At 39.6% G+C, this 72,089-nt stretch overlaps 2 protein-coding genes and 1 pseudogene across 3 annotated transcripts; all 3 read left to right on the top strand.

The window, feature by feature from the left end:
* Positions 1-10,729: 10,729 nt before the first annotated feature.
* On the top strand, positions 10,730-13,898 carry LOC148126278 (protocadherin gamma-B6 pseudogene; annotated as a pseudogene).
* Positions 13,899-24,143: 10,245 nt separating this feature from the next.
* Positions 24,144-26,498, top strand: LOC113436457 (protocadherin gamma-A4-like). The gene has a single exon (XM_026700890.2). The coding sequence runs from the start codon at positions 24,144-24,146 to the stop codon at positions 26,496-26,498; it is 2,355 nt and encodes a 784-aa protein (XP_026556675.2).
* A 15,571-nt stretch (positions 26,499-42,069) lies between these two features.
* On the top strand, positions 42,070-59,830 carry LOC113436456 (protocadherin gamma-A6-like). Of its 2 annotated transcripts, none has more exons than XM_087930560.1 (2): positions 42,070-44,648; positions 59,361-59,830. In XM_087930560.1, the coding sequence occupies exons 1-2, from the start codon at positions 42,228-42,230 to the stop codon at positions 59,475-59,477; spliced, it is 2,538 nt and encodes an 845-aa protein (XP_087786686.1). In that variant the 5' UTR covers positions 42,070-42,227; the 3' UTR covers positions 59,478-59,830. The 2 variants fall into 2 exon arrangements, with proteins under 2 accessions (XP_087786686.1, XP_087786685.1); XM_087930559.1 differs by lacking the exon at positions 59,361-59,830 and adding an exon at positions 47,612-47,866 and having other exon boundaries at positions 42,076-44,648.
* Positions 59,831-72,089: the final 12,259 nt, after the last annotated feature.

The raw sequence follows: 72,089 nt of genomic DNA, 5'->3' as shown, positions 1-72,089 counted from the left end.
CATATGTGGTGGACTTGTGAGGATGCTAGATAATATTGGACTGAAATTCGCATGTGGTTGGAAAAAATGACAAAGAAACACATAGACTTGAAACCAGAGATCTTTTTATTGGGAATCTTACCTGATACGTATAGTAAAGATTTGAAATACCTGATTGTAAATGTATTAACAGCGGCTAGGATTGTATTTGCTAAAAACTGGAAAAATGAGAAAATACCATTGCAGGAAGAAATTATTAAGAAAATATTGGAATGTGCTGAAATGAGTAGATTGACATTTAAAATTAGAGGATAAACAATTCTATGAAATTTGGGGCCTTTTCTATCGATGGTTGGATGATAAAACACAATAAATAGAATATTTAGAATTTTAGACAATAATGAATATATAAAGAGATATTTTTTTCTTTTTTTGATATTATATTTATAAAATGCTTTTAGGATAGATTTGGTATGATTATATGATTTGTTATAAAATAAACTAAGTAAATTATAGCTATCTCGCAAAGTATGAATGAATAAAATCATAGTCAAATGATTGTTTAATAGTGATACTAATAGTGATACTAATAGTGATACTAACTTTTGATTGATAATATGAGTTATTATGTAATGTAACTGTAATTGAGACTACGAAATGGATGCACAAAAAATTGGTAAACCAACCGACACACTGTCTGTATATTTATGAAAGAAAGCTGGATGTTTTTATGTTTTGTTTGTTTTGTTTGTCTTTAAAACCTAATAAAATTGTTTTCAAAAAAAAAAAAAAGATTGGGTCAAGCTAAGAGACAAGAGAATTTTAACACTAGAAGGTCATGACTTCCAGATAGGTTGGCATGCATTTTTGTGGGGAAAAAAAAGTAATATACATACTTACTTTAATCATCAACTAATAAGAGATTCACTTATTAAAACATGGAGGAAATTTTAAAAAAATTGTATGAAAATACCACATTGGCTGTCAACCATGGAGGCCATGATCCACCCAAATAGATTAGATATAAGGAAAATGGTGAATTATTAGACAATGAAGGGAAATTAAAATCAAATCAAGAATTAAACAAAAATGGAATTTTAATTGATTGATGGACATATTTGCAAATCCAAAATAAGTATAAAAAAGATCTGGAAGATTTTGGATTTGATAAAGGGCAAAACCAATTAGACAAAATTTTAATGGGGCTAGAACAAAAAATTATATCAAAAATATACAAATACTTATTAGATTTCAAAATGGAAGAGGAGACAGTGAAGGGTACAATGATAGCTTGGGTGCAGAATTTTGGATATAACATAAAGTTAGAAGAATGGGAGAAAATATGGAATATAAACTATAAGCTAACAATATCTTCAGCATATAAAGAAAATCTGTACAAAATGTTTTACAGATGGTATCTGGCCCCAACGAGATTGGCAAAAATATACCTCAATGTATGCCCAAAATGTTGGAAATGCAAAAAAAGTCGATGGTACATTCTACCATATGTGGTGGCTATGCCCCGAGACCAGGACATTCTGGATCCAAATTAAAAATTGGCTACAGGAGATCACCAGAGTGAGCTCTGACTGGAAACCTTTCTTCTAGAAATTATTAAAGATTGAATTCCAGAAAAAGTAAAATATCTAATGTTACATATCTCAACAGAATAGCTTTTGCACAAGTATGGAAAACTCCTAACATTCCTAATGAAGAATTAATATAACAAAAAATAATGGAAAGTGCTGAAATGAATATGTTAACACTGAAACTGAAAGAGAGAGAAGACTCTGAATACTTTTTAATTTGGAATAAATGGTATGATTGGGTAACAAACAGAAACAAGAAATAAGGGACTTCCGGTTTGTAGGGCTTCAGCGGCAGGCAGGAATCCACGATCGTGCAGTTTCTGCCTGGGCTCGCCGCTGGAGTGTCCCGAGCCAGTCTGGCTTCGGAGCTAAGCCACCCCGTAGAGGTGGCAAAGAGGGGGGAGATCCCAGAAGGGTCGAGGGAAGCCGCATCTTTCCTCCCCAGCTGGCTAAACTCCCTTTCCCAAAGGTGAACAAGCTGTGGTCAGAAATGGCCGCCTCAAAGAAGCACTCATCCAGAAAAGAAAGTGCAGGAGGAAGTTAAGAAGTGAAAGTTTTGGCTGACCGGGATAAGAAGCAACAACCAAGGTATCCTGGAATTTAAATTTTAAAAAAGAATACATCGCTCCCAAAGAAGATTCGGAAGCCGTGAATGAAAGTGGAAAGGGAAAGTTGTTTTTTTCTTTCACTCTCCTTCCTTACGTTGACAGCAAACAGAGATGAATGAGAAATTGGAAAAACCCGCTTTGGCATCAAGAGGTAATCAAACTGGATAATCAAATGTCAAGGGGACAATAAGGATTTCTGAAAATTAAAAAAAAAAATTTTTTTTTGCTGTAAGTGGGAAGGGAGAGGAAAAGAATAAGAGTAAGATTTGGAAGGAGGAGACTGCCTGGAATTAAAAAGAATCTGATTAAATTCTAGCAAGACTTTTAAAAGATACATATTAATTGGAACTTTGCAACTAAATAGTAACCCCAGGAAGAGAAAGTGAAAAAAGAAGAAAATCTTAAAAGAAACAGCTTGTGTGCATTTGGATTGTTTGGTGACTTTGGAACTTTTTGGAAATTATATTTGAATGACTAAAAACACTTGGGTGGTTGTTTGAAATTTTTTTTACAATGGCATTACTTGTGGATGAACTGAAAATGGAATTTAAAAATATAAAGAAGAGGAACAAGAAGGGAAGGGCTCTCTTGGGTCCATTTTTCAATTGTTAGAAATGGCGATTTGTACCTATGAGAAACTGCAAGAAAAGACTGCGCAACAAGAAGATTGGGACAATGAAGAAGCCATCTTTGATGAACAAGTAACTTTATTTAGGGAAGAAGGGGGAAAGGGGGGAAAGAGAATGGAGACTTTAAGACCCCCAAAAACAACCAAAAAAGGGAAAAATAAGGTGAAAAGTGGATATAATGTTAGAAAGCAACAGAAAAGGGGAACACAGAAGAGGGAAATAGAGGTGGAAAGACAAGGGGGTAAAAAAGGCAGAGAGAAGAAGGAAGGGAGGAAGGAAGGGAAGAGAAGCTACAAAGGTGTGGAGCAAGATGTAAAAAAACAGGACTTATTTAGAGATAATGGGTAAAAATTTAACTGAAAAGGTGATTCTGCAAAGGTACATAAGATTGTATTGTTATATTTGTATTAGAAATAATGTTAGAAAATTGGAAACAACATATGATTAAAAAGTGGGATAAAATACTCAGTGTAATTCAGTGAAACTTTTGTGAACAAAATAAATGAAATGAAATAAATGAGAGAATTGAACTAGGAAGGAATGGGAACATTTTAATGATATAATGTTTTAAAATATGAGTGAAGTGGGGGGGAAGTAACTATGGAAAGTTTATAAGTGTTCCCATAGAAGTATGATACTTATTTGAAAAGTAATGTGTAAAATGTTTAAGATTTAAATGAATACTAATATTAACAATAGCTTTGAATTGGTATGGATTGTTGTTTTAATTATATTATATATTTATAATTTTTTCTCTTTTTAAAATATAGTGTGTAACTTTAGAATGTACTAAGCAGAATCCAAATGGAAGTTATGTATTATACTAAGTGTTATAAATTTAGGGGAAAGATATAAAGGCGTCATACTCCAATCAGTGATTACAGGAGAAATTTTGTTTAATGAGAAAAGATAATAGACAGCTGGAAACAGGACAGACAAAGAAAATATAAGTATAATGATCTGAATTGAGATGAAATAAATAAAATAAAATTAAGAAAATTGAAAGAGGGGAGAAGCTATATAGAAAATGTAGAATGGTAATAAGATATGGAATGGTATATAAAATGAACATGAATCTGAATTTGTGTCAGTACAAAGAGATGTAACCCGGGATCAAGCTGCTTTCAAAAAAGATGTTTTATGTTTTTATGTTTTATGTTTTGTTTGTTTATGTTTGTTTTTAAAAAATCAATAAAATTTCTTTTTTTAAAAAGAAAGAAACAAGAAATAAGATAGGAAACTAAACTATAAGCGACCTCAAGAAAGTGAACTGTAAATATGTAGAATATATAAGAATAATAATTATAGTTAAAGCTATTAATCAATATTAGATAAATGTAAATATAATGTGTTAAGATATTTAAGATAAGTACCTGTACAGATGTCAAGAATGCTGTTGAAACCATGATGTTCTATGTTGTAATAATGGAAACTTAATAAAAAATACATAGAAAAAGGAGGAGGAGGAGGAGGAGGAGGAGGAGGAGGAGGAGGAGGAGGAGGAGGAGGAGGAGGAGGAGGAGGAGGAGGAGGGAGAATATTAATGGTGGAGGTGTTGATAAACCAGAAACCAATCCTTCTGACTTCAATATACACACTAAACAATAAGCAGTTCTAAAAGACTTTTATAAAAAGATAATTGACACAGACTATGAAAATATATGTATAATAGGGGACTTTGATGCAATTGTGGACATCAAAGCAGATTATAGAAACAGTAAAAGAAGCAAAAAACAAGAACATTTCCAAATACCTTTTTTGAAATGACACAAAAAATAGGCTTACAGGATATATGGAGAGATCTAAACCCAAAAACAAATCAATATACATTCTACTTGAACAGACATCAGTCATGGTTGGGAATAGACATGGTGTGGATGACATCATAGATGAGAACAGATGTCCAAAAGGTTGACATAGAAACAAACATATGGGCAGACCACAACCCCATAAAAGTTACAGGAAGGGACAAAAGAAGAAACCAAGATTGACAATGAATCAAACTATTTTAAAAGACAAGGAGTTTATACAAATGATGGAAAAAGAAATGGATTTTTTCTTTAAAGAAAATAGAAAAGAAGAAACATCACTGCAAAATGTCTGGGATATGGCAAAAGCATACATTCAAGGGTTAGCGATAACATACATACAAGAAGAAATAAGAGATGCTTCCGGTTTGACAGGCTTCGGAGGCAGCAGGAATTCGTGTTTGTGCGCGATTCCTGCTGTGCTCGCTGCTGGAGTGCCTTCGATGCAATTGGATTAGGAGGCTATAGTTATCCTGTAGGGATAGCTGAAGAGAGGGGGGATCTGGGCAGGGGTCGGGGAATATTGCACCCCCCCTTCTCAGCTGGCTTAACTCCCTTTTCCAAAGGTGGTGGAGTGACGGTCAGTAATGGCTGTCACAAAGAACCTCTCAACCGGACAAGTTATGTGCTGGAGGAAGTGAAGACAGAGAAAGCTTTTGGCTGAACCAGGACAACAATTAACATCTGAATACCCTGGAACTTTGGCTTTTTAAGTGATATATTGTTTCCCAGAGGATCGTTAAGCTGTGGTGGAAAGTAAAGGGAAAGTTTTTTATCTCCTCACTTTCCTTCCCACGGAGACAGCAGGTGGAAATTGGAAATACCCACTTTGGCAGTAGAAGGTACTAACTTTCAAAATTGAAGCCAAGGGGACATTAGATTTCTAAACACTGATATTTTAAAATTTAAATCTTTTTGCTTTAAGTGGGAAGGAAGAGAGGTAAATGATTTATACTAACGTTTGTTGAAGGAGACTGCTTGGAGTTTTATAAGATTAGAGATTAAATCACAATAAAACTTCCAAAAAATGCCTTGGAATTGTGTAATTGAATTCTGCCCCAGGAAGAGAAAGTAGAAGAAAGTGAAACAGACTGTGCTGACTGTGCTGACTTTGATTGCTTGATGACTTTGGGACCTTAACTATCTTTTGAAAGACTAAAAAAACATTTGGATTGTTTAAAAAAAAATATTTTTTTTTACAATGGTATCTGTTGAAGAACTGAAAATGCAATTTGAAAGACTAAGAGAAGAGGAAGAGGGCTCTTTTGGATCTATCTTTTGCTTTTTAGAAATGGTGATTTCTGCTTACCAGGAAATGCAACAAGAAAAAGGCTGGGATGATGAAGAAGAAGCCATCTTTAATGGACATATGATTTTAAAAAAGGGTAAAAAGGAGAAGAAAATCAAGAATTTAAGTTCTAAAAAAACAATCAAGAAAGGGAAAAGTAAGGTGAAAAATCGATGTAATGATAGAAAGCAACAGAAAAGAGGAATACAACAGAGAGGGGAGATTAAAAAGTTGGAGATTGGGGGGGCGTAAAAAGGTTAGATTTGATAAGGAAGGAAGGGACAAAGCGAAGGGAAGTTATAAAGACTTAAAACAAGATGTTAATAAACATTTTTTTTCAGAGATAAAGGGTAAAATATAATGTAAATAGAGATTCTGCAAAAGTACACAAGACTGTATTTTAGTATTTGTATTTGAAATATGTGTTAATAGAATACTGTAGGGATTGTGTAATTAATGTTTAATTAACTAATTTGTTCTGGAACACTATTTTTAATATACTATAAGATTATTATGTTTTATATTTTAAAATGTTATGTAGAATGTACTAAGCAGAATCAGAATAGAAACTATGTCTAATTTTAAGTGTTAAATTTGGGGGGAAAATAGAAAGGTGTCATACTTCAACCAGTCATTACAGGAAAAAGTTTGTGTTTAAGAGAAAGATAAATGGATAATTGAAAAAGAACGGACAAAAGATACAAGTGTAATGATTTAAATTGAGATTAAATAAATAAAATAGAATTAAGAGAGTGAAAAGAGGGGAGAAGATATATGCAAAATGTAGAATTTTAAATAAGATATGAAATAGTATATAAGGTGAGCATGAATTTGATTTACGTCTGTACAAAAAGTTATAACCCGGGGTTAAGCCGCTTTCTAAAAAGAAGTTTTATGTTTTTATGTTATGTGTTTTGTTAGTCTATGTTTGTCTATTGAGGAGTAATGATGTTGGATAAGAACATATGAAATAGTAACAATATGAAATATAGTAATATGAAATATATGAAAGTATAAGTCTAATGAATAAAATTGAACAGAAATAAAGGAAGAAACAGTAAGAAGGTGGAAAACTAATAAGATATGAAGTTGAATATATAAGATGCATATTAAATTGTGTGTGGAAACGTGATAATTTAGAACTATATTGTACTTAAATGAGATGTCTTATTTGTTTTGTTAAGTAGTTGTTAGAAAAGATGTTTTATGTTCTTATGTCTTATGTTTTGTTTGTGTACTCTCTTTGAAAATTAATAAAATTTGGTTTTTTTTAAAAAAAGAAGAAATAAGAAAAAGAAACAACAGCAAAATTCACTACAAGAAGAGCTTAAAAGACTAGAGATAGAGTTGCAGAATGACCCCCCCCCCAAAAAAAAGAGAAAAGAGAAAATTGATTTAATAAAACATAAACTGAACCTAATAGTGCAAGATGAAATGGCACAAAAATTAAAATGGCAAAACAAAACTTTTTTGAATGTGCAAATAAGCCAGGTAGATGGCTAGTGTACAAATTGAAAAAAAGGAAAGAGAATAAAATGATACACCAACTGATAGATGAAAAGGGGATCCTCTATCACCAGAATGAAGACAAAAAGAAAATAACCCAGGAATTCTTTAGGAAATTCTACAGTCAAGAGAAAATATTAGAAGATACAATAAAACAATATTTGGCAAAGGCTGGTCTACCCAAAATACCAGATAGTGAGAACAATATTAAATGAAAGAATAATGACAATGGAAATAACAGAAGCAATTAAATGACAAAAAAAACAATAAAACACTTGGACCAGGTGAGCTTCTGACAGAACTTTATAAAAGCCTACAAGAAGCACTAGGATTGTCAATGCTGGAGGTCTACAACAAAGTACTATCAAAGCCAAGCTTCCCAAAATTTGGACAGAAGCATACATTACATTAATACCAAAGGAAGACACAGATCCTCAACAGATAAAAAATTACAGACCAATATCATTATTAAATGTAGACTAAAAAATATATAACTCTATAATTCCAGAAAGATTAAAAAGAACCTTAAACAAATTTATACATCCTGACCAGAATGGTTTCCTACCTAAAAAGACATCTGAAAAATAACATGAGGATCATTTTGAATGTATTGGAATACTACGAAGCCCATTCCAAAAAACAGCTAGCATTGATTTTTCTGGACACACAAAAAGCTTTTGACAATATGAGTTGGCAGTTCATGATACTACAATTGAAAGGAATGGACTTTTGGTGAAAACTTTGTAAATATGATCCAAGCAATATGTTCCAAACAAATGGCGAAAGTAATAGTAAACAGAGAAACAACAGAAAACCTTAATATAGACAAGGATGTCCATTATTCCCGCTTTTATTTATACTATCCTCAGAAGTCTTGCTTAGATAGATTAGACAAGATCTGGATATAAAGGGTTTAGAGATAAAAAAAGAACACTGCAAAGTACAAGCATTTGCAGATGACTTAGTATTTATTTTGGAGGAACCTCTAGAAATGGCACCCAAATTAATAAAGAAAATAGAAGAGTTCGGTGTGGAGCCAGGATTTAAAATTAATAAAGAAAAGACCAAAATATCGACAAAGAATCTTACAACTAAATAGAAAAACGAACTGATGGAAAAGATGGACATGCAGACAACTAAAAACGTTAAATACCTGGGAATTTGGCCAACAGCAAGATGCACATCCATTAAAGAAGATAATTACACTATATTAATAAATCAAATAAAGATAGATTTGGAAAAATGGAAAAATCTACAGCTGTCATTGGTTGGAAAGATAGCCACAATAAAAATAAATATCTTATTGAAATTGCTATTTCTATTCCAAGTAATCCCAATAAAAGTAGGAAAAAAGTTTTTTGAGGACTTAAATAAATTGATTTCAAAGTTCATCTGGCAAGGAAAAGAACCAAGAATCAAATTGAAAATGCTACAAGACACTAAAAACAGGGGTGGGGGGGCTCTACCGGACTGGGAGCTGTATTGTCAGGCTTCAGTGCTCACATGGATAAAGGTGTGGATAAATTTGAAGAACAAAAGAATATTGAAATTAGAAGGGCATGATTTACAATGGGGGTAGCACACATATGTATGGTACGGGAAAAGTAAACTACATAGATACTTCCAAAGACACTATATCAGAAATGTTCTGTTGTCAGTATGGGAAAAAATTAAACAAAAGCACTATATGAAAATACCAGTCTGGCTATCCATGATGGAAGTGTTAATATATCCCAATGCCTTAGAACTGGATAAAATTGTAAAGTACAAAGATATTATAAATGAACAAGGGGACCTAAAATCAAAACAGGAACTAAAAAAATCAGGGAATTGATTTGGCCTGGTGGCCACATATCCAAATACAAATGAGACATAAGAAAGATGCAGAAACATACGGATTTTATAAAGAACCCCAAGAATTGGATCAGATATTGTTAGAAACAGACAATAAATTAATAAAGAAAATTTATAATTACTTATTGAATGTTAAAATGGAAGAAGAATACGTAAAAGAAACCATAATAGTATGGGCTAAAATTTTTGGATATTGCATAGAACTAGACAATTGGCAAAAACTGTGGGAAAGAAATTACAAATTCACAATGTCAACAGCATATAAAGAAAACCTGTATAAAATGTTCTATAGGTGGCATTTTCCACCAGCAAGAATGGCAAAAATGTTCCAAAACATATCGCCAGAGTGCTGGAAATGCAAACAGATACCAGGATCCTACTACCATACCTGGTGGACCTGTCCATTGGCAAAAAAATATTGGTTAAAGATAAAAAGGTGAATAGAAGAAATGACAGCACAACAAATAGATATAAAACCAGAACTGTTCTTATTAGGTATACTACCAGGAAAATACAATAAAAGAATTACATGGTTAATGTTACATGTAATAACAGCAGCTATAATATATGCATGAAATTGGAAAAATGAAAATATACCTACAGATGAAAAGGTGTTTAAAAAAATATTAGAATGTGCCGAAATGGACAGGTTAATGATGAAATTAAGGATAAAGAAGAAACAGTGTTATTTAACATGGGATCTACTATACAAATGGTTAGAAAACAGATGCAGAGATTAGTAACTTTATGATGGAAAAATATTAACAAAATAGATAGATAGATAGATAGATAGATAGATAGATAGATAAATAGATAGATAGATGATAGATAGATATAGATATATATGCTACAAGTAATATTACTAATGGATTATACTTGACTATAGATTATAGTCTATAGAGTGACTAGAGGTGAAGACTATGTAGTATAACTAGGAAATAATGGTTATAATTATGATGTAAAATAATATGTATATTCAAAAGAAATTATATTGTATAATTATGAGAATAATGGTTACAATCAGGGTGTATAAAACTATGTACACTTAAATGAGGTTTGATACAACAGTACACTGGTGTTGCAGAAATGGAAACGTGATGTATAATAAATGAAAATGTATAATAAAAACATTTTTTTAAAAAAAGAACAATACAATAACACTCAATTGACTATAGAATTTTGTAGTGTTTTTATCATAAAAAATCAGGGCTTTGTTCTTTGAGCATCCATAACAAAACAGAGTTTAGAAAAGTTTCTTTGCTATCTATCTAATCTATTATATCTGCCTCTGTGTCTCTCTGTCTCTCTGTCTCTGTCTATCTTTCTATGTCTATCTATCTATCTCTGTCTAGAAAGCAAAATTAATGAACTTCTTCATATGGACTCTGAGTGTCACTGTTGTACAGCAAGGAAGTTGCATGGATGAGTATTGCAGCAAACCATTTCCATATTTCAGCAGATGGGCAAGGAGATGCAGCAGAAAGCACTATGTTAAAAGCTGTTTAACAAAGCTATTATTCTATTACTATCCAACTCTAAAATATTGGGTTAGCTGGAAAATTCTATATGGAAAATAAATTAGGAAGAAAAGAGGAAACAAGAGGTGATGATAGAAGCAAAATACAAAACCAGAATACAGAAACCAAATTTGAGGCAAGTATTTTTTCTATTATTATGTTCTTTGATCAGCTGGGTGGTATCTGAACAGGTTGAATACTCACTTCCAGAGGAAACAGAAAAATATTCCTTTGTGGGGAACCTTGCTAAAGATTTAGGGTTAGATGTTGATCTGCTGTCAAAACACAAGCTTGCTATCTCTTCAGAAAAACAGTATTTTATTCTGGATGAACAAATAATGAACTATATGTGAATGACAGAATAGACCCGGAAAAGATTTGTGGAAAATTACCTACTTGCATCTTCAAACTGGAGGTTGTGGCACATAATCCTTTAAATATTTTCCACATAAAAGTTTTCATACTAGATATTAATGATAATGCCCCACAGTTCAAAGAAAAAGATATAAAACTGGAAGTGAGTGAGTCTCATTTGCCAGGAGCTCGATTTGCCCTGGGAAATGCTGAAGACAAGGACATTGGAATCAACGCCCTTCAAGATTATCATTTGAGCTCAACCCCGTATTTCAAGCTAGAAGTTCAAGAGAGCAAAGATGGCAGAAAATATGCAGAATTAATTTTGCAAAAGCCATTGGACAGGGAGAAAGAGCACACACACCACTTGATTCTTACAGCTTCAGATGGAGGACGTCCAGTGAAAACTGGGACTCTTAATATAGAAGTCAATGTTATTGATATAAATGACAATCCACCAGTCTTCTCCCAGGCAACTTACAAAACAAGTCTGAAAGAGAATACACCAAGAGGGACTTCTGTGCTTCAAGTGAAAGCATCTGATAGTGATGAAGGGTCAAATGCTGAGATATCTTATATTTTCTGGGAAAATCCAGAAAATGTGAATCAGAATTTTATTTTGGATCCCATCGATGGAACACTTTCACTTAAGGAAAGTATTGATTTTGAAGACAGAGGAAGCTATATGATGATAATACGGGCAAGTGATGGAGGTGGACTAGTTGCAGATTGCAGTGTAGAGATTGAGGTTCTTGATGAGAATGACAATGCTCCAGAAGTAATTATTACATCTCTATCCAGCCCCATTCTTGAAGATATTTTACCTGGTGCAGTGATTGCCCTCATTAAAGTCAATGACAGAGATTCTGGACTTAATGGGAAAGTCACCTGCTACCTAAGGGAAACTGTACCTTTCCAGGTGGTCTCATCATCAGATAACTACTTCAAACTCCTCATAGATGGCCCCCTTGACAGAGAAAAAACACCAGTGTATAACTTAACAATTACAGCCACAGACCAAGGCATACCTCCTCATTCTACAGATAAAGCCATCTCAGTACCAATTTCAGATATCAATGATAACCCTCCAGCATTTGAAAAACCTTCCTATGTTGCCTACGTTCCCGAGAACAACCCATCCGGAATGTCTATTTTCCAGGTTAAGGCTTTTGACCCCGATCTGGATCGTAATGCTCAAATCACCTACTCCATTCTTAACAGCAACGTCAAGGACCTGCCTCTCTCCTCCTATGTTTCCATTAACTCTGAGACTGGAACTCTCTACGCTCAACGATCTTTTGACTATGAGCAGCTCAGAGACTTCCAGCTGCAAGTGCAAGCCCAGGATGAAGGCTCTCCATCTCTCAACAGCAGCGTCACAGTCAAAGTGCATGTACTGGATCAGAATGATAATACTCCCCAGATCCTGTACCCTTCCCAAACAACTCAGGGTTCATCATTCTTTGAGATGGTGCCTCGCTCAGCCGATTCAGGTTATTTGGTGACAAAAGTCGTGGCTGTGGATGCTGACTCTGGACACAATGCCTGGCTCTCTTTTCATCTCCTGCAGGCCACAGAGCCCTCGCTCTTCATCATCGGCTCCCACATGGGAGAGATCCAAACAGCTCGAGCATTACTTGAGAGAGACATTACCAAGCAGAGGCTGGTCATCATGGTGAGGGATAACGGACAGCCACCTCTCTCAGCCACCACGAGCCTCAACCTGGTCTTTGCTCAGAACTTCCAGGAGGCCAACCTAATAACTCAGGATCCATCCAAGCTCCAGTTTTACTTGGTTCTGACTTTGACTTTGGTATCCTTTCTGTTCCTGGTGGCAGTGATTTTGGCTATTATTATGAAACTTCAAGGGTCAAGGAACCTCACTTTTTTCAGTGCTTCATTCCCAATTCTCATTCAAAGTCTGGTACTGTATTTCCTCCAAATTACGAAGATGGGACTTTGCCTTATTCTTATCAGATCTGTTTATCAACTGAGTCCAGGAGAAATGAGCTGACTGTTATGCGACCCAGCGTCCAAATAGTGGAGAATATTCTTTGTGAGGATAAACCTGATACCTCTGTTAGTGAAGGTAAAGGTATTCTTTTTTTTTAGCTGAATACATCAAGCTATAGTACTATAGGATGGACGTTTTGAAGCAGCACTGCTAAATCAAATGTAGGACTAAATAAATATTCCTGTATGAAGCAATGGGTTTTTCATACAGTTGCTCCAACTGGATAAACAGGTAATATTAATAAGAGACAAGCTGCAGAGTTCCACCTGGCAAAGAAAAGATCAGTAGGGCTAGAGGAATTATATATTTTGAGTCATATATGTGAGTATATGTTACTTGGAATTAAAGTATAGGGATCACTACAGTATTAATGATAAGGAGTATATTCTGAGAGCAATTTGACTGCCTGTTGCAGCTGACCTGATTTCTTCCTATTGAGCAAGGAGAAGATGTTAGAAAGGTGATGTGTTTCTAAAGAGTAAATTCCGTGATTAAGAGACAAACTGGAAGAAATTTGTCAGATGAGTGCAAGGGGGACTTAATGGGGGAGATCTCTGTCTAAGTGAATAGTTGTAATATTGTTGGAGATGATTTTGCAGGTATGCTGGTGTCTCTGAAAATAACAAAACAGCAAATTTACAATGCTTAAGGAAAAGGTTAAGTGGACTGTGGCAGTGAAGACTACTCCTCAACTTCTATGAGAGGCTGAACATTTGGGACGTCAATAAGACAGAAATAAGATTTGTTTGGCATTATCTGTTTTTGAAAAATCTGTGTTGACTTCTATTCATAAGTTTGGGTGCTTCTAGGTATTTGCAGATTTGTTACTTGATTATCTTGTTCTGTATTAACATACTCCAAATACTGACTTCTGATTGGTCCACACCAACGGCATTGTGATTGGTCCACTGAATGGCCGTGATTGGTCCTCTGAGAATCAACCGCGATTGGCCGAGCCGATTGCGGGAGATTCAAAGACCTGTCATTGGCCGGCGAGCCGTGAGCAATCCCTATTTAGAGGGCTGCCGCAGCTCCAAGATCTTGTACAGATCTTAACATAAAATAAAGAGCTTGAAGTACACTGGTCTCGCGTCTCTTTTGTACCCAATCTGACACTGGCGATGAGGGTGGGATTGTGAGACAGAGACCAACAGAGCACGTGGCGAACCAACGCTGAACTTCCGACGACATGGCCGGCAGCAGCTCGCCACCCGCACCCTTCGATCAAGCAGCCAAGGACTGGGAATCATACATTGATTGATTCCTCATGTTCCTCGAGAGCAGCAACTTGAAAGATGCCAATGACCAGAAGAAGAGGGGCATGTTCCTGACACACTGCGGGCCTGCAGTGTTCAAAATGGCCAAAGCACTCGCCAAACCCCGAGATGTGAAGGAGATGGACTGGACCGAACTAGATCAGCTGCTACGGAACCACTACGCCCCGACCGTACCCAACCTCATCCGCCAGCACGAATTCTACTGGAGGGATCAGAAGGAGGGCAAAAGAATCAGCGACTTCGTGGCCACCCTCAGAGACCTCGGGGGAATGTGCGGGTTCACCAACATGGACAAGGCTCTGTGCGACCGAGTGGTCCTCGGACTACGGGACCCCATCCTCCAGAGCCGACTGATGGCGCGAAAAGATGTCTCCGTAACTGAGGCCATCGCCGAGGCAGCAAAACACTCAGCGGCAATGATGCGGCAGATGAACACAACTGACCCAACAACCACAGAGGTGACGCCAATCCCAGAAAAGCGACCAGAGGCCAGCCACAGAGACGCAACAACACACCATGGGGATATTGACTCCCTCTCCGAAACCGAGGACGAAGAGAAGGAGATCCACAGACTGCAGGCGGAATGAGACCGATGGGAACGGAGAGATCATAAGTCGGGGTTCCAGTGTGCCGGGTGCGGAGGCGACCATCCCTGTTCGGAGTGCTGGTTCCTAGACACTATTTGCCGGCACTGTGACAAACGGGGACACATCGCCAAAGTATGCCAGAACAAAAGGAATCACAGCCCCCAGTGACGAGACGGCACCCCCCTGAACCAGAGACCACCATACAAGAGAGCCGGTGGAGCCGAGATGGAAGAAACAAGTGGTTCAATGAGACCCGGCGCAAAGAGGAGACCCACCAGACGGTCATCATCGGGCACTCGAACACAATCGATGCCTGGAAGATGACCGTGGAGGTGAGCATCGAGGGCCAACCATGCAGGATGGAGGTAGATTCCGGATCCTACCTCTCCATGGTCTCCTGACGTACCATCAAGCGTCTGGTGCCCACCATCCACAGACATGAATTGGAGAGCCAGAAGCTGACCCTGAAAGATTATCAGGGAAACCGCATTCCTGTGGCCAGGATCGGACATTTTAATGTGGCATTCAAGGGGCATACAGTGGTGCTTCCACTCACCATTGTGGACAAAGACCGCCCGAGACTGCTGGGACTGGAGTGGTTCGCGCCATTGGGGATCGAGGTGACTGGCATCAACCACGTCGCCGACACAGACTGGGGGGAGATGCTCGTGAGGGATTTCCAGGAGGTCTTCAATGGCGACCTAGGCAAGTACCGGGGGTCCCCAATAACTTTCAACCTAAACCCAAACATTGCCCCAATCCACCTTAAGCCATGGCGAGTGCCCTTTACACTCAAACCCAAAATTGATGAGCAAGTAGACAAGCTCATCGCACAAGGGGTCCTAGATCTGATAGACCACGCACGGTGGGAACCCCCAATAGTCACTCCCATCAAGCCGGATGGGTCCGTGAGGATCTGTGGTGACTACAAGGCCACCCTCAACCTTGTGCTGAAGCTGAGTGCCTACCCCATCCTGGTGGTACAGCACCTCCTACACTCACTGGGGGGGGGGAGTCTTCGCGAAACTCGATCTGGCACAGGCATATCAGCAGCTGCCAGTCGACACTGAGACTGCTGAGGCGCAAACCATCGTGACTCACCGGGGGGGCTTTCCTATGCAAGAGACTCCAATTTGGAGTCAGCATGGCACCAGGGGTATTCCAAAGTCTGATGGAAAGACTATTACAAGGAATAAAAGGGGTGGTGCCCTATTTCAACGATGTATTAGTATCCGCTAAAAATAAAAAACAATTGGAAAGCCAGCTAAGGGAGGTCCTACAGAAATGTAAAGAAACCGGGCTAAAGGTTAAAAAAGAAAAATGTTAGCTTTGCACAGAGAAAGTAGAAATCCTGGGGTACCTACTGGACAAAAACGGAATACACCCCACAGAAAAAAAGGTCAGGGCCATCAAAGAAGCCCCTAGACCTCGGAATAAAATGGAGCTACAGGCTTTTCTTGGACTTATTAATTTTTACAATGTTTTCCTGCCCCAGAAGGCGACCATGGCAGAACCCCTACATAGGCTGCTGGACAAAACAGCCACCTGGTCCTGGGGTAAGTGAGAGGAAAACGCCTTCCAGAAAATAAAGGACCTACTATCATCAGACGCAGTCCTCATGCAATACAGTGAAACCCTACCATTGACCGTGACCTGCGACGCATCACCCTTTGGTGTGGGAGCCATCCTAAGCCACACTCTGCCGGATGGGAGAGAAGCACCAATCGCCTTTTTCTCAAGGACATCATCCAAGCCCGAAAGGAATTACAGCCAGCTGGACAAGGAGGTGCTAGCAGTAATCACCGGCGTGAAGCAGTTCCACGAATACCTATACGGTAGGACCTTTTCAATTATAGCTGACCATAAACTGCTACTAGGGATACTGGCTGGGAACAAGGCCACCCCGAACATATTGTCACCTAGGATGGCAAGGTGGTCCGAGTTCCTTGCCGCCTAAAGCTACCAGCTGACACACCGACCCAGAAAAAACATCACGCATGCAGACGCACTGAGCCGCTTCCCCCTGCCTGACCTGGAAGACGACCCAGCGCCCACAACCTCAGCGGTGCATATAGAGACATTACCCAACCCACCCCTGACCGTGTCAGACATTGCCAAAGAGACTAATAAAGACAAATGGCTGGCGCGAGTCTTGAATTGGGTGGAGAAAAGGTGGCTGGAAACCGACGGCGGTGAGCAGTTTAAAACCTTCAGAACCCGGCAGACCGAGCTGTTCACACAGAAGGGCTGCATACTCTGAGGGGACAGGGTGGTGATCCCGGAAACACTACAAAAAAGAGTGTTGGCTATGTTACATGAGGGGCATCCGGGCATAGTCAAGATGAAAGCCTTGGCCAGGAGTTATGCCTGGTGGCCAGGGATGGACAAGCAGATTGAAACTTGGGTGGCCTCATGCAGAAAATGCCAGAAAGCCAGACCAACCCCCCCCCTCTGCGCCTATTCTGGAATGGGAGACCCACAGAGGGCCATGGTCCAGGGTCCATATAGACTTCGCCGGACCTACAAAAGGGCACACATTCCTAATAACGGTCGATGCTTACTCCAACTGGCTGGAGGTTAGCGTCATGAAATCCACCACCACAGAGGCCGTTATCAAGGAACTAACCAAACTGTTCACCACCCATGGACTGCCAGATGTGCTAGTGTCAGACAACGGACCATAATTTACCGCACTAGCATTCAAAAAATTCCTGGCGGAATGGGGCATACGGCATGCATTCACAGCACCCGCTCATCCGGTGGTGAATAGGCGGGCGGAATTCATGGTCTGTCACACACAAAATGCAATAGAAAAAAATTGAAACCGGGGACATACAGGACAAAATAAATAAAATGCTACTAATACAGCACATAACACCCAATACAACGACAAATAAAAGCTCGGCAGAACTACTGCTGGGCAGAAAATTACAGTCCCAGCTAGACAGACTGCACCCCACATACAACCCTGAGAAACCCCCAGACTCATCAAGCAAATACCGAATATTTGCTCCAGGAGACGCAGTCTATGCAAAAAACTTCACAGGGGACCCACTCTGGGTACCGGCAAAAATAACCCAAGTAACGGGACCCCAATCGTACCGACTACAAACAAACGACGGGAGAAGCTGGAAGCGGCACATCGACCAACTAAGGTCGAGAACAACCACCGACAACACGGACAGCACACAAACACCACAAATAAACATCAATAAAGAAACCAGAGGGGGGGGGAGCCCCAAGCACTCAAAGAGAAGAAGAAAATTCCCAAACACAACCCAAACATCCCCAATCCAAAATAAACCAGCAATACTCACCAGTAGACGTCATCAACAGAAGGGAACCAGCAGCAGACGAGTAACAGGGTGCTCCACCTGGAAGGAGCAGCCAAGCCAGCTCAACCAGCCCAGAAAGACCAGGTGGGAACAGCCGAGCTGACAACTCGACCGACTCGGGTAGACCGGTGGGAGTTGCAGTGATAGGCCTGACTCACCCTTCCAGGTGGTTCCATCGAGGAGGATGAGAGCGACAAGAAGTCCACCCAAACCGGCCGACGACCAGACAACAACTGAGCTGCACAGGTCAAGTAGGCAAGTACAGAGCCCCGCCTACCTGTGCGACTACGTCACATAGGACTGAACCAAGAGGGAAGGGGTGTTCTGTATTAACATACTCCAAATACTGACTTCTGATTGGTCCACACCAACGGCATTGTGATTGGTCCACTGAACGGCTGTGATTGGTCCTCTGAGAATCAACCGCGATTGGCTGAGCTGATCACGGGAGATTCAAAGACCTGTCATTGGCCAGCGAGCCGCGAGCAATCCCTATTTAGAGGGCTGCCATGGCTCCAAGATCTTGTACAGATCTTAACATAAAATAAAGAGCTTGAAGTACACTGGTCTTGCGTCTCTTTTGTACCCGATCTAACAATCTTTTCCAGGATCTTCCCAGGTATTGATGTCAAGCTGGCTGGTCTGTAGTTTCATAGATCAGTTCCCCCTCCTCCCTTTTTTTTAAAGATGGGAACTACATCAGCTCTTTTCCAGTTCTCAGGTAGTTTCTTGGTGCTCTAGGATCTTTGAATGTTATGGTTCAATGGTTCCAAGATCACATCTGCCAGCTCCCCCAGAACTCTGGGATCTAATCCATCAGGTCCCAGTGATTTGAACTCAACTAAAGCAAACAGTTGTTCTCTTACCATTTTCTTGCTTATTTTAATTTGTATTCCTAGTCTATCTTTTACAGTTATATTTTTGGTAGGTTGGAGTGTTTTATCATTTTGTATGAAGACAGATGCAAATAACGAATTAAGCAGCTCTGCTGTCTCACTACTGCCCATTATTTCCTTTTCATCTACTCTCATTAGTGGACTGGTTGTTTCTTTTACTTTTTTCTTGTTTTTATATGTTGAAAGAATCTTTATTATTATTATTATTATTGACATTTGTTGCAAGTCTTACTTCATTCTGTGCATCAGCTTTCCTGATTTCATCTTTGCAAGTTTGGGCTGTTTGTGATATGATGCCTTAATTATGTGCTCCTCTTTCAATTTTTCTTTTTATCTAGTTAGGGTAATCAAGTGTCTGCAAGAAAACAACCAAGCTCAGAGAGCACCAAGGGACATTACCACCACTTCCATTTCAACTCTGAGCCACAAATATTCTCCTTTATTGGTACAGAGAACTTTGCACAGTTCTTGTTCAAGAAGACTGGAAATGATCCTGTAGCATTAGGTACACTAGTTCAGGGGTGTTACCCAGCCAGTTTCTGTGGTTCATGAGAACCAGTTGTTAGAGTTACACACCTTGCAATTAAGGTAACCCCTCACATTTTTCCTTGACTCCTGGAGAAAAGATGGCCTGGGAAATGGGCTTTGCATGCTCCAGACTTCACAAAGAACTTGTCCAGGCAAAGTAGGGAAAAATTACATACCTTACTTGTAATTCTACTGACAATACTGGCACTCAGTGTATATAATTGGCATTGATGAGTGAAATTTTCTCCCATGTTTTAAAATGTAACTAAGCCTATTTAGTTGGACCTGGGGCCCAAAATTATACTACCCAAGCCAACTGAGAGCAGAAGTTGGAATCTTGTAAGATGGCCGCGCATTCATATGCTGCAGCTCAGTGCTCTTCGACTTGGCGTTTTTTATGGATGTTTTTGTGTGGATTATCTTGTATTGTGAATACCTCCTGCGGGGTGAACATACTCTACAGCAATTGTGAGCTTATGAAGATTGGACTGCAGTGTAAACAAGAGATAACAGCTAAGTTTGTTTGGAAACATAACATACCATCAGAGATTGCAAGGCTCCCTGGCTCTCTGTGGATTGTGGCTCCAGTGAAAAGGAAAAGAAGACGAAGAGAAAGGGGCAAGAAAAGAGGCTGCAGGACTGGTGTTTTGTACAGGCTGCAAAAACAAACGAAGCGGCTACCGCTCCCAAGCCTCTTTCTGACTAATGCCAGATCCGTGGTAAATAAGATGGATGATTCCAAAACCCTGTAATTCTCAATTTACTTTTAATTAAACTGGATTAGATTTGAATCAGATTCTTGAATTTTCAATGACAAGGTAATGAAAAAAACTAATCCTATCTATCAGTGGTACATGGCAGTACAACCTTTTAGAGCCTCTTGTCTTATTAATGTTGTGTTGAACAATTTTTGCTCGATTTGAGATCCATCAAACTGAAACTGTCCCTTTGCCATCATTTACTCAGCAGAGCCTCCCCTTCATTGTGAATGAGCAGGATGTGAGGCAGACAATGAAGGCGGTTAATTCAGAAAGTCAGCTGGGCCCGACTCAATTCCTGGTCGTGTGGTAAAAGATTGTGCTGATCAGCTAGCTGGGGTGTGGACTGAAATTTTTAATCGATCCTTGACACAAAGTATGGTTCCTGTGTGTCTCAAGGCTTCCACCATCGTTCCACTGCCTAAAAGTTGCCCACAAATGGTCCTAGCGACTATGGGCGGTGGCACTAACTTTATCTTAATGAAGTGCTTTGAGAAGCTAGTTCGAAATTATATTATCTCCTGCCTTCCTGATTCCTTTGATGGGCTTCAGTTTGCTTACAAAGAAAATAGATCAACCGAGGATGCAATTATTACTGTGCTTCACATGGCCTTATCCCATTTGGAAACACCGGGAATTATGTAAGAATGTTGTTCGTAGATTTTAGTCCTGCTTTCAATACCATCATACCGCACAGATTAATAGCCAAGCTCAAAGATCTAGATTTTCCAGATTCTATTTGTTTATGGATATTGGATTTTTTAACAAATCGTCCACAAAGAGTTAAACTAAATGATTATATTTCTACTGTCAAGACACTTAGCATTGGCACTCCATAAGGTTGTGTCCTTAGTCCACTACTGTTCTCCATTTATTCATCAGATTGCACAAATAAACATCCCAACAATAAGATAATAAAATTTGCAGACGATACTACGCTTGTAGGACTTATTTCTGGGGATGATGAGTCTGCATATCAGGATGAGGTATTACAGCTATCCCACTGGTGCAAAAATAATAATCTTCTATTTAACATTAAGAAGACCAAGGAGGTTATAGTGGACTATAGGAAAAAAGAGCAGACATTCAGCCACTGTATATAGAGGAGTTCGTGTGGAACAGGTGGTTGAATGTAAGTATCTCGGGACCATCATTACAAATGACCTGACCTGGAGTGCAAACACCGCTGCTTTAATTAAGAAGGCACAACAACGGTTGTATTTACTAAGGATTCTTAGGAAACAACAACTGGCTGAGAGTCTACTGACTACCTTCTATCGGAGTTCAATTGAGAGTATATTATCCTACTGTCTCTGTGTATGGTTCTCGAGCTGCACAGTGGCAGAGAAAAGGCAATTCAGAGGGTGATTAAGATGGCCCAAAACATCATTGGCTGCTCACTCCCCTCTTTGGAAGAACGGTATAGGAATAGATGTAAGAGGAAGATATTTAATATATTGAATGACTCCTCTCATCCGGGACATCAGCTCTTTGAACTATTACCATTGAGAAGGAGATTCAGGGTATTAAGAACAAGGACGACTAGATTTAAGAACAGTTTTTATCCAAGTGCAGTTTTGAGTTTGAATGCAGGGTCATAAGATTTTGTGGAATTTAATGGCTGAGAGTAATGGGGTATTTACATTTTTAAATTGTATAGAGATTATTGTATGGTCTGTTGTGTTTAATTTTATTTTTCTTTCAATAGTGTTGTCCAGTTTTACTTGTGGAAGAGCACCTCATTTCGTTGCACCCGCTTGCGAGTGTAATGACAAATAAAATTCTTATCTTATCTTATCTTATCTAAGTGTAGCCAATGGATTTAGGTTTACAACTGAGACCTCTTGATTAGTAAAATTTTAAAATTACTTTGATTATCTGATGTTATATTGTGTAAGCAATATTAAAAAGGACAGAGGGGAGTTAAAGAAGGAAAGATCTTTTCTACTGTTCATACTTTCACCATCCATGTTCAAGAGATAGACCATGCTTTTATCGCTTTTATAAACTCTAGGTCAAAATTTTTAAATCTTGTATTACCAAGAAATGTCATAAAACTCAAAAGGCATAGCTTATATTGAAAAATATATGTCAGTCTTACATTCCAAAACCCCTGTAATTCTCAATTTACTTTTAATTAAACTGGATTAGATTTGAATCAGATTCTTGAATTTTCAATGACAAGGTAATGAAAAAAACTAATCCTATCTATCAGTGGTACATGGCAGTACAACCTTTTAGAGCCTCTTGTCTTATTAATGTTGTCACTCATACTTAACTGGAAAAAAATCAGCTTTTTATAGATGTGTTGGTATATCTATATTATTAACTTGTTTAGCATTCTTCTTTTGAAAGGTTGGAACTGAAGACAATGAATGTGTATGCAAAAAATATAGAACAGAATAGAATAGAAATAGTAAACAAGAAATCATGAGATTTAGAGGCATGAGACGGATGACTAGTGTTGAGAAAATAAAGAAGGAAGGAAGGAAGGAAGGAAGGAAGGAAGGAAGGAAGGAAGGAAGGAAGGAAGGAAGGAAGGAAGGAAGGAAGGAAGGAAGGAAGGAAAGTTCTGGGATGAAAGGAAGACAAGGAGAAGTGAATGGGAAAATGGTGAATGTGTAGGACTGTAGGGAAGTTGACAGAGAAATGAGACTATACTAGACATAAACAACTCACAGATGGGATAAGAGTTTGTTAATAATTCTGGGAGAAAGGCCAGCACAATTCAGCTTTTAGGAAGAAGAGATTCAGAATATTCAAAAAGACTATCTTTATGAATCCTCTAATAATAATGACTACAGGAGCAGGTTCCAAATTTCTGTACTTTACTTATAATCTGTCCATTAAAATAGCTTATTGAAGTCTGTGTAATTGTTGCTTCTTTGTGCCCTACAATGAGGAACCTGACAGGGGAGAAGACAATTTTTGGGTACAAGATGAGAAACATTAATTGAATGCAATGTATACCAAGCTATTCATATTAAATGTTTGTATAGATTCTTGGCTTTACTAACTTCAATTAAACAAGAAGCACTCAGCAATTTCCAATTCTTGTTTTCCTTCTAATCTTCTTCTAAAACACACTGGATGGCATTGTTTGGTAAACTACAAAATATTTATTCTAGTCAGTCCGTTTAATACAGGAATCACAATGCCCTTCCAGCTTCCCTTCTGTTGGATTGAATAGAGAAAAATAGATAAGTCCTGTATATAGTAGAAAAGTATAGAAATTAACATAAAGTCCCCCTTACATCTTTATTTCAAAGGCTTCTTTATATAATAGATAAGATATGATTTCACTTTTATTCAAAAATTTTAGTAGCAATGATCAAACAGTACTTGGGTAGAAAGCTTTCTGTCATTCTGAGCTGAGCCTCTGGGTGTCACTGTTCACCAGGAAGGAAAAGAAATCAAAAGTCAAAAGAGTCCTGTGTTGCTATGCTTTACATACAGTACATTTACCAAGTATGTGAAAGAACAATCTAAAAACCAAGAGGTGCATTTTCCATTTGGCTTTGAAGTAACTGTTTTCATCGAGAGAATGGAAGACACACAAACCTACAGCTGTAAAAAGGGGGTCCTTCAATATCTTGCTATTATTTTTGCTTGCAAGATGGTTTCTGGGCAGATTCATTATTCAATTCCTGAGGAGATGCACAAAGGCTCTTTTGTGGGAAATATTGCAAAGGACCTGGAAATGGAGGGGATGAAGATTTTAGAAAATGGACTCCGCATTATTCTCAATGTAGGTATGATCCAGTATTTTGCTTTTAATGTCAACAGTGGTCATTTAGAAACATCTGAGAGAATTGACCGGGAAGAAATATGTGGACAGGTAGAAAAGTGTATATTGAAGTTCCAGATTCTTCTTGAAAGTAAATTAAAGCTTTATGCAATTGAGGTGGAAATTACTGACATAAATGACAATGCTCCCCATTTCCCTCTATGGGAACAAGAGTTGGAAGTCAGTGAGGCATCTACACCTGGATTCCGGGTCCCTCTTTCTGAAGCTCAAGATCCAGATCTGGGAACAAATTCTATACAGAGCTATCAACTCAGAGGCAGCAGCCATTTTTCTCTGGATACACAAATAGGAAAAAATGGCTTCAGACATACTGAACTGATACTGGAAAAATTTCTAGACAGAGAGGAACAAGCTGTTTATAATCTAATCCTTACAGCTAGTGATGGAGGAGATCCTATCCGAACTGGCACTGCAGAAATCAAAGTCATTGTTTTAGATGCAAATGACAATGCACCTGTTTTCAGCCAACCAATCTATGAAGTGAATGTCAAAGAGAATATTCCTAAAGGATCTATTATTGCTACTGTACATGCCACTGATCTTGATGAAGGGCTTAATGGAGAGGTGAAATACTTCCTGAAAAGGACTACAAAACTAGATATTCCCATAGTTCACCTTAATTCCACAACGGGGGAAATTACACTCATTGGGAATCTTGATTATGAAGAATCAACTTTCTATGAATTTGAAGTACAAGCCAAAGATTGGGGAGGTTTTACTGATAGATCAATGGTTGTTATCTTCATTACAGATTTGAATGATAATGCACCTGAACTAGCAATTACGTTTGTCACCAATTCTGTAGTTGAAAGTTCACCACCCGGAACTGTTATTGCCATTTTAAATGTACGAGATAGAGATTCTGGAGTCAATGGTGAAATCACAATCTCCATTCCAGACAACCTCCCTTTCCAATTAAATAAGTCCTCCGATGGGTTTTATAGTTTGATGACAGATAACACCCTAGACAGAGAACAGATACCAGCTTTTAATATAACTATAATGGTTACTGACCATGGAATACCTCCTCTCTCAACAGCCACAGTAATTGAACTATACATCTTAGACACAAATGACAACCCTCCATTGTTTGAGAAATCAATTTATCCTTTCTATGTCATAGAGAATAACCAAATGGGTGCTTTGATATGTTCCCTAAAAGCAAATGATCCAGACTGGAAAAAGAATGCAGTAATAAGGTATTCTATCACTGGAAACCAGACAACCGAATCATATCTCTCATCTTATGTCTCCATTAATTCTGAGACAGGAGCTATCTATGCATTAGCCTCATATGATTATGAAAATTTTAAGAAGATTCAGTTTCAAGTTAAGGCTCAGGATGGTGGATCCCCATCACTCAGTTCCAGTGTTTCTGTTATTATTTACATCTTGGACCAGAATGACAATGTGCCAGAGATCCTGTACCCCTCTCCTCCTGTTGATGGCTCCACTGGAATAGAACTGGCCCCTCGCTCTTCTGAGCCAGGTCACCTGATCACTAAAGTAGTGGCAGTAGATGCAGATTCTGGCCAGAATTCCTGGCTCTCCTATCAGCTGATCAGAGCAACAGAACCAGGGCTCTTCACCATGGGACTCCACACGGGTGAGATCAGGACTGCTCGGCTTTTTCTGGAGAAAGATGCCCTGAAGCAAATCCTGGTGGTTTTAGTGAAGGACAACGGCCAACCACCTCTCTCTGCCTCCATCACTCTCACAGTAGTTCTGGCTGACAGCTTTCCTGAAATCCTCTCAGATCTGAGCAACATCTCAGCTCCTGTAGATCCTCAAACAGATCTCACTTTTTACTTAGGGACTGTTGTGGCTTTTGTCTCCTGTTTATTCTTTACCTTTCTCCTTGTGCTACTGGCAATTAGGGTATATAGATGGAGAAAATCAAAGGTAGAATCTGAGAAGATAAATTTCAGTGATGTACCTGCATCACAATTTGTAGGCATCAACGGAGTTCAAGCATTTCTTCATTCTTACTGCCATGATGTTTCTCTGACTGCAGATTCTAAGAGAAATCACTTTAATATTTCCACAGCAAATGATTCAGATACTCTGTATATTAAAGAAGGTTGTAGTGCAAAGAATCCAAATGTATCTCGTGAAGATTTAAATTTAAATAATGATGATCTAATAGCGATTCAGGTAAGGTAATTGTTTTAAATCATTTTGATTTTTTTGTCTTTATATACACTTGTTTTTTTTGTCCTTATATGCACTTGTTTATCATAATGTATGTTAATTTCTCTGCTATACAAAACTTCATTGACTTTGCTATTAATGTACATATCACATTCTCCATTCTCTAACTTGGAGAAATATACTGAATTTTCAGCAGATCCAGTGTTGCACTATTTCTTAAATATAAATATAACCACGTTCCATGGAAATCAACTGAACAAACCTTTGAATAAAACAGGACTGTGCTTTGTATCTCATTTTACTTTACAGGGATACCTCAGGGGATTAGCTCTTTACTTCAATTGTATACGTTCAGCAGCAAAACCATTTTTAAAAGATATCTCTCAAAAAGTGAGCATCAGGTCCGTGTGAAACTTCTCAGATTTGGGTTAACTTAGAAGTATAGGATTCAAAGAGAGCATAGGATGTAATAGGGAAGTATCAGAAGGCCTTCATGGTTTGAGATAAATGAGGAATGAGGTAAAATATCAATGACAGTAGAACAATTATACAAGCCTTGGATTTGCCAACCATGTGGTGATATATAGGCAGAGTTTTAATTAGGCAGTAAGGTAGGTTCTTAATTATATCAAGGTTGGACAGCTCGTTATTTTTCTTAGATCTGTCAACATTCACCATGTGAGGATGATTCATTATTGTTGTTTGTCTGTAGCAAACAAAATAATTGCTGAAAACCCGCTGAATCTGAATCTGCTTTTAATGTACTTGACAGTGCAATCCCAATTATCCCATTTCCAGGTATAGCAATAAACTACAGATAGTCCTCGGTTTATAATGGTTTGCTAAGTGACCATTTGAATTTACAACAGTACTGGAAAAAGTGACATGACTTTTTTTCACACTTTCAACCATGATCACGTAATCAAAATTCAGGGGCTTGGCAGCTGACATGTATTTATGACCATTGTACTGTCCTGGGGTTATGTGATCACCATTTGTAATCTTCCCAGCTGGCTTCCGACAAGTAAAGTCAATTTAATGACTGGAGGATTCATTAACAGCTGCAATGATTTATTTCATAACTGTGGCAAAAAAGGTTGCAAGATGGGGCAAAACTCGTTTAACAAGTGCTTTGCTGAGCAAAGGAAATTTAGGGTCAATTGTGGTCAGAAATAATAAAGGACTACTTGTATATTCCCCACCACCACCACTGCAATCCTATCTGATTCTTGGAAACCACCTGGACAAGTCCCTGCAGTTTTCTTGCAAGAGAAATGTAGAATGTAGTATAAAAATTGAAGACCCTTGTTTACAACTTTCAACTGTATCTATTTAGAATAATAACATAACAGAGTTGAAAGGAACCTTAGAGATCAAATGGTTGTCAACCTCCAGTGGTGAAGCATCCACAACTTCTGGAGGCAAGCCATTCCACTGATTAATTGTTCTCACTTCAGAAAATTCCTCCTTAATTCTAGGTTGCTTTTCTCTTTGTTAAGTTTCCATCCATTGTTTCTTTTCTTGCCTTCTGGTGCTTTCAAAAATAGGTTAATCCTCTCTTTTTTGTGGCAGCCCCTCAAATATTGGAACACTGCTATCAAATCACCCCTAGTTCTTCTTTTCACTAGACTAGACATATCCAATTCCTGCAACCGTTCTTCATTGGTTTAGCCTCCAGCCCCCTAATCATCTTATGATGCACTTCTCTGTACTCTTTCTAGAGTTTCAACATTTTTTAGATTGTGATGAGCAAAACTAGATGTAGTATTCCGAATGCAAAATAGTGTGACTTTAAGCTCAGTGCACGTGTATTTGTTGGGAATTCTGGTGTCACGTATTTGTCTTCTAATAGTAATAATAGTTGCAATAATCATGGTAGATACATACCTTTATTAGTTTTGCATGACAAAAAAATAAGTAACATCTACTGCTATTAAGGTGAGGTACAAATCATAAAAGCTCATGGCAAACCATGCACTAACTGAGACGAGGCGGGTAATATTCCAATTACACAATTTATGAAGTAAAAAGACTATATATCAGTTTCCTTTGATTATTACAATCTGCCCTCTACTAAGATGTAGACAACCAAATTCACATTCAGTTGAATTTTCTTGCCTTCTGGTGCTTTCAAAAATAGGTTAATCCTCTCTTTTTTGTGGCAGCCCCTCAAATATTGGAACACTGCTATCAAATCACCCCTAGTTCTTCTTTTCACTAGACTAGACATATCCAATTCCTGCAACCGTTCTTCATTGGTTTAGCCTCCAGCCCCCTAATCATCTTATGATGCACTTCTCTGTACTCTTTCTAGAGTTTCAACATTTTTTAGATTGTGATGAGCAAAACTAGATGCAGTATTCCGAATGCAAAATAGTGTGACTTTAAGCTCAGTGCACGTGTATTTGTTGGGAATTCTGGTGTCACGTATTTGTCTTCTAATAGTAATAATAGTTGCAATAATCATGGTAGATACATACCTTTATTAGTTTTGCATGACAAAAAAATAAGTAACATCTACTGCTATTAAGGTGAGGTACAAATCATAAAAGCTCATGGCAAACCATGCACTAACTGAGACGAGGGGGGTAATATTCCAATTACACAATTTATGAAGTAAAAAGACTATATATCAGTTTCCTTTGATTATTACAATCTGCCCTCTACTAAGGTGTAGACAACCAAGTTCACATTCAGTTGAATTTTTACCAAATTGAAACTGTATGGCTGTCAGAAGTTATTCAAGATACTATAGCTTCTTTTCGGTGTGCTCATCGTAGTCATACATATCTAATAATGAGTTAGAAAATCCATTGATCTTAGTGACAATAAATAAGGGTAATAGGAACATTCAGCAAATTGTGTCATCTGCTAGGGAAAATTTCTTCTCGAATAGTTGGCCTTCCAACCTCTTTGTTTAAAGTGATCTCATGCCCTTTTAAGGAGGGAATAGGGTAAAAGAATGGTTGTTGAATCCTGAGAAATTTGTTGGGCATCTGGAAGATAAAACCACTCAGGTTTGCTCACAAGCTACCTGGCATGTCCTATTAAGGTGACTGAGTCATCATTGTACAGAATATATTTGAGCCTAATAGTCTTGCAGAAGGGACAGGCTTTGTGGTGACACTAATTCCATCCTCCTGCAGACTATATTTCTGCCCTTTGTGGATTCTGAAAATCCCCAGAGAGGTGTCACGGTGATAGATCAGGGGAGTTGTGAATGGTATGACCAGATTTGAAGCAAAGTTGTGCATCCCCCTTCCTCAAGCTCTAGGGCTCTCCATTGTGAGATGCATGGGACTCAAGATTCTTTCCCCTTTTATTTAATATCTATATGTAGCCTGTAGGGAACCTCTGAGCCCAAAAGAAAATTCAGTTGAAGTTTGTCTTTATGCCTGGAAGCCATCTAACCATATATCTAAAAATTACAGAAAAGATAAGGTGGTAAAAGGAACTATACCTGATTTCAGCAGCATGGAACCTCCAAATACCTAACCATTATTTGAGTGTTCTTATTATGTATTCTCAGGGATCTATAATACAGAATAAAAAGAGGTGGAAGGGACCTTGCAGGTCTTCTAGTTCAACCCCTTCTCAAGAAGGAGACTCTCTACCAGGGTTATCAAACTCAATCTGGCCTGTGTGGTCCTTAGATCTGGCCCATGGGGTCACCCTGGATACAGCAAAGGACTGCCAGTGAAAACAGAGCTTGGGAGGGCTGTACGTGGCCCTCCCGAGCTCTGTTTTCGCTGGCAGAGGGTTGCAGGAGGCCATCGGAGCTGAAAACAGAGCTCAGGAGCCTGTTTTTTACTGGTAGAGCACTCGGGCCACCACCAGCACCCCCAACATGAGTGATGTTGAGCTGGCTATGCCCTCTGGCCATGTCCCTCCAGTTTCCCCAAGGTTAAACACAACTCTGATATGGCCCTCAATGAAATCTAATTTGACACCCCTGCTCTATACCTATACTGTTCTAGACAAATCAATCTCTCCTTGAAAACTTTCAGTGATGGAGCATCTACATCTGGATGCAAGCCATTCTATAGATTAATTATTCTAACTATTTCTCCTTAATTCCACATTGAATCTCTTTTTTACAAGCTTCCACAGCTTTTTGTCCTAACCTCTGGAGCTTTGGAGAACAAATCAACCTCCTGTTCTCTGTAACAGCCCCTTAAGTACTAGAAGACAGGTATCATGTCACCCCCGCCCCCAATCCTTCTCTTCGTTACACTATACATACACAGTTCCCTTAATCTTTGTAACTCTTCTCTGCCCTCTTTCTCAGCATCTTTTCTTATCATGGCAACCAGAATTAGATGTAGTATTCCAAATGTGGCCTCACTAGTGCAGTATAGAGCAGTACTGTCGCTTCTTGTGATCTTGACACCATTCCTCTGTTGATGCAACCTTGAACTGCATTAGCTTGTTTGGTTGTTGCCACCTCATACTTAGGTGATGGTCCACTGGGACACCAAGATTGACTTTAATAATTATTCAGTTCTTTTATTCTGTGTGTGATGATGTTTTCAAACTGAATTTTAATTTGATTTAATTTAATTTATGTTATGGGGGATTATGGGTTTTTATGTTTTAGTGGTGCAGTGGCCTAGAGGTGGAGCTCTTGTCTCACAATCAAGAGGCTGTGAGTTTGATCCTAGGTAAAGGCAGATATTTCTCTTTCTGGGCACATGAGAATATATCTGCTGAATATAACTCCGCATTGGCTACAGGAAGGGCATCCAGCCAGTAAACACTCAGCTCCATTCAGTTGCCCAGACTCCACTCCACAAGGGATTATGGGGTCATTAAAAGAAGGTGATGAGATGATGGGTTTTTTATGTTTGTTTATTGCTGGAATCCTGTGATTCAATATATCGGTAGTCCTCAATTTGAAACCATAATTGAATTAGGTTATAAGTTGTGAAGGTCAATAAGTGGGGTTCACCTCTTGAGTGTGCCTAATTTTACAGCAGTAATTAAGTGAACACCATGGTTGATAAGCAAATGCTCCAGTCATTAAGTGAACACTGTGGTCATTAAATTAATGGCCACTCAATGAGGCTTTTTTTTGCCAGAAGCAGGAAGAAAGCAATGGAAACAGGCAAAAAAAAAACCCAACTGTGGTCATGTGACCACAGGATGCAGCAAACAGCTGTAAATGTGAGCCTGTTGCAAAACACCCAAAATGCAATCACGTAACCACAGGTGTGTTTGTGGACATCAGAACTTAAAAATTGGAGCACAGCAGATGTGGTATTCAGCAGGTTCTGACCAATTCTGGAGAACCGGTAGCAGAAATTTTGAGTAGTTCAGAGAACCGGCAAATACCACCTCTGACTGGCCCCACTCCCATCTATTCTCTGCCTCCCGAGTCCCAGCTGATCAGCTGGGTCTTCTTTTGTTGCCCTGCACAGGAGAACAGAGCTGGAAATCAGGTTAGTGGGGTGGAGAGGGAATGGGATTTTGCAGTAACCTTCCCCTGCCAAGCCCACCAAGACATGCCCACAGAACCGGTAGTAAAAAAATTTGAATCCCATCACTGGAGCACAGGTAGAGTGTGGGGAGGTCCATCAGTCACGAAGCAACCAGTGGTTAAGCAAGTACTACTTGTAATATAAATAATATATATAGTACCATAGATAATGTGGAGAAGTGGCCTTAACCATCAATAATAAACTTTTGGAAATAGCTCCACTCCTGGTGTTATGAAGATTTGTTGTTGGATATTCCTTGTCTCAAGCAGCTCAGAAACAACAACGAAGTTTTAATTGAAAATGTTTTAAGGAAACATCCCTTTCCTGTTTTTTCCTGATTTTGGTGAATAGTGCTTGTCTTCAAAATTAAACATAGATTTCAGGAGTTAGAAAAACATAAGGAAGCACATTCTTCCCAAAAATGATTTTAACTTTACAATATTGAATTTTTTTTCTTTTTTGTTCTTTGCAAGTAAATAATTACATTTTACAAATGAAGACAAATATACGTGTCCCAGGATAATGTTGCAAGACCCAATCTGATCCAATCAGTTCCCTGAGAATGGGATCCTGCACAAGTCCAAAAGCTCTACTGACCAACCCAGATTAGATCTCAGATACGTTTTATTTCTATTGTTTCATTTGGTACAGAGATGTAAATTTAATTGTTAAATTAATTATTGTTAATTATTAAATCGGTAATTTAAAAATGTATCACAAATATTATTAACTGGCACTGATGGTTGATACAGGTTGCTGCCAGTATCAACCAAGTATTTTCTTAAAATTTTTGATGTTCCGAGTAGTGCAGCTTTTTTGCAATTCTGCTGGTGTTATTGCAGGAAGCTGCAATTTCTTGATGTACTGTGTAAAATTCTTGGACATGCCAAGGGCCCTGATGACAACAGGTATCACTGTCAGATGTTTCGTCCATAATCGGGTAGTTTCGATGGCCAGGTCACGATATTTTGTGATTTTTTTTCTAGTTCTTTTTCTTTGAATCTGGTGTCTCCTGGTACAGTGATATCAATAAATTGTATGCTTCAGTTTTTGATGACTGTGATATCTGGCATGTTGTGTTCTAAATGATGACGTGTCTGTATTCGAAAGTCCCACAAGATCTTCACCTTCTCGTTTTCAACAACTTTTTCCACTTTGTGTTCCCATGACTTTTTGGATACAGGTAAGTCATATTTTTTACATCATGCTCAGTGGATTAGTTTAGCAACTCGGTCATGTCTAGCTTTGTAATCAGTTTGCGCAATTTTGCTGCACTCATATATTAAATGTGAAACAGTTTCAACTTTGTCATTGCAAAGCCGACAGTTTGGATTGTCGGTGGTTTTTTGTATCTTTGCTTTCATGGCATTAGTTTGTAATGCTTGTTCTTGAGCAGTGAGTATTAAACCTTCCATTTCTTTCTTGATAGTTCCCATCTTAAGCCATGCCCATGTTAAGTTGTTATCATATTTTCCTTAAATATTTTTCAAATGCTGTCCATGCAAAGCTATGGTTTTCCATCTATTTAATCTGTTATCTAGCTGTTTTTCCTTATATTCTGCCTTTGCTTCTGTTTTAATAATGTTCTTGTTTTCTGTATTTTAGTTCACATAGTCATAGTTGTTGTTATTGTTATTATTATTATTATTCATCGCACAGCCAGTCAGATGTTCAGACTGGGTTTGGCATTTTTGTCTACCTATCGAGTCTTTACCTGGGATAGGCAAATTTGGATGTTTGATGCTGTTACAGATATCATTGCAGGATGGAAGCTGTTGTCAATGTGTGCTCCTTTCAAAATCCAAGAAAGAAATACCCAGACTCCATGGATCAGAGCAAAGTTATCCTTTTACTGGAGAATGAAAAGGAAGCTACAAATGGAATTCTGAAACTGAGAATTTGGCGCGCAGATCACACATACAAAGAAATGGAATTGTTCCCACCCCCCGAAATCCAGAAGTCTCTTCCAATTAAAAGTTCTGAATATGATCATGTGGGCATCTTCAGGTGGTGATGAGGCCTCTGTCCGTTGACCTTGACATATTTTGAATAAGACTTCGCAGCTGCGCAAAAAGGGATAGAGGCTAGCAAGGAAATGGAAAGTTGAAAAGAAGAAATCATACACCCCCTCCTTTTCTGCCCACAGTAAAGGAATGCAAAACACCTCCAGCTCTCTTCCCCCCCCCACAATTACCCCTCCCCCCGTTGCTAATGACAGCCGAAAGAATTAAGCCTAGCAATAGAGAAGATATGGGAGAAATAAATGAGATAGATAGTAGTTAGGGTACCCGAAGAGATCTTGAGGCTGACATTCGGACCCCCCTAGAAAAAGGACATTAGTCCCTGTAAGAGAGAATAAAAAGATACGTTAAGCATTGCATACATTCTTATGGTTTATCAGGATACTTAGTATAAAATTTCTTTAGCAGTTCAGGGGCCCTAACGTCTTTTTCATTCACCCACTCAGCATGAGAGGGGGGAAAATGTTTCCAGGCTACAAGATATTGTAGACGACCCCTCCATTTCCGAGAGTCCAAAATCTCTTTAATCTCGAAATGTTGTTCACCCTCAATCAACAATGGGACGGGGGGATCAGTCTGGGTCGGTCTCAATGTACAGGTATGTTCGGGTTTTAGCAGGCTAACATGGAAAACAGGATGAATGCGACGAAGAGTTTTTGGTAGAGTCAATTGAACCGTCACAGGATTCACAATTCGCTCAATAGGGAAAGGCCCCACGTACTTAGGACCTAACTTTTTTGATTTCTGAGTGGTTTGCAGATATTTGGTTGAGAGGAATACTTTGTCGCCTACTTGATACGACTTTTGTGGGGCTCTCTTCTTGTCCGCAAACTTCTTATGGGATTGGTGTGCTTCGTCCAGAGCTTTACGAGCGACTGGCCAATTGAGTTGAAGTTGAGATATCCAGTCATCCAATGACTGGATATTGGCTTTCTCACGAAGGAGTTCAGATATGGGTACAAAATCTTGCCCCGTGGCCACTTTGAAGGGGGTAAACCCAGTACTGCTGTGGACAGAATTGTTATACGCCACCTCTGCAAAAGGTAGTAGATCCACCCAGTTGTCTTGCTGATAATTTATGTAACACCGGAGATATTGCTCTAACACCCCGTTAGTCCTCTCACAGGCCCCATTAGTTTGGGGGGGGTGGGCAGAGCTTAAACCCTGGGTGGAGCCTATTAACTTCAAAAATTCCCTCCAGAAGTTTGAAGTAAATTGAACCCCTCGATCTGATATCACACGTTCAGGGACACCATGCAGTCTGTAGACATGTATAATGAACAGTTTGGCTAACGACTTTGCCGAGGGAATCTTGGAGCAAGGAATGAAGTATGCTTGCTTGGAAAACAAATCGGTCACCACCCAGATGACTGTGTGCCCAGCACTCTCAGGTAAATCTACTATAAAATCCATAGAGATTTCCTTCCAAGGGGCAGTTGGTCTGGCCACATTCTGCAACAGACCTGGCGGCTTTCCAGGAGGTCTCTTGGCTGAAGCGCAAACTGGGCAGCTTGCTACATAAGTTTCAATGTCTTTTTTCAAGGAGGGCCACCAGAACTGCCGCTTCACCAGGTGTAAGGTTTTCACGAAACCAAAATGACCCGCTGCCTTGGAGTCATGAGTCTGTTGTAACACTTGGCTCCTCAGTGTTTTTGGTACATACAGCTTCGCACCCATCCAGGCTAACCCATCTCTAACGGTGCAGTTATTCACATTTGCCTGGAACCACTCATCTGTTTTCAGAGCTTCTTTAAATCATTCGTTCAAGTCATTGGACAGATCTGCCTCTTGTTTTTTCTTTTGCGCTCTGGTGACCACTGGTGCAGCCAGCTGTGTGGTGGGCACAATCGGACTTATCACTTCTTTTCGAACACTGTTGTATTGAGGCATTCTAGATAAAGCATCCACCATAAAATTCTTTCCTCCTGGGATGTATTTCAGGAAGAAATTGAATCGCTTAAAGTACTGGGCCCACCTAACTTGCTTAGGAGATAATTTCCGAGGCGTTTTTAAAGCCTCCAGATTTTTGTGATCAGTCCATACCTCAAATGGGTGCCTTGCGCCTTCCAGAAAATGCCTCCAGGTCATTAGGGCCCAACAGACTGCAAAAGCTTCTTTCTCCCAGACGGCCCATCTACGTTCAGTGTCAGTTAATTTACGGGAGGTGTAGGCACACGGTTGTAGTGTCCCCTTCTCGTTTAACTGAAGTAAGACCGCTCCTACAGCCACATCGCTCGCATCAGCTTGGATCACGAAGGGGACATCCATGTCTGGATGCTTTAGCACTGGTTCTGCAGCAAATAGTCTTTTTAGCTTCTCAAAAGCGGCTTGGCACTCCATGGACCAACTCAACGGCTGGCTGGGCTTTGGCTTCGCTTCTCCCTTCGTTTTTAGGAGGTTGGTGATAGGCATGGCTATTTTAGCAAAACATGGGATGAATTGCCGGTAAAAGTTGGCAAATCCAAGGAAACTTTGAAGTTGTTTTCGGGTTCTCGGTGGGGCCCAATCCAATACGGCTCGTACCTTCTCCGGGTCCATCTCGAGACCCTCGGGTGAGATACGATATCCCAGGTAGTCGATTTTTTCTTGGTGGAACTCACATTTGGACAATTTGGCGTACAATTTGGCAGCCCGCAGTTTGTGCAACACGGACCGTACCAGTTTCACATGTTGGTCTCTAGTCTCCGTGTAGATAAGGATATCGTCCAGGTAGACCAAAACCCCCTTATATAAATGTTCGTGGAGCACCTGGTTGATCATTTGCATAAAAATGGCTGGTGCCCCCTGTAGGCCAAACGGGAGAACATTGAACTGGAAGCAACCCATCGGGCAGTTGAATGCAGTTTTCCACTCGTCCCCTTCTTTAATTCGGATTCGGTAGTAAGCCTCCCTCAAGTCCAGTTTCGTGAAGATCTTTCCCTTGGCCAGGTGGGCTAACATGTCCTTCATTAGAGGAAGGGGGTACACGTTCTCCACGGACACCGCGTTCAAATTTCGATAGTCCACCACCAAGCGCTTGGAGCCATCTTTCTTCTCGCGGAACATCACAGGGGCCGCCACTCGAGGTCTGGCAGGTTGGATGAAACCTCATTTCAAGTTCTTGTCGATAAACGATCTCAATTCCTCCAACTCCCTTGGGGTCATCGAATACATCTTTGGTTTCGGGAGCATCACCCCCGGTAGAAATTCAATGCTGCAATCGGTTGACCAATGGGGAGGGAGCTCATCGGAGGCCTCTTCGCTAAACACCTCTCTTAGGTCCCAGTACTCTTTCGGGATTTTCTCCTCCCCTTCTATGCGCTCGGCCCCCGTGGAAGCTGTCTCAGCAGGGGTTTGGGGCTTCGGATGGGGATTCTCCCCAGTTTCCAGGGGGGGTTGCTCCTCCCTTCCCGGAGGTTGGTCAGTACGAATCCGTATCCACCCCTCTCTCCAGTTCATTTGGGGATTCCATTTCCGAAGCCAGGGCAATCCCAAGATTAGGGACTGTTCCATCCCGGGAGCCACAATAAAACACAGGGTCTCGCTGTGGGTTCCCATGGTCATCTCTAAGGGCTCCGTTATAAAACGTGCAGGGCAACCTCCCGCCTCAGACCCATCCAATTGGCAAAAGGATATGGGCATTTTCAAATTTCTCAGTCCAATGCCCATGCCCTTAACTACTTTCATGCTAATTAGGCACCTCGTGCACCCCGAGTCCAATAAGGCCAGCATTTCCCCCTCGGTACCCGAGGTGGGCACCCTTAACTTAATTGGGATGGTAAGGGGGCCCCGGTTAGGACTTACCGGGATGTCGTCTTCCGAGTTGGTCTCGCTCTCGTCGGGAGGAGTCGGAGGTCCCAGCTCTTTTTCCGCTGGGGGAGCGACTTCTACAACCTCCCCTATCTTTAGCCCAGTTTCGTGAGGCCTGGTTGGGGAGGATTCGGGCTTCCTTCCTGGGCCCTGTCCCTTCTTTGGATCTGGTTTGACTCGACAATCCGCAATCCGGTGGCCCTCCTTCCCACAACGAAAACAGGCAGTAGATTTGGCCCTTGTCATCACCCCTCCCTTTCGGGGTTTAGGGGTCTCTCGGAGCCGGGGAGGGAGCAGGTTGCTCCATGCGGGGCCTCCTCTGCATCTGCTTCGGGCTAGATCTATTTCCACCTCTTCCGCTAGCAGGTACCACAACTGCAAGTCATGTGGATCCCTTCTGGAGATGCACATGTGGTATACCTCTTCATTTAGGCCATCTTTGTAGGCTTCTATTAGAGCCTCCTGGGACCAGCCTCGGATGCGATATGCCAGCTGTCTGAACTCTTGGGTGTAGTCAGCAACTGATCTTCCCCCTTGAGTTATGGTTTTCATTCTGATCCTGGCCCTTCTCTCCGCCAGAGGGTCTTCAAACCTCCTCCTCAAAGCAGTCATGAAAACATCAAGGCTTCGCAGTTGGGGGGAGTTATCATTATACAAAGTCACCACCCAGTCAGCTGCCATCCCCTCCAGGGTCCTGGTAACACATCTTACTTTGGCTGCTTCAGAGGTGAACTCCCTTTCATATTCTGCCATATAGCTTCCAACCTGCACCAGGAAAAACCCCAAGTCCTTGGGATTTCCTCCAAACTTCACATCTAAGGAGGGCAGGTGGCGTCTTCTAGGCATTACCCCCGCTGCTGGGGCTCCCCGGGCGGTGGCTGGTTGTTGCGCTGGCGTGGGCTGGGCCAGGGGGGTGGTGGCAGCCCGACTTCCCCAGGCTGAACTCGCTCCCCCTTCCCCCTCATATATTGGAGCCCTGCCGGGTTTATCAGAGGCATCCTTAAAGCTTTTCCCGGCTTGATCCAGCCTGCATTCCATCTCCTCCCCCTCTTGCCACAGCCGTTCCCTCGCACCACTTCGACTTACAGTGATTCCAGGAGGGGGGGGGGTCTTCCGGATCTCTCCATCCAACTCCTAATGACCATCTGGGCATCTCAGCTGGAGTTTCTTCCAGAGTAAGGTCAGCTAACAAGTCGGCGGCTGGCATCTCTGGTAACAGCATTGGCTGCCCCCCCACAGCTCCCTGGTCATCTTCATTGCTGGCTGGAGATGACATGATGTGAAACCCCCTCGGAGGAAAAATTGGTGTTTTCTCCGGATGGGCTGATGGTGAGTTTCGGAATAATGTCAATGTGTGCTCCTTTCAAAATCCAAGAAAGAAATACCCAGACTCCATGGATCAGAGCAAAGTTATCCTTTTACTGGAGAATGAAAAGGAAGCTACAAATGGAATTCCGAAACTGAGAATTTGGCGCGCAGATCACACATACAAAGAAATGGAATTGTTCCCACCCCCCGAAATCCAGAAGTCTCTTCCAATTAAAAGTTCTGAATATGATCATGTGGGCATCTTCAGGTGGTGATGAGGCCTCTGTCTGTTGACCTTGACATATTTTGAATAAGACTTCGCAGCTGTGCAAAAAGGGATAGAGGCTAGCAAGGAAATGGAAAGTTGAAAAGAAGAAATCATACACCCCCTCCTTTTCTGCCCACAGTAAAGGAATGCAAAACACCTCCAGCTCTCTTCCCCCCCACAATTACCCCTCCCCCCGTTGCTAATGACAGCCGAAAGAATTAAGCCTAGCAATAGAGAAGATATGGGAGAAATAAATGAGATAGATAGTAGTTAGGGTACCCGAAGAGATCTTGAGGCTGACAGCTGTTCCAAGTGAAGCTGCCTTCTGCAATTGACTGATGGAAAATTTGTCAATGCCTATGGTGTTCAAGTGGTACTCCAGTTGTTTTGGGACTGCACCCAAGACACCTATTACTATTGGTACTACCCTTGCTTGCCTTTGCCATAGTTGTTCTATTTCTATTTGTAGGTCTTTGTATTTTGTTATCTTCTCCAGTTCTTTCTCTTCTCTTCTGCTGTCTCCAGGCACTACCACATCCACTATCCAGACTTTTTTGTCTTTTTTATCTACAACTGTCAAGTCTAGAGTGTTATGTGGCAGGTGCCTGTCTGTCTGGATTCTGAAGTCCTGGAGCAATTTAACTTTTTCATTTTCTATGACTTTTTCTATTTTTTATCAGTTCTTGCTACAGACAAATGATATTTCTTGCAGATCTTCTAATGCACCATTGCTGCTGTTCTATATTAACATTCTTGAAAACCTGAATTCTGATTGGTCCACATGGACCGCAATCTGATTGGCTAACTTGACCACTGCGATTGGTGCGCCGAGAACCTTCCGCGATTGGCCGAGCCAATCGTGAGAGATTCAAAGCCCTGTCATTGGCCACCGAGCCGCCGGCCGGCTGTATAAGAAAAGCCATGCGGCTCGCAGGTCCTGTAAGAAACTGTATACTTCAATAAAGAGTTGAAGTTCACTTTGTGTCTCGCGTCTCAATGAACCCGATCTACTCGATCTAACAGTTGCTACTTTGTCATGCTGTTGCTTGTAGTCAGTTTGTGCAGTTTCTTGCAGCAGCTTACCAGGTGGTCCACTGTTTCTCCAGCTTCTTTGCGTAGGCGGCACTTACTGTCTGTTCCTGTCTTCTCAATTTTGGCTTTGTATACATTTGTCCTTAGGGCTTGGTCTTGCACAGCCAGAATTAATTCCTCGGTCTCTTTCTTTAACTCTTAGCCATTGCCAGGTCTTCTTGTTATCTGCTTTCCCTGCTATTTTTTAATGTATAGGCCATGTAGTGCTTTGTCTTCCCATGCCTCCATTCTGTTCTTCATTTGGTCTTTCTTGTAGGCCAGTTTGGTCTCAGGAAGCCTTCCTGGCATATTAACTTCAGTGCATCTTCTTCATCATCCTTCAGATATTCTTTCAAAGCCCTTTTTTCTTCTTCAATTATCTGTTGTTGTTGTTGTTGTTAATTGCACAGTCAGCCAGATGTTGAGACTGGGTTTGGCATTTTTGTCTATCTATCAAGTCCTTACCAAGGACTTGGAACAGGCAGATGTGGGTGTTACAGATATCACTGCAGGATGTACTGAGTAAAGCCGCCTTTTGCAATTGATTGATGGAAAATTTGTTAATGCCAATGATGTTTCAAGCGGTGCTCCGATTGTTTTGGAATTTCATCCAAGGCACCTTATTATTATTGGTACTACCCTTGCTTACCTTTGCCATAGTTGTTCTATTTCTATGTCTTTTTATTTTGTTATCTTCTCTAGTTTTTTCTCTTCTATTTTTCTGTTTCCAGGCATTGCCAATCATTATTATTGTCGTTGTTGTCATCATCATTGTGATCATCATTTTTATTGCTACTGCTGTCACCACAAATGTCAGGCCAGTAGATAACAAGAAATGCATTTCAATAATATTTGAGCAGATATTGTTTAGGGTTTCAAATTATTAGGAAATCTCAAGACTATATCTTAGTCTGGCAAGATGATATGCTGGAAGAAGGAAGCCCTTTTGCATTATTGCCAAGAAAACAAGTCAGATATGTACATGTAGTCAGAGGATTTGAACTTAGCTCTTGGGAGAGTTTGATCATAAATCTATGCCAATACTATGAAATAAGTTTGCAATAGGCACCCAGTGCAAATCACCAAGAATAGGTGTGATAAAACATTGATCACATCCATGAAAAAATAGCCAACACAGCATTCTGCACTACCTGAAATCATAGAATTGTCTTCAAGGAAAGTCCCATGCAAAATGACTGATTGTTACTATCTCAATATAAGCTTATAATTTTCCCATGGTCAAAATTTTATCTTAGCACTTGCCTTTTCTTGTAATCTTGTAACAGTTTCTTAATTGATATGAACTAATTGCTATGTGATGAGGACAGGGTTTTTTTTTTTTTTGGTGGGCATTATTCCTCTCTGAATTTGATTAGTCATTGGCTCCCTTGTATTGATTGCTGTTTCTTTTAAAATTTGTTTGTTTTTTAACTGTAACTGTCCTATTTGTGTTATTTTTTAAAATAAAAAACAGTATAGATTTTTTTAAAACAAATGGTGGCAAATACTGTATATTATTTCTATGACCAAGGATATTCTGCAGTTTAGGATTGAGCCCCTAGGTGTCACTATTTACCACTGAGGAACAAAAATGTAAGAATGAGCCACTCCAGCTTTCTCAATATATTAAAGCACACCAAAGCATAGATAGGCGACAGTGAAACAGAAGCATATTTTGCTTCCAAACCTGGATACAATATATTTTCAACTGGAACTTGAGACAGCACAAAAGAGCCTCAGCAGTCAGTAAGTACTATCAAAAGAGCTTTTAATCCTGAGTGGGTGCTATTTATATTGTAGCAAAACAATGAAGAAAACAAAGAGATTATGGAATTATGAACAGAGACTTCTGCAATACTTTATTGTGATGTTTGTTTGGGAAGCAGTTTCTGGGCAGATCCATTATTCCATTCCTGAAGAGATGCCAAAAGGTACTTTTGTAGGGAATATTGCAAAGGATCTGGGAATGGATGGAAAGCAACTTTTAGATCATGGACTTCGTGTCATCATTAATGCAGGTACAATTCAATATTTTATTCTGAATGTCAACCGTGGGCATTTAGAAATTTCCCAATTAATAGACAGAGAGAAAATATGCAAAGAGACAGAAAAATGCATAATAAAATTCCAGATGCTTATTGAAAGTAAACTAAAGCTTTATGGAATTGAAGTAGAAATCACAGATATAAACGACAATGCTCCTCAATTTCTCTCAAAGGAATGGACAATGAAAATCAGTGAGATGTCAGCATTAAAAGAACAATTTCCTCTACCAAAAGCTCAAGATCCAGACCTGGGGATAAATTCTGTGCAAAACTACCAACTCACAGGTAGTAACCATTTTTCTCTGGAAATGCAAAGAGGTGAAACCAGATCTACCAAACTGGTGTTGGAAAAATCACTGGACAGGGAACAGCAATCAGTTTATGATTTGATCCTTACAGCTTTTGATGGTGGTGATCCCATTAGGTCTGGCATAGTACAGATTCATATCATTGTTCTAGATGCAAATGATAATGTACCAGTTTTCAGCCAACAAGTCTATGAAGTGAATCTCAAAGAGAACATGCCCAAAGCATCCGTAATAGCTACAGTAACAGCTGTTGATATGGATGAAGGAATCAATGGAGAAGTAAAATATTCTTTTGAGGAAATAAACAAGAACAATAAAAAAATGTTCCTATTAAATTCAACTTCAGGGGAAATTATCCTTGTGGGGAGCCTTGATTTTGAAACATCATCAAGATATGAAGTTGAAGTGCAAGCCATGGATGGGGGAGGACTGAGTGATAGGTCAAAGGTTGTGATTTTGGTTACAGACTTAAATGATAATGCACCTGAGTTAGCCATCACCTTTGTGATCAACTCGGTGCCTGAGAACTCTCCAGCTGGAACAGTCATTGCCATATTAAATGCCCGAGACAGAGATTCAGGAGTTAACGGAGAGGTTAAATGCTCAATCCCCGGCAACCTCCCTTTTCGGCTCAAGAAAACAATGGAGAGTTTCTACAGTTTAGAAACAGACAAAGCCCTCGACAGGGAACTCTTGCCAACTTACTCTATCACTGTTACAGCGGTGGATGACGGGGCACCACCACTCTCTACGTCTGTGGTTATTTCACTCCAGGTATTAGACATAAATGACAACCCTCCACTGTTTCTGGAGTCAAAATATACCTCCTACCTTCTAGAAAATAATCCAAAAGGTGCCTCAGTCTTTTCCCTTAAAGCAAGTGATCCAGACTGGGAAGAAAATGCCAGAATAACTTACTCCATCATTGATAGCCCAATGCGGGACTCACCCCTTTCCTCCTACCTCTCCATTAATTCTGAGACAGGGACCATCTATGCCCTAAGCTCCTTGGACTATGAGGAGATTCAAGAGATTCAGTTCCATGTCAAGGCTCAGGATGGTGGATCCCCATCTCTCAACTCTAATGTCTCAGTGACTCTCTTCATCTTGGACCAGAATGACAATGTGCCAGAGATCCTGTACCCCTCTCCTCCCGCTGATGGCTCCACTGGAATAGAGCTGGCCCCTCGCTCTTCTGAGCCAGGTTACCTGATCACTAAAGTAGTGGCAGTAGATGCAGATTCTGGCCAGAATTCCTGGCTCTCCTATCAGCTGATCAGAGCAACAGAACCAGGGCTCTTCACCGTGGGACTCCACACGGGCGAGATCAGGACTGCTCGGCTTTTTCTGGAGAAAGATGCCCTGAAGCAAATCCTGGTGGTTTTAGTGAAGGACAACGGCCAACCACCTCTCTCTGCCTCCGTCACTCTCACGGTTGTTCTGGCTGACAGCATTCCTGAAAGTCTCTCAGATCTGAGCAACATCTCAGCTCCTGTAGATCCTCAGTCAGACCTCACATTTTATCTGGTGATCGGTGTGGTGTTTGTCTCCTGCTTGTTTTTTACATTCCTCCTTGTCTTATTGACCATCAGGCTGTACAGGTGGAAGAATTCAAAATTGTTAGAGTCAGGAAGTGTACATTTTAGTGGAGTCCCAGTGTCACAATTTGTTGGGATGGATGGAGTCCGAGCCTTCCTTCAGTCTTACTGCCACACTATTTCACTCACTAGAGATTCTAGAAAAAGCCACTGCAATTTTCATGAGGAAAACTGTTCAAATACTCTAACCAATCAACCTCTGACCTGTGGGATGAGTGATTCTATCCTAGCCTGTGGGGATTTAAATTTGAAGAATGATGAACAAATCTTAGTCAAGGTGAGTTTAATATTTCAAAGTAATAGTGTGTTTTGTTGATCCTATAAGCCCTTATTTATCTCAACAGTGATTTCCCATCAGTCTGTTTTCTCTAATGAAGCTTAATACTAGGTATTTTAAATGTCTGATTTTGTATTCCTTGTAAAAATCTGTTTGTTTACCATATTGGTCATATGAAATTTCTGTGGAATTGGTTCAGGTTATTATACTCACAGGATCATTGATGTGAAAATACTATGTTTTTAGAAATGTATTAGATTTTCTTAATACATTTTATCTTTTATATGAAAACCTTATTTGAAAGACATAGACATAATATTTTAAGCATGTCACTCTTCTCCCTTTTAATTTATGTTTTAATTTTCTAGGGATATTATAGAACAGAGGAAAGAAAATACGTAGCATAATTTATCCCACTTTAGATTAATGTTAGGTGACAGGAATATTTTCTTTCAGATGTCTAACTGCATTACATTCATATTCTCCCTACTGAATATTCTCTTGGTAACGTATCTTCAGCTGTCTCATGTTGTTTCTAAGAAGTCTGGATTGTAAAATGGCTCAAACCTGCTTCCTTATTAACTCTGAGGAGAATTTCAAGAAAACTATGACTGTTGTAAAGATTATTGAAGAAGAAAATGCCATAAAAATAACAGTTCCCAAATGTTATTGGTTCTCTAATTTTATTGCACTGCCTCTAGGCTAAACAAGATGTCTAACTAATATATTTCCCACAAAAAATTAAAGTATCCCATGACATCCCTGTAGGTTTATTGTAGTGCGCTGAAACACTACTTGCATACAGTTTGGGAATTATGTATGTAAACAAATGGCATCTCCTATACGGCCTCCAATTTTTTAAGTTAGGTTGTTACTTAGTGCAACACAGGAGAAATTATATTTCCAGAAACTGGCCATTTTAATGTAAAGATATTCCTGTACAGTAGGTAATCATATCAGCAGTGAATGTATATGATTTATAGATGGTGCCCATGTTATAGATAGTGTCAGTGCACTCAGTTTAAAATTGCATTACTTTCTTGACTTGGAGAAATTCAGTAAGTTTGCAAGCCATTAAAATAATGATAATGATGGATCTGAAACACAGCTGACACTATTTTCAATAGTTTTGGAAAATTTTGGATTTAATCTACTGGAACCACGAGTTTAATCTATTGGAATAAATAAGTCCATTTATGTATTGCTGCCTCCCCATGCCCCCAACAAAGCGCATTGTGACTGCTTTTGTGTCTACATCAAATTAGTCCTACGTGAGGGAACATTTGGTATAAGTAACCTTGTTATACTTGCAATAGAAAAGAGCCTCTCCAGAGCCCTCCAGTTTGAGGTAGCCACTACTTTGAGAACTGTGTAGGAATTAGCAGACTGAGTTTTTGTACATGTGCATTTTGCCCTTGTTCCCTGTCACTGACTTCCTACTTAATTAACTGATCAATCTGAACTTGGATAAACAATATCTCCTTATTTCCAGGCCAGGGGAATATCTCAGTTTGGTCAGCTTCCTATTTCTGGATTTCTGGATGCACCTGTATTAATTCAAAAGCAAGCAACTATACTTTTTAAAGAAATAGATTACAGTTTATTTTATTTTGTCTAGATAAAATATTGAGTTTAACATTTTCACTTGTTTGCTTAAAAACAAACTTCTTTGGAAGATATGTTCCATTGAATTTGATTGGCAAAAGCTTGATTGAACTTAAAGGACTCATTACTATTGTAGAAAGTTAACACCTACCCCTCTCCTAGAAGAATGAAATATATTGAGAAATATTAAAAAGGCAGAATATTATATTTCACTGGATGAGAAATGGAGAAACATGCGCTTGGAAAGCAGCCCCCACCTTTTTTTAATAGCCTCAGCAGTTGTCAGCACTTAAGAGATAAAGAGGTACATGGCACCATAGGAGTCTGACAACAGCCAATAGAATACATATTCTTGCACAGAAACAGGAAGTTCAAGTGCAAAGCCCAAGAGAAAGTATAAAAACCCTTCACTCTTAAGTCCATGTGGTCAGCTGCCCAGAACCACCCACATGCTTCTGCTTCATCAATAAATGGATCCTCATTCAATCAGCCTCCATTTTGTCTCCAGTGCCTTTCTCCCAGCTTGGAACTGAACCAGATGAATATTTTTTCCAACACTATGCAATGCCTTCAATTAAATCAGGAGGATTTATTTCATAGGTTTAGGATGAATGCTGAAATTCAGTATTCGCTCTCTAACTCACACATTGTACAAACATTTCTGTAGCACAAATGCTATGGAAATGGAATAAGAAATAAATACGTGGAACTTATTCTTGGAATTAAATACTAGATGTAGATTTATTAGTAAGAATTATGAGTTTATAGTCATCTTGATGGTTTATTTGTTTATATAGTAATCTATATCCCAACTGCTAGTTGATTAATTGTGGGCTTTGACTTTCAAGTGCATATTGTTGCTTACTGAAAATCATAATTCTTCTACTCACTTGAGTATCTTGATGTTCTCCACATCTTCTACTCTTCAAGAATTAAGAATGTGAAATCCAGGTTGTGACTGTTCATTTCGTGAAAAATAATTAGGTACCCCACTTCCATTTGTCAGAAAATTAAAACAATGTCAAAAAAATGTATACCATTTGCTCAGCAATAGATGTTACCATGCCACTGAAAAATCATTAAATTAGTTACAGCTTGAATAATATTCTATGTTTTTTGTAACAAAAAAATCGCATGAAATTAAAAGGAAATGCAGTTCACAGTATAGACTCAGGATGTCACTATAGGACAATAACAGCCTTGGATCAGTCCTCTATTCTTCTGCAGCTGTATCCTGACAGTTGCATTTCACTTGACTGGAAAAGATGCAGCAGAAAGCTTTATTCTAAAAGGTGTTCCGGAAAAAACATTTTCCTCCATGAAAGTTTATTCTTTCCTCCAATATTATTGCTAAATAGTGTGAAATTGGAAGCTATTACACTAAGAAGAAAAAAACAAACAAGAAAGACAATGACAGCAATGGAAGCAAGCTACATAAAGGGAATAAAGGAACTCAATTTGAGGCAAGTACTTTTTCTGTTCATATTCTGGGATTTGGTTAATTGTGGGATACCTGAACAGGTTCAGTACTCACTTTCAGAAGAAACTGAAAAAAAATCCTTTGTGGGGAACCTTGCTAAAGATTTAGAGCTGGATGTCAAACAGTTATCAAAATGCAGACTTGCTGTCTCTTCAGAAAAAGAATATTTTGCTTTCAATGAGCAAAGTGGTGATCTATATGTGAATGACAGAATAGATCGGGAAAAGATTTGTGGAAACTCAGCTATTTGTATGCTGCAGTTAGAAGTTGTGGCACATAATCCTTTGAATATTTTCCACATAAAAGTTTTCATTCTAGATATTAATGATAATGCTCCATATTTCCGAAAGAAAAATATCAGTCTCAATTTGAGTGAGTCTCATTTGCCAGGAGCTCGATTTGCCCTGGGAAATGCTGAAGACAAGGACATTGGAATCAACGCCCTTCAAGGTTATCATTTGAGCTCAACCCCGTATTTCAAGCTAGAAGTTCAAGAGAGCAAAGATGGCAGAAAATATGCAGAATTAATTTTGCAAAAGCCATTGGACAGGGAGAAAGAGCACACATACCACTTGATTCTTACAGCTTCAGATGGAGGACGTCCAGTGAAAACTGGGACTCTTAATATAGAAGTCAATGTTATTGATATAAATGACAATCCACCAGTCTTCTCCCAGGCAACTTACAAAACAAGTCTGAAAGAGAATACACCAAGAGGGACTTCTGTGCTTCAAGTGAAAGCATCTGATAGTGATGAAGGGTCAAATGCTGAGATATCTTATATTTTCTGGGAAAATCCAGAAAATGTGAATCAGAATTTTATTTTGGATCCCATCGATGGAACACTTTCACTTAAGGAAAGTATTGATTTTGAAGACAGAGGAAGCTATATGATGATAATACGGGCAAGTGATGGAGGTGGACTAGTTGCAGATTGCAGTGTAGAGACTGAGGTTCTTGATGAGAATGACAATGCTCCAGAAGTAATTATTACATCTCTATCCAGCCCCATTCTTGAAGATATTTTACCTGGTGCAGTGATTGCCCTCATTAAAGTCAATGACAGAGATTCTGGACTTAATGGGAAAGTCACCTGCTACCTAAGGGAAACTGTACCTTTCCAGGTGGTCTCATCATCAGATAACTACTTCAAACTCCTCATAGATGGCCCCCTTGACAGAGAAAAAACACCAGTGTATAACTTAACAATTACAGCCACAGACCAAGGCATACCTCCTCTTTCTACAGATAAAGCCATCTCAGTACCAATTTCAGATATCAATGATAACCCTCCAGCATTTGAAAAACCTTCCTATGTTGCCTATGTTCCTGAGAACAACCCATCCGGAATGTCTATTTTCCAGGTTAAGGCTTTTGACCCCGATCTGGATCGTAATGCTCAAATCACCTACTCCATTCTTAACAGCAACGTCAAGGACCTGCCTCTCTCCTCCTATGTTTCCATTAACTCTGAGACTGGAACTCTCTACGCTCAACGATCTTTTGACTATGAGCAGCTCAGAGACTTCCAGCTGCAAGTGCAAGCCCAGGATGAAGGCTCTCCATCTCTCAACAGCAGCGTCACAGTCAAAGTGCATGTACTGGATCAGAATGATAATACTCCCCAGATCCTGTACCCTTCCCAAACAACTCAGGGTTCATCATTCTTTGAGATGGTGCCTCGCTCAGCCGATTCAGGTTATTTGGTGACAAAAGTCGTGGCTGTGGATGCTGACTCTGGACACAATGCCTGGCTCTCTTTTCATCTCCTGCAGGCCACAGAGCCCTCGCTCTTCATCATCGGCTCCCACACGGGAGAGATCCAAACAGCTCGAGCATTACTTGAGAGAGACATTACCAAGCAGAGGCTGGTCATCATGGTGAGGGATAACGGACAGCCACCTCTCTCAGCCACCACGAGCCTCAACCTGGTCTTTGCTCAGAACTTCCAGGAGGCTCTTCCTGAAATGAATGCCCAACCTAATAACTCAGAGGATCCGTCCAAGCTGCAGTTTTACTTGGTTCTGACTTTGACTTTGGTATCCTTTCTGTTCCTGGTGGCAGTGATTTTGGCTATTATTATGAAACTTCAAGGGTCAAGGAACCCCACTTTTTTTCAATGCTTCATTCCCAATTCTCATTCAAAGACTGGTACTGTATTTCCTCCAAATTACGAAGATGGGACTTTGCCTTATTCTTATCAGATCTGTTTATCAACTGAGTCCAGGAGAAATGAGCTGACTGTTCTGCGACCCAACGTCCAAATAGTGGAGAATATTCTTTGTGAGGATAAACCTGATACCTCTGTTATGGTCAGTGAAGGTAAAATTTTTGATTCTGGAAAGGGCATGGTGAGTTTTATTCATTTTCTTTATAAATTAAGATCAAACTCTAATATTTGTTTCCATTTTGTTGATACTGTTATAAATATAATTCAAGCAAATATGATTGATTTATCATTATCAATTATTTGTTAAATGTTGGATTCATTTCAGACTTCAATGTCTGTTTTGCTTCAGTTTATTAAGTTGATGTTGCACTGAATATTATATGTAAAATTAATAAAATTATATATGAATTATAAGTCATGCAACATAATTATTATATATTTAGCTAATATTTATAGTAGTAATATTTGTGTTAGATGTAACATTGTAATGATCTGTGTTTGCCTTTAAATGCCATTTCTTCTAAAATTAGAAGCACTCAAATGAGAATATTGTCATTGATACCTTCTACTTCTGAATTGATTTCAATAAAATTAAAAGATAAATGTTTATTTTATGTGGGATGACCATTTCCTTTCAGAAGGAAAAACTCTAAAAAGAACATTAATTTTGTTTTGCCTTATATATTTATCACCATTCTAGGCAGGGGTGGTATTCTACCGGTTCAGTCCAGTTTGGCCGAACCAGTAGCTCTGAGGATCATCTGTGAGCAAACCAGTTTGCTCTGACGATCAGCTGCTGGGCCTGCCTGCCCACCCTGGCTCTATACTGACCTTTATTTCTTGGTGGTGAAGCTCAGCTGCTTCATGCGGCACAGCAGATTGCCGTGCATCAGCTGCTGAACACAGAGAGAGAGTGCAGGATTGCAGGAGAAGGTCAGTATCAAAACCTCTGTGTGTATGTATGCACACACGAAGCACGCCCACCAAGCCACGCCCACAGAACCGGTGTTAAAAAACGTTGAATCCCACCACTGATTCTAGGAGTGGTGACAATCAAAATATTTTAAATCAAAATTCCTTTCTCTTCTATTGGAACCATAATAGTTTTCCCAGATCTGCAATCCCATAGGTAACCAGTTTATCTCAGTCAGGCAATAAAAATTATCATTCTTCTTTATCGTCCTTTCCTTATGAGTCATCAGAAGGCAAATACAGTTTTTATTAGCAGCAAAAAAGTTAATATTTTGAAGAGTTAAAATAATGTTCAGATAATATTGTGTAATAAATAGATACACATATGATTACACCTTAATCCTTCTCAAGGATTGAAAAATTCCAAATTACATCACCTTTTTTCCTTCCAATCCTAAGGTAACTTGGTGGAAGAGGAGATGACATTTTTGTCTCTTTGCTTGTTTGTTTTTCTTTTTCTTTGCCTTTTTCAGGTTGTTAAGGGCACTTAAAACATTTGCTTTTCTCTCACCCATTTGTTTGATCATATATCCTAACATTCATCATTTGGGGAGCCAGTTTATTTGATTGATTGATTGATTGATTGATTGATTGATTGTACATCAAGTCTTAGTAGCCACCTAGATAAACTTCCTTCATGACAATCTGACCTTAACATACTCTTGGTCTTCTAATGGCGCACTTGTCAACCACTATATCTTGACTGTATCTCAATACCACTGCATTTTGACTGTAACTGAATCCACTTACCTTGCTGCTGGTTGTTCTCTTTTTTTCTTTTCTTTTCATCCTGTTTTCACATAGCACTAGAGCTTTCTCTGGAGAGTGAGGTCTTTGCATATAATATGTCCAAATTTGGATAATTTGAACCTGATCATTTGTATCTCTCATTAAAAACTCTGGATTGATTGGACCAATTTAGTAAAAGTAAATAAAAGACCTTTGCATTTTTTGCACAAATGATTAAGAGAAGTTCTGTACCCATTCCATATCTAAATTATTTATCAGAGTGCTACTGTTGCTCTAAAATATCAAAACTGAGCGGGAGACTATCTGCTGTAATCATACTAATAAGGCTGGAAAGGATGCATCATCAAAAGATAAAAGATAAAACCATTTTATTTGTTCTTGGGTTTTATTTCTTCTCCACCCAAATCATAAATTCCACAGTTTTTAAAGGCTGATCTATACTTGAGTTTGCAGGCTTTTGGTTATCAACAAGAGCAAATTCTTCAGCATGATTTCCATCAGTTTCATTTATTTTTTACTAAAATATGGAATAATATCTAAGGATGAGTCACAATATACACAGATATATATATGACTTATGACACAATTGGGACCAGAATCTCAGTCAATGAGCAAAATAGTCAGTAAACAAGATTCCCATGTAACTGCTTCACTCAGCAACTGCAATCCTAGCACTTGTGATGGCAATTTCATGTGTCATTAAATGGACGCTGTCCCAGGTAAGGAATGGAGGGTACCTTAAGGGGAGCGGGAGACCAAGGGAAGTCTGCTCAGGAGCTAAAAATCCTCCATACTAAAATCCAAGCAGGATTTTCAGCACCAGTGTATGGGCTGTGCCAGGTCTGCCATAGCCCCTCCCATCTACCTGAGGCACCCCACACTTCTTACATTAACAAGTTGCCTCTCATCTCTCTGCTTGGATTTTGGATCCCTCCTGTTTCTGGGTGACAAACTCTGGCTGAAAGAGCTACCTGCTGAAGGAGTTCAGCTTTCCACCATAAGCATAAGAGAGAACTCCTCTAGCAGCATGCATGTACAGAGATTTGAGCTCTGTTTCTGCACCCAGCCAAAGGACTCCAGCTCCTCTATGTATGAAAATCTTCAGGATTTGAACTCCATTTCTACACCCTATCAAAGGACTCCAGCTTCATCTGGCAGATAGCTCTTTCAGCAAGCCACCAGAGATATGAGGGAGTCCTCTCAGCAAGTGGCAGCAGCTTGTAATCTTCCCTGCTGGCTCCCCCATTTACTTTCTAGGGAAGCTGGCAGAGAAGATTGCAAATGATGAGCACATGACCATGGGGCAACTGGTTGCAATGTAAGTGCAAACAGGTCGTCAAGCACCCAGACTGTGTTCATGTGACTGCAGAAGTAATGGTGCAACATTTTGTGATGACTGGAAGTGCTTTACAGGCCATAAAGCGCCCTTTGAAAACCTTCATAATTCCAGATCATCATAAATGAACCAGTTGTAAGTTGAGGACTGTCTGTAAAGATATCCTCTAAATTCTTAAATCGAATTTTGACTATCCACAATCTCTTGGGAGATTGAAAGATCAGTATTTTTAGTTGTTTCTGTTGTGAATTATGTACCCCTATTTTCTATATGAAAACCATGTTGTACATCTAATAATAATAGCTCTTTTCTTAACTTCTTGTATTATGTACATCCAGAGGAGAAACAGGCTAAGTGGCTGAGAAATTTATAATCCTACAGCCATAATTCATTTTCAGAAGCTTTGTATTCTTTAATCAGCATTTTCCAAGAGCTCCTTAATATTTATTTCAGTAACAATGTTACCTTCTAGAGTCAGCTTAGATCAACTCCCTTAGCTTTTTTTCTTACTGGAACAGACTTTAATAAATTATTTTGGTATGAAATTGACCAGAAAAATACAATTGATTTTCTTTTCCAGATGTGCTGTCATAAGGCTTAGATTCTTATATTATCCTTTTCAAAATTTGTAATAAAGAGACACAATAGAGGATAAACATGTAAAAAAGATGTATTATCAGATAAAATTTAATAACAGAACAGTATTGTATATGGGAAACAATAATCCTAACAATTTCACCATTAGCCTCTCCTTCAAATGCTTTCCGTGTTGGAGACAATTACAGTAAGAAAAATGTTATCACATATGCAGACATAATAGATTCAATGAACAGATTAAAGATACAACAAGAATTATTCAGCAAAAGTCAAAATATCCTATCGTTGATGTATTTACAAAGGGCTAAAAGGATTAAATCTGATTTTAAAATGAGGAAGAGACATTAAAAAAAATGTCAGAATTTATACAAGATGATACAAGATGAACCAGGTCACCAACGAAGGAGAGCAAGTGAACCAGCAACCAAGGAAACCCGAGCCATCACCCCTGATCCAGACAAAACTGATCAAGTAACCAACCAAGCCAGAGGACCAGCAGCCATGCCAGGTACCCGACCTCTTGCCATTCCAGAGCAAGTGATTAACCCTGACCAACACAGAGACCTACAGCTGCAGGGAAAGATCCCCCCTTGGGGGTTGAAATTCGACGGACACCCCCAGAAATTGGGGTTTTTCCTGGCACAAGTCCTGACTTATATGAAGAATATGGGTGGAACTTCCCAACCCAGGGGGCCCAAGTGCGAGTTGTCACCCTAACCCTAGAAAGGGCAGTTGCCACATGGATGGCAACCCTGCACAACATCGATGCTCCAGAGCTGCAGAATCTCAATTGATTCATGACAGTCCTAGGCTACTGCTTCAAAGACCTCCTCGCTGATCGAAAAGCCTATGATTGCATTAGGGTTGTAAAGCAGGGCTGTTGCTGAGGAATTCCATGACCTGGCCAACCGAATTGACTGGCCAGAAGATATTCTAGCCTGATGGTTGAAAGATGGACTCAATGATGACTTGTACACTGGCTGCCTGGCCTGTGGAGCCCCTAGCCACCTGCATGAATGGTACCTGATGGCAAAGGAGGCAGAGATGGACATGACCCAAAACCAGTACCGCACCAGCATGGCTTGGAGAAAATCCCCATCCCAGGGGAAGCGAGAGCCTTTCAAACCCCAAACCGCCATGGCACCAAGGCCATCTGGTTGTTTAAAGTGTGGGAGGGAGGGGCACCACACAGCAGAGTGCCATTCAAAAACCCCTGCCAGAAAGCCAGATCAGGGTGGAAACCTGGAAAACCCAACCCCTGAGGAAAAGAAACTGCTATGAGAAGCCAAGAAGCCATGGGATTTTGGTTCCCCTCCAAACCCAGAGGAAGAAACTCCAGCACCCCGAGAAGACTTGAGCCAGTCCAAAAGCGATCTGGAAGACAAACCGCTGGTAAGCAACCCAATCAAACCACTCACTCTACCCCTAAGACTGTTTATTCCCAGCTGAGGGATGGGGAAGGAAGTAGCAGCATTATTGGATTCGGGGTGCACCCGGTGCCTAATCAACCCAATCCCAGTTGGGAGATTGGGGATCCATCTAAGGAGAATGGAAAACCCCATTACTTTCTGTCAATTAGACAGGACTATAATCGGGGGGGGAGCCAGCCAGTTTTGCCACAGAACCATTGCAAATAAAACTGGGGTACCATAATGAGACGTTCATGTTCATTGTAGCCCTGGGAATGGAAGGGCCATTAATCCTAGGACTCACATGGCTACGGAAATGGAATCCAAAAATAAACTGGAAGAGAGGAACCGTACAATTCCAGAAACATGTAACATTCATGAACATCCCAAAGGGGGAAAAGAGCAGAGAAACAGCCATGGCTAGCCAGCCTGCTGAACCTACTAAGATCCCCAAAGAATCCCAGGATTTGGCCAAAGTATTTTGTGAGGAGGCATCTGATGACCTCCCATCTCATCATACCACAGATAGTGCCATTGAGATCCTGCCAGGGGCTAAACTTCCAAAACCGAAAATATACTGCATGTCCCCTAGAGCAGCGGTCACCAACTGGTGGGCTGTGAGAAAATTTTGGTGGGCCACAGAGAAATCTCACCCCCAGAGCACCCTCCCAAAGCAACTAATCCAGGCTGCACAGGAACACAAGGCTGCGCTGCCCACATGGCCCGCAAGAACCCTCCCTGCCTACTCCTTACCCGGCAAACTTGCTATTTTTCCCTTTTCTGACCATCATCTGTTCTGCTGTGCCGGGAAATTTAGATTAGCTAGGAAGCAGGAAATGGTTGAATTTCTTGCTTTCTAGCTAGTCTTTAGATCTTCAGCTCTGCTTTTAAACACAGCTGAACCTCCCTTAGGACTGAAGGTTCTATTATTCAGTGCAGATTCATGGTAGGCAAATTTTATGTGACAGACTCAGGTAGCCGATGGCAGATAGATAGATCACTGAATGTTTCTGTGAGCAACTCAATCTGCCTGCCTGCTTTGCCTGATTTTGGGTAAAAGTTGCTCTCTTTTTATAAAAAATTCAATATTTATATAAATATTTATAATATTTACATACAAGCCATGCCCAGCCAGTCACATGACCACCAAGCCACACCCACAAATTAGGCCATGCCCACAGAACTGGTTAGTGGTCCCTGGGGTTTAAAATTATGAGTTTGGTGGTCCCTGAGGTCCAAAAGGCTGGCGACTCCTGCCCTAGAGAACTAAATGAACATTTATTGACAAAAATCTAAAAAGGGGTTTCTTCGAACCTACCCGACTGAAAATAGCATCCCCAGTATTATTCCATGAAAAGAAATATGGCACCCTATGCCTCTGCATGGATTTCCATAATTTAAACACCACCACTGTGGAAAATATGTACCCAATCCCTTTTATGGGACATGCTGGCCCACCTCTCTAAAGGATTTTTTTTTTCAAAGTTAGATTTATGAGAGGCATACTACTGCATCAGAATTTAGAAAGGGGATGAGTGGAAGACTGCTTTAACACCCCACTGAGGTGCTACCAGTTTAAAGTACTTTCTTTTGGACTACAAGGAGCCCCTTATTTATGCAACTAATTAACGAGATGCTCCATGAATATTTGTACAAAGGGATCCTAGTTTATATTGATGTTGTGGTTAGCCAGCAGCAGGTGCAGATGGCTGAGGAGAGCGAGAACTCAGATGAGGGACCAGGACCATTAGGGAGTAGACTTCTGCCTTCAGAGATTGTGGGGACTGGCAGCAGTGATGAGGAGGTTCCCAAGGAGCCTGTACCAAGTGCGTGTGCACAAAGGATTGCTTAGAAGAAAGAACAGTTACAACAGCACGGGCAACTTGGGAGTAAGGCTGCAAGGTAATGGCCCCTCCTTCAAGAAGATAAAAGCCAGCTGTGAAATTAACCTTCTTTGCAGAAGGCAAAGAAGTTTTGAACTCAGCCTCATGGACATTACAGTTGGTATTTGAAGACTCTTGTAAAATATTACCTGTTGTTTTTTTTCAGACTTGAAAAAACTTGGCAAGACTCTTTCTTGTCAGAGCTAATTAGTTGGAGGCAGCCTTTTATCTGTGAAGAAACAGGATTCTTAGCTGAAACTTAAACAGATTATACTGCTGCATTTGTCTTGTGTTTGCTTTCTTGGAACCAGGGAATAGAAATGGACTCACAAAAAGCTGTCATTGATTAGGAGCCACCCCAAACTCGCAAACAACTACAAACCTTCCTGGGTTTTGGAAACTTTTATCATTAGTTCATTCCAGCTTTTGAAAATATCGCCCTCCCCATTACGAGCTTGATGAAAATGAAAGGGGGGAACCGAAGCCAAGGCAATGCCTTAATTGGGTGATGGAATGCCAAGCAGCATTCAAAAAACTTAAACAACTATTCTCAGCACTACCAATCCTGAAACACCCAGGCCCAGAGCAACCATTTGTCATCCAAGCGGACGCGAGTGATGTAGCAGTAGGAGCAACCCTATTCCAAAAGAATGAACGTGGACAATTGCAATCATGTGCTTATACTTCCAAGAAATTGACAGAATCCGAGCAAAGATGGGCCATATGGGAGAAAGAGGCAAATGATGTGCGATGGGCCCTCCTCACATGGAGACATTTGCTAGAAGGGAACATAATCCCTTTCAAAGTCTGGATTGATCATAAAAATCTTGAAGCCCTGAAAACTCCACGGAAACTCTCCCCTAAACAAGTACGTTGGGTGCAATATTTTAAACACTTTAATTTCACTCTCAAGTATCTCCCAAGGGAAAAAAGCCTCTTGGCAGATGCCCTGTCCAGGAAACCCCAATAAACAGCAGAAATATTGGAATGGTAAAACCCATGCTCCAACCAACCCAACTAGCATTCAAAGCAATCACCTGAGCACAAGGAAAGAAAGAACCACTTGCTGATAACCCAACAGCTTCCAAATTTAATTTAAGGAGGCACTACTTAAGGACAACTGGCTCCAAGCTAAAAAAAATATTTGCTTACTCAAAGGCAGTCTAACCTGGATAGAGAACAAACTTTATGTCCCTGCCAGCCAGAGACTGATCCTCATGAAACAATGCCACGACTCCAAAATAGTTGGAAATTTTGGATTTGTAAAAACCTCTGCACTTCATCAAAAGACAATTCTGGTGGCCATCCCTTAAAAAACATTGAGAGCTATGTTGCTAGCTCCCCTATCTGTGCAGCTGCAAAAAGAAGACACACTTCTACAAACAGTAGCAGAACCTTCAGCACCCTGGAGAGATATTTCTATGGATTTTATATTGGAGCTGCCTGAAAGCTCAGGAGACAGTCATTTGGGTTGTAACGGACCTTTTTTTGAAACAAGTCCACTTTATACCCTGCCAGAAGATCCCAACAGCCAAGGCATTAGCAAAAATGTTTTTAGTACATATTTATCACCTCCATGGAGCTCCCCAACACATTATCTCAGACAGGGGTGTACAATTCACTTCAAAATTTTGGTGGGCATTTTTAAACCTATTAGGCTCTGCCCAGGGCTTGAGCTCTTCACATCACCCCCAGACCAATTGCAGGACAGAGAGATCCAATGGCAAATTAGAACAATATTTAAGATGCTTTATTAATTACCAACAGGACAATTGGACTGACCTTTTACCTTTTGCAGAGGTAGCTTACAATAACTAAGTACACAGTAGCACTGGTTTCACCCCATTCCAGGTAGCCACAGGACAAGAATTCAACCCAATGCCAGAGCTACCCACCAAGGACTTTTACCTCACCTCCCTTAAAGAGTAGATAAGCAATTTACAAGCCACTTGACCAGTGGTCAGACTAGCCCTACAAGAGTCTAGAACTGCTTTTAAAGCTCAAGCTGACAAAAAACTCGCTGAACCCAAATTGTTCAAGATTGGAGACTACGTATACTTATTTACAAAGTTCCTACAATCATTACAACCTTCTAAGAAACTGGGACCAAAATTCATTGGCCCATTTCCCATCACCAGAATCATAAACCCTGTCACTGTAGAACTCCTACTCCCTAATACACTTAAACAGGTTCATCCAGTATTTCACTACAGCCTACTCAAACCAGAAATCACTTCAATGATCAGACCCCCTCTTCACACAGCTCCAACCCCCATCATGGTGAAAGGGAAACAACATTTTGAAATTAAAGATATTCTGGACTCATGCGCTCACCATGGCTCCACACAATATTTAGTAGCATGGAAACACCTACCCTCCTACCAAAATGAATGGGTAGCCAATGAACATGTAAAAGCCCCCACATTGTTACAGAAATTCCACCTGAAATACTCTCACAAACCATCTTAATGTAACCAGTCTTAATGTAACACATGTTTTATGTCTTCCAGGTGGACTTCTCATTTTTTTTGAGGAGGGCAATATGTCAGGTCCATGTATCTGCCATTCTTCAATGGAAGAAAAGGGGTGGTGGTTTTAATACAGTTTTTCCACTCAATGTAACCTAAATATCTTAATTCTTGCATTGAATATGTATACCTTTTACATGATTTATAACCATTGCCTGGTGCCCCAGAAGCCTTGAAAATTCTTACCTGTTGGAAAGATTGTAAGAGGAGAAGGGGCCATATAGATTCTAACACCAGAAGAAAACTTCTGGGAACCTTTCCTTAGTTGCTTTCTCAGAGACAAGGGGAAAATAACATGTTCCCACCTGTGGATTGGTGGAATCCACATCAGACTACAGGGAGGGGTTCTAATTCTCTTTATCTGAGTTGCATGTTCTGAGGGATATCAGACCCTGCTTTGAATGTTGACATGCTTTTTCCCTCTTCAATAAAATATTCCTTTTGAAATACAAGCTTTTCAAGAGTTCATACTTATTTTTGAAGTGGGGAGAGACTGGTCCTTACAATTGCTAAATGGAATTTCATTCACTTGTTGACTAATTAAGGAAAATGCAAATATAAGTTTTTTAGTAGAAAGGAATGAAATTTGCAGATAAGTTAGAGGATTTTAAGAAAGACAAAAAAAAATAACCTTTTATTTAAATGTGTTTTTGAGCTCCTATATTGACTCTGGAAATGCTGAGAGGATTCATGTATGGTATATTTGACTGAATACTATAGATTGTTTCCCCCTTGACATTCTTCATACTTGGCTGGAGAATTTTTTGCCAATTTCCTATTCAGTCGGAAGAAATAGAGAACTAATCTCTCTAGGTGGTGACTTAGCAACTTTTTCACTGCTATAATCATTAATAGACTAGTGGTTTATTTGAACATGAGTGTAATTTTCCTGCAAGTATTTCAACTAAATCAGGGATGTCAAACTGGCAACCCACAGATCAGATGTGCCACACTCAGGCTATACCCACTCCAGTTCCGCGAAGAGAAAAATTGTTGCGATATGTCATGTGTCAGCAACATGATATGGCAAGTTTGACACCCGTGAACTAGATAATCAAATTGCCTTAAGGAATGCATTATGCTACTGATTGTGCCATATATCAATTAATATGTTTACTACCATTTATAATATTGCATGGTGGAGTGAAGAGTGTACATGTCTCCACAGATGGTATTGTCCTCAGTGGGGCAATGAAGTGCTTTCTCTACATTCTTTTTTCTTTTTCTTACCCTTCTTTTCTTTCACTTTTATGTTATTAATTTCCTTATATTTTGCACTACTGACTATACTTAATGGAGTGTCAGATCCGTGTATCTGTCATTTCTTCAGTGGAAGAAGAAAAGTGGGGGGAGGCTGATAAAGAAATCCTTTCTTGATGTAACCTGAATATATTTAATCTTATATCAAATTTGTATAACCCACACATGATACAATGGAGTGAGAAAAGCCAGATGGCGAAAACTATCACCTCTGAGAGGCACAGCCAGGAGATGAGAAGATCATAAAAATTCCACAGTGAGATGTGTCCTGGGAATATCTTGAAAAGTTCGTTCTAAAAAGGGGGTGGGGGAAATTAGGTATGCCCTGGGAAACTGAAAAAGATCGTTCCTTACAAAAGGGTGCAGAGGAATTAACATACTGGCTTTTGTTTCACTAAATACACATCGAGATAAGGGGAGGGGTTCTAAACTCCCTTATGTATCCCTGTATGCCTGAGAGACCTCAGACGCTGCTTTGAACTCCTACAGGCATTGTCTCATCTCAATAAAGTATTCCTTTTTGATACATTTTGATATGTTTTCAGAAGTTCATTCTAGTTGGGTGAATGGGAAAAGTTCTGTAGCCTGACATGGAGCTTCCTCTAGTATGGGAATTGAGAAACATCCCAGAAGAAAGCTATAGCAAACCACTTCCATTCTGAGGCTGAAAAAACTGAATACGTTCATGGAGATACCAGGAGTTGAGTTCAGTTCAAAAGACTGGTCATAAACAGTTGTACTTCAAACAAAAAGTAAGTATTATAAATACTTACTTTCAGAAGTAGAGGAAAAGTGTTCTCCCACATCTTAATTAATGGACTGATTTATGCTCAGCTCATGTATTAACATGCTCATGTAAATAGAACTTCACTTTCTCACCCTATTTCAGCAGATTTCATTTGTCACATGTCATTTGTCACATGTCAGCACATGTCACGCTTTCTGCTCACTTGTCTTTGCCTTGTGGGACACAGGCTTATGAGTTGTATACAATGCTTTGATCATACTGTGTTTGAGATTATAGCTTTGATTTCTTATTTCCATTTTATCTTGACTTCTGCAAAACAAAAGACAAATGGTAAAACAGCAAGATAACTGATGTTAAAATAGTGATGAGGTCATCATTACACATCCAATAAGTAATAGAAAAGAGCTCAATGGATTAGTGTAACTGAAAGGCAAATTAGCAGGAGAGCTGTTCCATATCACTACCTGGTCTTCAATCAATTAGCATGTGAAATACATAAATGGATTGTATCTTTTGCCACATCAATAGAATGGAATAGAATGGAATTTGCCAGCATGCAAGAAAATTAGGAGGGGACACAGTTTTCATTGAATGTAATACAGAGTGCTAGAGTCACATAAAAAAAGAATTCAAGGGTTTTAAGTTAATTTGTATCATGGCTTATGAAAAATGATAGACAATGATAGATAAATTATAATGTTGAAGGACCTGGAAGTTCAGGAAAAAAAATTAAGGAATAATTAAGAAAGAAAGAAAAATCTGATAAGTATCCATCAGTGTTCATTTTGTAAACAGATGCAGATTGCTCAGACTGGAAAAATATAACCTAGAAAAATGCTTAATAATGCCTTAGAATGGAGATTATTAATTTGAGATTATAGCTTTGATTTCTTATTTCCATTTTATCTTGACTTCTGCAAAACAAAAGACAAATGGTAAAACAGCAAGATAACTAGTAAATTTTCTCCATTATATTACTATTAGAATTGTTATAAGAAAAATGCTCTTAGTAACTTGAAGAAATGTATTTAATTCATTTCTCTCATGCAAAATCACAAGACAAATAATCTACCACCAATTCTTCTAAAGGGGAAAAGTTAAACTTTATGAAATAAAAGTATTAAATACCACTTCACCTCTGTTGGATATGCTGGTGCTTCAGTAAGCATTTATGCCACAGAACTGCCTTTTCAATTTCTCCACCCTGCTTTCTCTTGCCTACAGATTCCAGAGACAAACTCAAGAGCAATTCATCCACCCATGTCACCACGATATGACCAGCATATTTGACAACTCTCCTATTTGCAGATAATGGGGAAGTGGGAGTAGAGTCTCATTTGCAATATATTGTATTAACTCAAAAATGTGGGTCAAGTCTTTAAAGATTTTTTGTTTTTGATTTGATGTAGCTTTCAGTGAAAAACTTAATTGACTAATTGCAATTATTTGTAACGTAGAATAAAGAACATGTACGTGGATTGTATGATAGCTTCTAATATTAGGTAGACTTCTGCTTTTATGTGTCACCAAACAGCAGCCAGGTTCTATTTTATTATCGTTGTTCTACTTTTTCATCTTTGGAGGATGGAAAGCATAATTTTCATTGAGACAATCAGCCTGATTTGTGACTACAGGTAAAGTAACATTAACATAAGCAAAGAAACATTACAAAAAGTAGCTGTAATTTTTGGATTGTGACCCTGGGTGTCGCTGTTTACCAGTCTGGCAGAGAACTGCTCAGAAAGCTCAACCTTCATATCTGTGCTACTCAAATACCTAGACTACAGAACAGCTAGAGCATAAGGAAGAGACATACAAGCACAGGCAATTCTTGCTTGCTGGAAGTAAATGGAGAAAAGAAGCTACAGAGAAGGAATTCTACTACAATGCCTTATAATGGTGAATTCTTGGAAGATTATTTCTGGTCAGCTCCATTATTCTATTCCAGAGGAAGTACGCAAAGGTACTTTTGTGGGAAATGTTGTGAAGGATCTGGGAATAGATGGGAAGCAGCCTTTTAATCATGGACTACGTATTATTTCTAATTCAGGTACAATTCAGTACTTTGAACTTAATTCCAACAGTGGCCATTTACAAACCTGTGAGAGAATAGATAGAGAAGAGATCTGTGGAACAGGAAAGAAATGCATCTTAAAATTTCAAATCCTTGCTGAAAGCAAGTTAAAGCTTTATGTCACTGAAATAGAAATTGTGGATATAAATGATAATGCTCCTTCCTTTCTTTCAATAAGGTGGGAACTGAAAATCAGTGAAACATCTATTCCTGGTTCTCAGTTCTCTCTACCAGAAGCTCAAGATCCGGATCTGGGGGGAAATTCTATACAACATTATGAACTCACAGCCAATAACCATTTTTCTTTGGAAGTGCAAAGCAGCCAAAATGATGCCAAATCTACTAAACTGGTGTTGGAAAAATCACTGGACAGGGAAGAACAGTCAGTGTATGATTTGATTCTAACGGCTTTTGATGGGGGTGAACCTATCAGGTCTGGCACACTGCAGATTCACATCTTTGTTCTAGATGCAAATGATAATGTACCAGTTTTCAGCCAACCAATGTATGAAGTAAATGTTAAGGAAAACGTGCCTAAAGGATCCATAGTAGCTGCAGTGACAGCTATTGATATGGATGAAGGAATCAACGGAGAACTAAAATATTCTTTTCAAAAAATCACCAAAAAAGGCTCCCAACAATTTATTATAAATTCAACTTCAGGGGAAATTATCCTTGTGGGGAGCCTTGATTTTGAAACATCATCAAGATATGAAGTTGAAGTGCAAGCCATGGATGGGGGAGGACTGAGTGATAGGTCAAAGGTTGTGATTTTGGTTACAGACTTAAATGATAATGCACCTGAGTTAGCCATCACCTTTCTGATCAACTCGGTGCCTGAGAACTCTCCAGCTGGAACAGTCATTGCCATTTTAAATGCCCAAGACAGAGATTCAGGAGACAACGGAGAGATTAAATGCTCAATTCCCAGCAACCTCCCTTTTCGGCTCAAGAAAACAATGGAGAGTTTCTACAGTTTAGAAACAGACAAAGCCCTCGACAGGGAACTCTTGCCAACTTACTCTATCACTGTTACAGCGGTGGATGACGGGGCACCACCACTCTCTACGTCTGTGGTTATTTCACTCCAGGTATTAGACATAAATGACAACCCTCCACTGTTTCTGGAGTCAAAATATACCTCCTACCTTCTAGAAAATAATCCAAAAGGTGCCTCAGTCTTTTCCCTTAAAGCAAGTGATCCAGACTGGGAAGAAAATGCCAGAATAACTTACTCCATCATTGATAGCCCAATGCGGGACTCACCCCTTTCCTCCTACCTCTCCATTAATTCTGAGACAGGGACCATCTATGCCCTAAGCTCCTTGGACTATGAGGAGATTCAAGAGATTCAGTTCCATGTCAAGGCTCAGGATGGTGGATCCCCATCTCTCAACTCTAATGTCTCAGTGACTCTCTTCATCTTGGACCAGAATGACAATGTGCCAGAGATCCTGTACCCCTCTCCTCCCACTGATGGCTCCACTGGAATAGAGCTGGCCCCTCACTCTTCTGAGCCAGGTTACCTGATCACTAAAGCAGTGGCAGTAGATGCAGATTCTGGCCAGAATTCCTGGCTCTCCTATCAGCTGATCAGAGCAACAGAACCAGGGCTCTTCACCGTGGGACTCCACACGGGCGAGATCAGGACTGCTCGGCTTTTTCTGGAGAAAGATGCCCTGAAGCAAATCCTGGTGGTTTTAGTGAAGGACAACGGCCAACCACCTCTCTCTGCCTCCGTCACTCTCACGGTTGTTCTGGCTGACAGCATTCCTGAAAGTCTCTCAGATCTGAGCAACATCTCAGCTCCTGTAGATCCTCAGTCAGACCTCACATTTTATCTGGTGATCGGTGTGGTGTTTGTCTCCTGCTTGTTTTTTACATTCCTCCTTGTCTTATTGACCATCAGGCTGTACAGGTGGAAGAATTCAAAATTGTTAGAGTCAGGAAGTGTACATTTTAGTGGAGTCCCAGTGTCACAATTTGTTGGGATGGATGGAGTCCGAGCCTTCCTTCAGTCTTACTGCCACACTATTTCACTCACTAGAGATTCTAGAAAAAGCCACTGCAATTTTCATGAGGAAAACTGTTCAAATACTCTAACCAATCAACCTCTGACCTGTGGGATGAGTGACTCTATCCTAGCCTGTGGGGATTTAAATTTGAAGAACGATGAACAAATCTTAGTCAAGGTGAGTTTAATATTTCAAAGTAATAGTGTGTTTTGTTGATCCTATAAGCCCTTATTTATCTCAACAGTGATTTCCCATTGGTCTATTTTGTCTATTCTGACAAATTCCTTGTGTGTCCAATCACACTTGGCTAATAAAAAGAATTCTATTCTATTCTATTCTATTCTATTCTATTCTATTCTATTCTATTCTATTCTATTCTATTCTATTCTATTCTATTGAGTGGATGTTTTAACATTTTGTTTTTACGAAGATCCTTCAGTTTTGTCCTGGAGTTAGTATAATGTTCATACTATTGATATGAACACTGTTCCAAAATGAATGCAGAATATATGTCTGTCGTATAGATCTACTTATTTGCCTCTGTTTCATTATTCTTGTGATATGATAAGACTGGCTAATTTCCTTGTGTATTGATTTTCTATTCATAATGCTCATTCCTCCTATCATTTTATAAGTTCGGGCTGATGAAGACTGGTCCAAATCATCCAGTGAGTTTATGTGGCTGAATATATAATAGGATATCTTCTCAGTGATGATCTGAAGAATTGTTGAGGAATTAGGGCTCCACAGGAATTATTTGTGTATCATATCACATTGTATGTTAATCTATATATAGATATTCTGGTTGAAGTACAAATGTGATTCTTACTCAGGTTAGTCACTGTGATCTTAATCTTAGAAGAAAGAATAAAAAAGGATTTCTGTGTAGATTCCACTGCAGCTAAATGTGGGCTTTCTGCTAGCATTTCTGCAGATGTATTTTTTTTACACAAAAACTGGTTAGTTGCTCTTTTTCTAATAGAAAACCCTCTAAAAGGAACTTTACTTGGAATTTGTTCTGAGACATTTTACATAGATTAAAAATCCATTTTAAATCCCACCACAATATAGTAATTCCTGTCTAAAGGGAATAGTGAAGTAAACCAGAGTTTTATTAGTTGTGATAATATATTGGACCTATTTGCGACATTATCACATTTCTTGAAGAAATGAACAAAGTTTGGTATTTTAGCTATAGCATTTTTCTTTTGTCCATCAATTAAAGAAGCAACTGCAATAGCAATAGTACTTAGACTTATATATCGTTTCACAGTGCTTTACAGTCCTGTCTAAGCAGTTTACAGAGTCAGCATATTTCCCCCAACAATTTGGGTCCTCATTTTATTGACCTTGAAAGAATAGAAGGCTGAGTCAACCTTGAGCTGGTCAGGATCAAACTGCTGGCAGTCAGCAGAGTTAGCCTGCAATACTGTATTCTAACCACTGTGTCATCACAGCTGTTTTGACCCAAACCCCTTTCCAATAAAACAAACAATAACTAAAGGAAACAAAAACCTTTTAATCAGTCTTACGAATCCCTGGTTAAAAGGTTGCTGCAAACTAATTAACTTTGATAAGCACAAACCTCGCCAAAACTGTGTGAGACTACGAAGAATCACAGATAAGAAATATTTCACAACACAGGCGTCTTCAAATACCAACTTAAGACACTGTAATGTCCACGAGGCTGAGTTTCAAAATGATTTTGCTTCCTGCAAAGAACATTCGCTTCATAGCTGGCTTTTATCTTCTTGAAGGAAAGGCCATTACCTTGCAGCCTTACTCCCTAGTCGCCCATGCTGTTGCAACTATTCTTTCTGTGAGCAATCCTGTGCACATGCGCACTTGGCACAGGCTCCTTGGGAACCTCCTCATCGCTGCTGCCAGCCCCCACAATCTCTGAAGGCAGCAGTCCACTCCCTAATGGTCCTGGCCCCTCATCTGAGTCCTCGCTCTCCTCAGCCATCTGCACCTGCTGCTGGCTAACCACAACAACAGCAGTGGTAAAATGGCAGTGCTAAAGGAAGAAGCTTCCTTTACTATATGAAATGTTTCCTATCATTCTGAGAAATACATAGTAATCAAAGGCTCTATTTTGACTTTCAATATTGCCCACAAAGACTTTAATAAAGAGGTGCATGTATTATTAAAATTAAGGAATGAATGCCACCTTATTGTTAAGGATTGTAGGATTATAACTCTCAGCTTTTCATCCTGGGTGATACCTTAATTTATCAACTATGGCTTGCTGTATGAATTTAGCCCAAAATAATAGCTGAGATTCACAATTACACCCCCCACCCATCCCACTTCTCTGGTCTGATGAATAATTAATTACCTTTGACTTTTGACAAGGTTGTGCTTGCATGAACAGAGTTGGTACACAATTTGAGAGTTCTCCTGAATTTATGTTTTCTGTTTGAGGAGTATGTGACAAACTTAGTTAAGATTTAATTTCTTCACCAGTTGCACCCATTCCAGAATAAGAAAGCCTTGCTCATGGCCTTTCCTTGGTTGGACTAGTTAACATGCTGTATATGTGCTGTCCTTGAAGACCCCAGGATATTACAATTGGCACAGAATGTGGTAGCCTGTGTGGTGTTGGGCTTCCTGTTATTTGCTCATATTACACTGCTGATTTATGTGTTGCATTGGCTCCCAGTTTCTTTCTGGGTGCAGTTCAAGGTGCTGATTTTTAAAGCCTTAACATGGCATAAGGCTATGTTATTTGTGGGGCCATCTCCACTTGAGGTTATCTACCTGCTGCATCAGGACTGATAAAGTGGGCATGTTCCATGTCCCTTCTCTTAAATGCTACCATCTAGTGAGACCTGTTAGGGATACACCCTAGCAGAATCTGCACGGCAGTCAAGGCAGGCAGGCAAAATATGTGAGATAAACTTTTTTGTAGCTTACACTCAGTAAAACAGATACACCGTGCTAGTTAAATAGTTTATTCCAGTAAGAGTTATAGCATAGTCAAACAGTCCATATATCATTCACTAATTCAGTCCGTCCGGGGATTATTCAGTTGCAAATTCCAGTGTTGAAAAAGAGAGGTCAGTAAACTTACAAATATCAGTCCAGTAATATATCTCCTCGCAGTAGAGATATGAAGAAGTCAAAACTCCTCTGTTCCTTCAGCAACTCAGCAGTAGGGAAACACGCAGTTAACAAACCATCAATACATCAAACTAGTCAATCGTCAGCAATCATCAGGTTCTCTTGCTCCGTCTTATGGCGGTTTCACATCGCACCCAAAATTACATGCTTTGCAGTTTAAAGTGACACACACTTAAACTTACTATCATAGTTTATATATATAATTTTACCCAAACTACGTTAGGTAACCTATGTTATTCCTAACATGACCTAAGAAGTGTGCTTTATCCATAGCAACCTGTGGAGTTGAAGCTGATTAAATGATGATAATGCACCTCAGTTTTAGTAAGAGAATTCAAAGTATCTGTCAAAATCAGGATCCAGGCTTCTTTAAATATTGTCATAATGCACAAAATAATTCAGTTAATTGCCCAATGATATATTCCAAATGTGCTATTTTATCTGGAAGTTAAGCAAAATTTCTAGGTGTCATAACTATTGTTCTGTCTTGAACAATAAAGGGGACTCCATTTATAATAATAGCTATTAAGGAGAGCAATCTGTCCATATGGTGGTGTATTATTCTAAATGATTTTATATTTAAATAACTGTTTACTGGTTTTTAATCTTTTATGTAAAATAAGTGTCACTGAGGATATCCTAAAAGAATCCATAATCTGTACAATAAAATCCAGTAAGCTTGATGAAGGAATCAATAATGATATAAATTATGCTTTCAGAAATATTGGAGCAACTACTATTCAAATATTTATCTTCAGTTCTAAAAAAGGGGCACAAAGGAATTAAAACAAATGTGTGGTGACCAGAAACACCAGTTCATGAAGCATGTGCTTTGTCAGGAACAAGAATGTGACTGAGCCATCAAGCCTATTGACAATTCTGTTCTTGCAAATACAAATAGATACTCTAAAAAACAGCTATAGCTTATTCACCATAAAATGAAATTTTCAGAAGGAAGCTCAAAAACCTGGGAATTAAAGAGCCGTTATCTTCCAATCTGTTCTTCAGGTCAATGATGAATTATACAAATGGTGTCAATAGGAGAGATTTGGTTTCTGGAAACAAGGTCTGAATTCTCAAAAGATGGTCTGAATGGTCTGACTGCTAGCACAAAATAGGTTATACCTCACAAGGATCAACAAAAATGTGTTTGGACAAAGCATGGCAACTTCATTAGAAGGCCTTAAACTATATATTTTGGGAAGATGAAATGAAAATCTCATTTTAGATACTAATGCCCAGAATTTTGGAAACAAACTGAATCTGAATCCTTAAAATAGAAAGGCAAGTATCATTTAATTCATAAAATAGAGACCCGGTGGCTGGAATATAGCAACTGAAGGATGCAATTTGTTTAAAAGGGAAAAAAAAGCAACAGAAAGCAGGGAGGAATTGCATTATTTGTTAAAAATATTCCTTCCTGCTCAAAAATCAAAATGAACAAACTGATCAATATTGTCAGAAACTCTAGTTTTTCAAAGAGTCATGAGGTCATACAAATGGGAAATCATTCCAATTATTGGGAAGCCCAGCCAAGTACAGATCTTCCAAAAATTTCTGATTTGTTTTGCTGACAAATTTCACCTTCAGAGAAAGGGGGAAGAATCAAGATTCTAACTCATAGATATCCGAGGAAGTGGGCAAAGCACGACATTGAGGGAATGGCAATGTTTTGCTTATGTTCTTGATTTTAAGGGAAACTAAAAACTCACCATAGTGAGAGCAAGGATAAATGGGATTATATGGGATTATATGGGATGAAAAAGGATCCAAGACAGGATAAATTCTTAAAGGAAAAAAATGAAAATTCCACTGTGAAGAAAAATGCAGGAAAGCAGACCAGTCTAGAACAGCAAAACAGTGTAGCTACAGAAAGAGTTTACTGAAGATCTGAACACATGCGCACGCACACACACACAAAGAAATGAAAAAGATCATAAAGGAAGAGTTTAGACAGGTAGATTTGGAGTGTACAGCTGGTATAAAGAAAGCAAAAGCTTAGAATGAATTAAAGTTACAGAAAGCTAGATAATTGCACTGTTGAAACAAACCTTTTGTATGTGAATGCATCAGAACAGATTTTTGCCTCCTTATTGAAAGAAATACCTGAAGATTCTGCTTTAAATTTATATCACTATATGTAAAATCTAAGGCTTGTGGGGGCAAGGTATTTACTTACAGGGAATTTAAAGTAACATCCATATTCATTTAAGGAAGTTGCATATGTATTTCTGGAAGTTTTCATTGAAAACAGCTGGCAATATTATAACATCTTTAAAAAGTCTGAAAACAAACTAAGAGAAATATTGCTGTAGTACTGAAGATGAAATAATTGAAAATATTTAGACAAATCGTACAATTTTTCCTCTGTTAATCAAATATTGTCATAAGAAAACTAACAAAAACATTTTTATTTATTGCATAACAACCAAGAACTAATCTGAACTTTAAAAGACATTGCATTATTGCATGTAGGAGCTTCCTTGTTATTTCTTTCTAAAAGCCTAGATCCAGAAATTTCTTGCAGTTCTGCATCTGAGACTCAGAGCGCCGCTGTTGACCAACATAGTTCCCAGAAAGGAGCTGGAAATCAAATGGGGCTTCCTGCCTTCTGACTATCCAGTCACCAAATGCAGAGCAGTCAAAGAGCAGGATTGAGGGACACCCAACGACCATGGCAGAGAAAAGAAAACCACTGCAGTGTAGATAAAACTCAGGAGAATCCCAGGACCCTCTTGATGCTTTCTTTCTAATGAGAATTTAAACTGGTCAGCTTACTGGATTGCACAAAGCACTTTTCATCGCAGTTGGGATGGACGGCAGGAGCAAAGCTAAGAGCAGATCTGTAAAAAGGCAAGTACGTCTCCTCTTCTTATTGTCTTTCGTCTGCCAGACTGTCTCGGAGCACCTTCGCTATTCAATTCCAGAGGAAATGGGAAAGGGTTCCATTGTGGGGAATCTTGCCAAGGATCTGAAACTGAGTGCTGCAGAAGTGGGAAATCGCAACCTGCACATCCTTTCTTTAGGCAAAAAGCAGTATTTCTCCATTAATGCTGAAAATGGGAATCTGTATGTAAATGACAGGATTGACAGAGAGGAAATCTGTGGGGAAACTGCACTCTGCCCCATCAGTTTTGAAGTGGTGAGTGCAAACCCCATGGACATATTTTACATAACAGTAGAGATCCAGGATATTAATGACAATGCACCACATTTCTTAAATGGCGATATCAAACTAGAGATAAGTGAATCCTCTTTACCAGGAGCCACATTTCTTCTTCAACAAGCAGAAGATCCTGATATTGGAACAAATTCTCTCCAGAATTATCATCTAAATATTAACAAATATTTCATTTTAGCAATTACTAAACAAGACTCTTTAAACAAGTATGCAGAATTAGTGTTGGAAAAACAATTGGATCATGAAAGTGAAAGTACTGTTAGTTTAACCCTTACAGCTCTTGATGGAGGAAACCCTGCAAAAACTGGAA

The sequence above is a fragment of the Pseudonaja textilis genome, chromosome 3 (genome assembly GCF_049901715.1).
Source record: "Pseudonaja textilis isolate UNSWEBS1 chromosome 3, rPseTex1.2, whole genome shotgun sequence".
In the NCBI taxonomy this organism is placed as follows: domain Eukaryota; kingdom Metazoa; phylum Chordata; class Lepidosauria; order Squamata; family Elapidae; genus Pseudonaja; species Pseudonaja textilis.
This window is presented reverse-complemented; position numbering and strand designations above follow the sequence as displayed.

Bases quoted from the DNA above. Each gene is read 5' to 3' on its own strand.
- LOC113436456 (XM_087930559.1), top strand. From the start codon at position 42,228: ATGAAGAAAACAAAGAGATTATGGAATTATGAACAGAGACTTCTGCAA. The intron at 44,649-47,611 runs GTGAGTTTAATA...ATTGCTAAATAG, and splicing joins ATGAACAAATCTTAGTCAAG to TGTGAAATTGGAAGCTATTA.
- LOC113436457 (XM_026700890.2), top strand. From the start codon at position 24,144: ATGGTTTCTGGGCAGATTCATTATTCAATTCCTGAGGAGATGCACAAA.